The sequence below is a fragment of the Quercus robur genome, chromosome 1, assembly GCF_932294415.1.
Source record: "Quercus robur chromosome 1, dhQueRobu3.1, whole genome shotgun sequence".
NCBI classification, from domain to species: domain Eukaryota; kingdom Viridiplantae; phylum Streptophyta; class Magnoliopsida; order Fagales; family Fagaceae; genus Quercus; species Quercus robur.
Window position 1 is genome coordinate 28875331 of NC_065534.1, and position 70842 is coordinate 28946172.

Here is a 70842-nt window from a genome sequence, read left to right on the forward strand (position 1 = left end):
CTTACTTTTCTTAATTCTACATCTCTACCTGAGCACCTAAACCACACTTTTATAACTCTCATCCCAAAGAAAAAAATCCCGAGCATGCTTATGATTTTAGGCCTATTAGCCTTTGTAATGTCTTGTACAAGATTTTTTCGAAAGTCTTAGCAAATAGGCTTAAAAGCATTCTACCAAAAATTATCACTGAACACCAAAGTGCCTTCACCAAAAGCCGTCTTATTTCTGATAATATCTTGGTAGCATTTGAATCCCTACATAGCATGCAAAAACACACAGGGAAAGATGGCTTCATGGCAATCAAACTTGACATGAGCAAGGCCTATGATAGGGTGGAATGGCCTTACCTTGAAGCGGTCATGAAAAAATTGGGATTTAATGATAAATGGATTAAACTTCTCATGTTATGTGTTACCACTGTATCCTACTCCATTCTGGTTAATGGGGAACCCAAAGGTTTAATCCATCCATCAAGAGGCATCAGACAAGGAGATCCCATCTCCCCATTCATATTCCTATTATGCACGGAAGGGTTTCATGGCCTAATCAGTCAAGCAGCTGCACATGGTGATATTAGAGGCTATTCTTTATCTAGAAATAGTCCTCGCCTAACCCACCTCTTTTTTGCAGATGATAGCCTCCTGTTTTGCAGGTCCACAATTCAAGAATGTCAAAAAATCCTTGAAATTCTTGATACTTATGGCAGGTGTTCGGGTCAACAAATTAATAGAAATAAGACTACTATATTCTTCAGCAAATCCACTGATGAGAACACAAGGAACCACATTAAGCTTGCATTGGGAGTGGAGGAAATAAGACAATATGAGAAGTACCTTGGTCTTCCATCTCTTGTTGGGAAAAATAAAAAGGCCAGCTTTAACTACATTAAAGAAAGAGTATGGAGGAAAATTCAAGGGTGGAAAGAGAAGCTCTTATCACAAGCAGGAAGGGAAATCCTAATTAAGGCCGTGGTTCAAGCAATTCCAAGCTACACCATGAACTGTTTTAAACTCCCTTTGGGTCTATGTGCAGAAATTGAAAGCCTAATAAGAAATTTTTGGTGGGGTCAGAAAGGAGACAGGAGGAAGATTCATTGGGTCAAATGGGAAACTCTTTGCCTCCCAAAATCTGAAGGGGGTATGGGATTCAAAGACTTGGCCCTATTCAATGATGCACTACTTGCAAAACAAGCATGGAGGCTTTTGCACAATCAGAATTCCTTATTTTATAGGGTATTCAAATCCAAATTCTTCCCGGATTGCTCGATTTTGGAGGCCTCAAATTCTCATTCAGGATCTTATGCTTGGCAAAGTATCCTAAAAGGGCGGGATGTTTTGTTGAAAGGTGCTAGATGGAGAGTAGGAAGTGGGGAGTCCATTAGTGTGTGGCTTGATGCATGGCTGCCATCATTGGAGCACCCACGGATACAATCACACATTGTTGAAGGATTTGAAGATATCAAGGTAAAAGACCTCATAGAGCCGGAGACACACAGTTGGGATGATAATCTCATTCAAGGTTTGTTCAACAACTAGGAGGTAAACTTGATAAAGAGTATTCCCTTATGCACTATCCCTGTTACGGATACAATCACATGGCCTTTCAATGCTTCGGGTTCTTACACTGTGAAATCTGGATATAAATTCTTAGCCAAAGGTGAGCTCCACAATCAATCAACTACCCCTTCAGACCATAACAGTGAACTATGGAAGCTAATATGGAGTCTTGAGATCCCAAACAAAATTAAAAATTTTGTGTGGAGGTTAAGCAAAGATGCAATCCCAGTAAAGAAAAACCTGAAAAAGAGAAAGATTTTGAATGATGACATCTGCGAACAATGTGGACAAGCTGAAGAATCAGTGCTACGCGCAGTCTGGGAGTGCTCAAAACTATCTCCAATTTGGGACGCTGTACCTGACTCTGCATGTCGTCAAACTCACTCATTTGCAAATATAAAGGACCTGCTTCTTTATGTCTCAAATGCGGGCAGCAAGGTGGATTTACTGGTGGCCATCACGTGGAACATATGGTATCGCAGAAACCAGCTGAGGTTGAACAAGGATTATCCCATATCCCAGGTACTTCAAACTGCTCAACAATGTTTGCTGGCTTACACAAAGGAAAACAGAGTGCAAAGAACTCAGATGAACTCCCCAACACCAACCAGAGTTGCTTGGCATCCCCCACCTGATGGATGCGTGAAAATTAACTTCGACGGAGCAACTTTCAAAGACATCAATAAGGCTGGTCTTGGAATCGTTATTCGGGATGGTTTTGGACAGGTAATGGCTTCCCTATCTGAGCAGATTCAACTCCCTTACTCATTGGACCTGGTTGAAGCGATGGCAGCGGCAAGAGCCATCTATTTTGCTGCAGAACTTGGCTTCTCTAGTTACGTGTTGGAAGGTGACTCAGAATTGATTATTAAGGCACTAAAGAATGAGGAAAACTCCCTTGCACCCTTTGGTCACATCCTAGCTGCTGCCAAAACCTCAACAGATGTCAGTTGTATTTCATTTTCCCATATTCGTAGACTTGGCAATTCTGTTGCTCACAACCTTGCAAAACATGCACGACATGTTGCGGGTTTAAAGGTGTGGATGGAGGATGTTCCTCCACACCTCTATCATGTATTATTAACCGATCTTGGTTGATTTTCTTAATGAAATTCCAGTTTTGTTTCTCAAAAAAAAAAAAAAAAACTTTAAACTCTCCCCTTGCTGCTCCTAACATATAACAAATCCATGATCTTTTTATTTTTATTTTTGGTGTGGGTAGATTAATTTAAGTTAATTTTTCCAATATAACGAATTCGTATAAATTTATTGCGAGAGTAACTTTTTTGATTTGTGAAAATTGATAGTATAAAAGCAAACAAAAATATCTACTCCAAATCAACTCCAAAATAAATTATCTACATAGATGAAAAATATCTCCATAAATACTCTTTCATACTAATGAAAACCTACTTTCCATCAATATTAATTATATTTAAAAATTAAATTAAAATTCAAAATTTTCGATCGTTCTTTTCAATGTATATATAAAATATTAAAAAGTCATATAATGTGATTGTCTATTTTTCTTTTACATGGAATACAAATATCATTGACAATTTTTTTTTTTTTCCTAGACTTTAAAGAGTTTGTATATCATCCCCAAATTTTTGAAAGCGTTTCAGTTTAATTATGTCTTTTTGTCCATACCATTAATTTTTATCCTATCAATTCATTTTTAAAGAAAAGGACACAATTGAGTGGATTGGCACCAATCATATATATATATATGTTAGGGTTTAAAGACGTGACATGTGAAAATTGAGTTGTATTAATAAAGTTATGTTAAGGTTAATTTAGGGGAAAAAGAACTGCTCAAATACACAAAGTTTCAACTTGTTCCAAGATAAAGAATTGATGATCTTTTACCCATATCATTTGAACCCTAACGAATTTCTAAGTCAAACTTGATTCATTGGAAAGTAAAGTAGTAAACATTGGAAACTTCAAAATGGACAAAAAGTTGATCCAATTTAGATTTGAAATGAGAGAGATATAATTATTTGAAGATCTCACAATTATACTAAATCTTAAAAAACTTGCTTCAGCGATAAGCAATTTAGATTGAGAAAAAATGCAGCGACTTGAAATCCAAATTCTATTAGAAAAGGAATTCATCCTTATTTTTAATTTTACTTTGTGCATCTACATAAAAGCACCTTATGCACAACTTTTAGAAGCAGGAAAGGAGGCTATACTAGAGCTAAACAGATTAATTTTGCTCATTTCTTCGTAAGCCTAAATGACGAAAAATCATCAATGTGCCTAGAGAAAAAACAAGAAAACTTGTTGGATAAAACATACAAAGATAATAACTCGCCAATAAAGAAACAAATGGAGAAATAGGGTTGCCACTCGTGTAAAGAGGGAGCACACAAGGAAAACATGCTAAATCAGAGAATAATGATAGTTAAAATCTTGGATATTGCCTGAAATGAAGACACGTGTCATTAAAATACAAGGAAAAATTTCCACGTGAAGAGAAGAAACTATTGATAATTGTCAGCAATTGTTGGTAAACACCATAGATCAACCTCAAGTATAAACAGAGGACCTGTTTCTCATATTGAACACACACCTCTCCCATTATACACTACTCAACAAAGATGTCTCTCCGCATATTTGTATTTCCTTTTAGTTTGTAGGATCCTTATATTAAGTTCATGCTAGTAAGTTGATTACTGTAATTGTTGCTTTTCATGATTATGAAGTTCTATTAGATTCATAGCAAATTCTTAGTTGTAGATGTTTAAAGTCTTCCAATTTATTTCAATTTGATTGGAATCATTTAACTTTCATGCAAACTTGTAGTCCTATTAATCCTTTAAATTGTAGCCTTTTCACTTCATTGATCATTTTTACTCAACAACCTCATCAATAATTGACACAGCATAGTTAACTAGTTAAGTAGTCTTAGCATCGATACTTAAGGTCATCAATACACTTGCAATCACACCGATATGTGAAAATTAAAATCATCTCAAACAAAGCCATTGTACGTCCCTCTAGGGCCTCTACACCATGAGCTCTAAACTGTTCTTGAAACCACAAAACTTTTTCTAGCAAGTTCACTACAACAAATCAATAAGGAAGTTCTTTGAATTGGCAGAGGTCTTCATTTACGTGGACAAGGAGTTCATGGATCAAATTTTTTTAGGGAGATTCCAAAATTTCTGGGACTTGGCAGCTTAAAGGCAAGCATGACATTTGCTGATCGAGGTTATAATAGAGTATCTAGTTGTACAAGCGTTTTGTAAGTAGATCGTTGTAAGTGCTTTTCCAATATTGAATTTTTACACGACTGTTTGTGTCTTCAGAGCGTGGGTTTTTCTTTGAAGAGATTCTTCATTACTTTTTTCACTTCATAACCAAATTTGTGCATTTGCTTTTATTGCTTTTGTTTTTATTATTGTCTTAGATTTGGTATTTGATAGATGTGGTTAATGTTGTAAAAAAGAACGGAGTTCAAAATACCAAAATTGATTGTGAAATTATAATGGGCTTAAGAAATAATGAGAATGAAGAGAATTTGAAAAATAGATAGCCACAACCACAACCACACACAAAAAAGAACACAGGATGTCTACATGGTTTAGCCTTTACCTACACCCCCGAGCAATGACGAAGAAAACTTTTCACTAACAAATTGGGATAAGACAAAGATAATATAGAGACACTCTCACATAACCCTAAACTCCAATACACCCAAAATATTTCTCCCTCACAAATACAAATACAAGGGTTTCTCAAAAAAAAATATACAAATACAAGGGACTACAACTAATACAAAAAGAAATTTTGCTCTACTCCACATTACACTCAAAGAGATTTCTCTTTAACTAAAACCAACAAACCAAAGCCAACCACAAATTGCGGCACAAAGGACCCTCTCACAAACTAATTGTGGTACAAACACAAACTCAAAATCTCTCTATCTGTAAGAAGACCATTGAACCAAAGCCACCAAACCTTTTGTAGTATTGTCTATTTAGAAGACAAAAATAACAATTTCCATTTGGACAATGAACTCATTTTTTGGTAGATAAAGAATGCTTTTCTTGGTGGATAAGGAATATTTTTCCTTATTGAGCAAGGAAAATTTTTTTACTTTCATATCAAGAAAAACAAAACCAAATCAAAGTAGGAATTTGAAGCAATATTTAACCATTACTATACCTTTTTGTGTATAAAATTTCTAATTAATTAACTTGTTGATTTAATTTATTTATTTTGCTACATATCACTTGGAATCAATTTAAGATTTTTTAAATTGAATTAAAGCAATTTATAACACGTGGGGATTTAAATTGAATTTTTAGATAAAAACTATAGGTTGGCCTTTCATGTTTGGGATTGTTTTCACTTCTATCCTTTATATTTCAAAATGTTTATTTTGGCACTTTATATTTGATTTCATTTTTATATTAGCTATTTATGTTTTAAAATTTTCATTTTCACAATGAAAATTTTAAAACATAAAAAATTAAATAGAAAACTGAATAAAAAATAAATTGTCAAAATGAAAACAATTTCAAATTCTAAAGATCAAAAGTCTACTTTAGTCAATTTTTGAATAGAGTGACACCCCACCTTTGTTTAACCTCCACCAATTCAAAACGCTCTCTTGTTCTGCAATGTGATAGTATATATTCAGGTTTATCATACGTCTTCGACATTATAATGATCGAAGAGGACCCTGCGTTACTTTCTAAGTACCAGATTTTTTTTTAACTTAGTAATCATGAATATTATTGCAAAAAGACAAAGAGGGACCTGTCTCCATCTCCAAAATCCTCTACAAGCAGCTCGCTTGGGATGTCTAAGATGGGTATAGTTCAGACCTTGTTACAAAATAAGGCATAGCCATTTCATTCAGCAGTCTGTTTACGTGATTAGCATGCCAAGAGCAGCAATTAGACAAAAGAGTTTTGGTATCTATACTACATTTGCTTCGATACATAACTGATTCATATTATTAGAATATTATTAGAGTATAAACCCAATAAACTTAGGCTCATAGTTGTAGGTTATTTGTTCATCATAATTTGTCTACCGATATATACAAGGCTGACCCTTGTACTTTATTACTAGTGGCCGCGCCATATTGACTTGAGGTGGTTCAATTGAACCACTGACTTGGGACAAAAAAAAAATTATATATAATAATTTTATAATTTTTTTGGTTACAACAACCCTAAAATAAAATTTTGAACCCTCCTAAAAGAAACCCAATAACAAACCAATTCAACACCAATCTCTATCTTGACATTTTTAAACAAAAAGAAAAAATCTAACAACAAACCTGTGGGGGGTTTTTTCCCCACACACTCGGCTCATTGTCCTCTTTGGGGAGCCAAACCCGCAAGGATTTGTCCTCGTCCCCGAGTGTGGTCTTTGGGATTTTTTCCTCTTTGAGGCTTGACACCCTTAGTCCCACATCGGTTAGAGAAGTGCCCCACACATGCCTTATAAGCCCTTGGAGCAAGGCATGGTGTACCACTTAGCCACACGTGTGATGAGTGGTACACCATGCCTTGCTCCAAGGGCTTATAAGGCATGCGTGGGGCGCTTCTCTAACCGATGTGTGACTAAGGGTGTCAAGTCTCAAAGAGGTGAAAATCCCAAAGACTACACTCGAGGACGAGGACGAGGACGAGGACAAATCCTTGCGGGCTTGGCTCCCCAAAGAGGACAATGAGCCGAGTGTGCGGGGAAAAAACCCCCACAAAACCAATTTGATTTAAAATTTAGGGAAAAAAAAGCAAAAAAAAAACAAAAACAAAAACGTAGCAAGTCCAACAACAAATCTCAGAAAAAGATAATTAAGTAAACAGTAAAGTGTAAACACTAAAAAACAATTAAGTGTGAGGTAGTGGAAGTGAGGTGTGAGATAGTGGGGAGTGAAGACAATTTTTTTTTTTTTTAAATGATTGCATTGTTGTTTTGAACTTTTAATAGAGCAATGTAAAAAACACAACAAAAATTATTTCTAATGAATTACAAAGACCAATAAGTTTTCAAAGTTAAGTTAAATTGTTAAATAAAAGAATTGAAAAGAGTAAAGATAAAAACTAATAAATAATAAGCTAAAGTATGTATTCTAAGCAACAATAATTAAAGCTCACTTAACAACAATAATTAATAACTTTATTATAGTACTTTATAATAATGATTTGCAAGATTTAATTTTAGCATTAATAATTAATATTTTCATTATACTAAAAAAAAAAATGTCTAATAAACTTATAATTTATCCTTTATTCTCTTGCTAGTATTATGGATAATTTTTTAATAAAGAAATCACATGTTTTCAAAATATTCATCTCTTACCTAAGATTTATCTTTTAAAAGAACTTCGTGTGGTGGGTTATAACTTATTAGAAAATGCCTATCTTATTATCCTAATGATCAAATAAGAAAATATTATTTTCAAAGAGGTTATTGTCAACCTCTTCAACATGAATTTGAATGAACCCCTTAAAAAAATTCATAAAACCACCACTATTTATTACATACAATTTAATACAGAGTTTTTTAGACTTGACACATGCTATGATAATGATACTAAGGACAACAATATACAGTAAAATTTTCCTCCAAATAGGATACTATATATATAATATATATGCTAGACAAGGATTGTTCATTTGTGTCAAGCCCTCCTAAGGAAAGCCCTCCTAAGGAAACATGTCCGGAACCTTGTAACTCGTTTGGTAATATTGTTCTAATAATGTTATTTAAATGTTGTGGAAATACATGTAGATGAAAAATGTTGTGAAAATACGTGTTGTATTGTTTAAACAACGAAAACTGCTATTCAAACAACATTATCAAACAGACCTTGTTATCCCTATTTTACACAAGTTTTAAGTTGTTATAGTATTGATTATCTAACCTTTTAGAAAGTTCAAATTTCATCAGAATTATGCACTCTGTATATCAAATGCTAACATTTAGAGTTTATTAATTTTATTATAGATTTATAGCCCAAGATATGCACTAGAAATGAAATAAAAACTCATAAATAACCGTGCATGTATTTTCTTTCCCTGTGCTGAGGTGTGATTAGTTTAACAAGGTATAAACTATTGAATATTTTGATAGACTGAAGGAACAGCATCGTGTTGCAGCTTTCCCTGCTTCTCCTGTGTATTGTGTTTTGTGTGTTTTTTAATAAAAGAAGAAAAAAAAAAAATTGCATTCATATTTTGCTTTGGTTAATGAATCTTGCCCTTTTGACATGTAACGTATTGCTTAGGTGTTCTGTTTTATTTTTAGGTCGGAGATGGAAACCAACATCAAGCTGAACATTCATCTTGAAATATCTAGCTTTCAGTGTTACCATAAACAATTCAGCTTTAATTATTTATGTCTTTTAGCGAAAAATTAAAAATTCAAAAAAAAAAAAAAAATACTGGGTCAACACAATTATTTGCGTAGGATTGATAGTGGACCAAATGAATGGACTGGTTGATGGGATTTAAGTTTAGCTATTTAATCAAGCATGATAGTCAAGGTGAAGAATAGATGTTGAGGACCAAGTAGGCTCTCAATAACTACTCTGGGAGATAAGGATCACAACCCATCCAAAAAAGGGTTACAATTAAACACTTTCTCGTGAGCTTTTATGAATTGTCCTTTTATGGTTAATCCTTAGATTTTCATTGTTGTCCTTTAATGGTTAATCCTTAGTTTTTAATGAGTGCAACATTAACAGAAAGGTTTTTAAAGTAGATTTTATCCTTCAAATCTTTAAATTGAACCTCACCCTAATCAAAATAGTAAATACACCTATTCAAATATTTAACTTTTGATTGTTCACTGCAAACGGCAAAGCATACCGAATACTTTAGTAATATTTCTTTATAAATATTATAAAATTGTAATTTAGAGTGTCTATTCTATAATTATTACTCTTTAACATCATACTAAAATACTAATAGATATGTTTATGTATGATCTGTTGGGCACCGTGTGGGTCCAGCCCATGACTTGGCAAAGCTCATTTATGAGCTTGCTTCCGTAAGTCTTCATGTCAGCCTTGCCTCTTTATGAGACTTAACTTAGGCGGGTGGGACACGCTGAAAACTACAAAGAAGAAAAGAAAGAAAATAGAGGCCATTCGGCCTTGCGGTGAGCTGAAGCAGAAACAGAGAGCCATTCGGCCACTTTGTGTGAGTTCTAAAGTGAGCAAAAACCAAAAGAGATATTCAGCCACTTGAGAGGTATGTGAAGAGATACAGAGAAATACAGTGAAAGTGTGAGAGAGTGAAAAAAATAAAAAGATATTTTTCTTTGCTCAAGTTACACATAAAGAAAATAAATTGGTGGAATTCTCATGAAGCTTTTGAGTGCTACAATCATGGAGGGTTGGAGTATTTAGAATAAGATTTTGCTACTGACTTTGTGGTGAGATTGCATTTACTCTTTGAGATTCATTTATTGTATATCCAATTTATTGTAAACTCAAGTTTAGCATAAACTTAATAATTGTAATCTTTATTTTATAATAGATATTTTTTAGAGCTGTCCCGTGATTTTTCCCTTTACACTAGAGGATTTTCCACGTAAAATTTGGTATTCTAGTGTGGTTGTGTTTATGTGGTGTTTGCTAAAAATTTTTGTTTTCATGATATTACTATTGTTTGATAGTTATATATTTTAATTCACATATAGACATTGAAGGGATTATGATTTTTTCCCAACATAATCTATAATGATTACTCTTTGTCATCATGCTAAAACACTAATTGATTTTTTATGTAAGCAATGTTCGAATTTCAAATCTCTTATTCAACGATAAGAAATTTATCAGTTAAGCTAACATGAACAATTATTTGCTCTTATTCTTTTACTAATTAACTTTTATTCAACAATAAAAAATTTACAAGCTGAGCTAACATGAACAATTATGTGCCTCTTATTCTTTTACCAATTATTTTCTCTTTACGTGAGCACTAGAGCATAAAAGTGTTGAACCGATGATATATTTAATGTTTCCCTTTGTTTATGTGCTGATTATATATCTTGCAAAATTGAGCGCTCCAATTATCACCAATGAGAGTGCCCTCATGACTAGTCTAGCATGAGGGCACTCTCATTGGTGATATAAAGTAGAGATTTCAGGTGGTGGGAAAATACGAGGTTTTGTCAAGTGGCGCATTCTTAACAAAGAAAATTGAAATATTCTCAAGTGTCATATCAGAGATAAAAACAAATTAAATATTAAATACTTGTTTTATTTGATTCAATGTTTCAAGATTTTTTTAAAATTATAAAGTAAAATATTTTTTTGCATCTTTTGATTCAATGTTTCAAGATTATTTCTCTCACATATACACACAAAAAATTTTGTATTTTAATTCATCATTTTCATTTCTTGCACTTCTACTCCATTATATATACTTATCCATATCCCTTCATGTCATCACATGTCAAATACAACAGACCAAAAATTATTTCATTTTCCTTCAATCTTTCGATGATACCTACCTAGCTTTTTTATTCTTGTCTTGTCTAATCCTAACTCGTATGAGTTAGCTACGGCCAAGGAAGGAGGCATGCATTTTATATTAAGTGACAACAACAATTACGATTTTGATGTTAAGGTTAAATGTTGTAAATTTGTGGGTTTTGTAAATGATTTGATTGATTGTGTGTATTTAAGATGTGTATTTTGTTTTATAATTAAGGAGAAAGAGAAATACACATTTCATATCCACTTTTATTTTATAATATTTCTCCAAAGTTGTTTTTTATTTTTCATTACTTGAACTAAATAATTATAATGAATAAATATATACAATTTATAATTATTTCTTTTTATGATGAACACATTACTAATAAAATTCTATAACAATTATTTTATAATATATATATAAAATCATTAAAAAATATTTTACACAAAATATTACTGCATTATCTATGCCTTCTACCGACAACTTACCAGTATAATATTAATACATGTGATATGGTACCGCAAAGGGAATAAAGTAAGAGCCTAACTAAAATTCAACGGATCGCACAGAACCATCTACTAGTTTCAACTCCTCTTTATTGGTGCCATTTTCTGAAGCTTAGCACTGGTCTTTGTGATATTATTCTTTGGTTTTTTTCTGATCTTTCTGAGATTGAACACTAAAGAAGAAGAAGAGAACATGACGAAAGATAGGAGCATAGGAGTGGCCGTGGACTTTTCAAAGGGAAGCAAACTTGCTCTGAAATGGGCCATCGATAACCTATTCGAGAAGGGTGACACTCTCTATGTCATCCACATCAAGGCCCCTCTAGGCAGGGAGTCTCGAAATCAACTTTGGTCCACCTCTGGTTCACGTAAAGTTCTATGCTTTACTTCACTTTTTTTTTTCCTATTTCTTTTGGATGATGGTTCTGATTTATTTGATATGGATTTGGTGAGCTTGGATATGCAGCTCTGATTCCATTGGTGGAGTTCCGTGAAAAGGAGATCGTTTCAAAATATGAGGTTGACCTCGATCCTGAAGTTTTGGAGTTGCTTGACACTGCTTCTAGGCAGAAACAGGTAATACCCTTTTGATTCGTTTGTGTTTTCTTTGTGTTATTATTTATTGTTATGTTTATAAATCTACTTTGTAATAGAGAGAATGAATTGGATAGAATAGATTAATTGTGGGAATTAATACATGTCCATCTTGCTAGTCTATTAAGGATTTCATATAGCCGATATAAAATTTTGAGAATAATGAATACATGTCCATCTAACTAGTATGCTGGGGATTCATATAGCCGACCCAAAATTTTGAGAATAAAGCTTGGTTGTTGTTGTTGTTATAGTCTATTTTGTGTTGTATCAAAATGATGTAGGTGACTGTCGTGGCAAAGATTTACTTTGGGGATGCAAGAGAAAAACTCTGTGGGGCAGTTGAAGATTTAAGGCTTGACTGTATAGTCATGGGTAGCAGAGGCCTTGGTAGCATCCAGAGGTATTGAAAATCTATTTTTGTGTTGTGTCTATGATTTCTAAATTAGAAGGTTTAATGATTTTATATAGTCAAAACCACATTTATAGGTGAATAAATTAAGACAATGATTCATAATAGTCTCGTTTTGATATTTCAATATATAGGGTGCTCCTGGGTAGTGTGACCAGCTATGTTGTAGCAAATGCAAATTGCCCTGTGACTGTCATCAAGGATCAAAGTCCACGTGGCATTTGAGTCTAGTTTCATGTGAACTTTGCAAGGGGCTTGATTGTTTGGAATAAGGGTGTTCTGTCTCTGTATGCATTCGCCTGCAAAATGGGATGATACTTAGAGTTTACGGGCTCATGTTAGTAATGGTGGTTAAATTAAAGGTGTGTGAGCAACAATTTCAAAATTTGCCGGGTATTGAAACTTGAAAGTTAATTTCTGTCTAATTTCAGACTTTTGTATATCTGTTATTTTACCTGGTTGTATGGCTTGCTATTATTCATATCTGTGTCAATGGATTTTATGTAGAACAGTTTCATTACTTGTTAAAAATCATTTTTCAGATATGAAAGCGAAATCATAAATTTGTGTTCATAATTCCTTCCTGGATGCACAAAGAAGGCAATTTGATGATGCAGATTATTAAAACGAGTATCAGATATTTAGTTTGAAAATTGTGGATAGATTTTAGACTTTTTAGTTAGCTTACTAAAATTAAAGGGCATATAAGATAAGCTATGTTCTCACTTGCTAGAAAATCTACCTCAATTCTACCTTCTAGTTGGTTAATGATCTCCATTTTGACACCCCCAAAAAAAAGGTTTTTCTTCATATTTTGCTGTAAACTCATTGATCAAAAGCAGACCATAGAGGATCCAATTGCGCACATAGAACCATCTGTCCTCTTCATTGAGCAACTTGACCCCTAAAATAACACCAAGCCAAATTCACTTCAATGTCTAAATATCTGATACTATCAACTCCCAAGAAATTCTTGTCCTTAAGCTCAATATCAAGTGCTCAATGGCTTTTTCTTGTCTGTTCTCCTTCATGATTAAGCTACCATGCTGCCCACGAGAGCTGCAAGCCTGCAATCAAGATTCACATTATTTGTGATACCTGTTGGGCAATTTAATGAAACATGATGAACTTGTATGCTAGCCATTTTACCTTTTTTATATGCAGTCTTAGCCTAAGAATTTGCTGCAGATCTGTCATAGGGATCTTTGAGTTAGGATCAGATGGCACAGAATTATCAACAAATGTACAGCGTGCTTAATGAAAACTACATAGATATCCATCACGTCAAGAATTATAATAGGAAAATCTTGAATCCAACAATGCCTTCTAAGCTATCATATTTTTATACAGTCTAGCCAATGAGATTTATGAGACACTTAAAGAATGCAGAGGAAGCAACAAATCTAGTATAAGCAAAGTCACAGCTATCTCAAATAAAGCTCAATCTAAGCCAACCGACCCCTTCCAAACTGAAGAATTAGTGACAATCAGTAATGACAAATGAGAACCCTCATTTATATTAATTATAAGTGAAGAAAAGATTAGTACTCAATTAGCTTTGTGTATTTCAGATAGTTGGTAATTAATCAGTGACATATGTGAATGATTGTTAAGATAAACTAAGAAGTGGTTGAGTCATTCACAGCGGATATATAATTATAAATTTATTGAGGGTTGCTTGTATTATCAAGTATTTGATGACATGTGCAACTTGGCCTGTGACCATCATCAAGAATATGGGCATCCGAATTTTTACTAAAAATATATATATATATATATATATATTTTTTTTTTATTCCCAATAATAGTACATTAGGTAGGCCTTCAATAGGACTATGCTTCTTGGACTATAATATCTCTGATAAGAAAAAAATTTATACTTCGTTTTTTCTGCTTCTTGGACTATAATATCTCTAATAAGAAAAAAATTTATACTTCGTTTCTTCTCTTTGCCTCTGCCTGCTATTTAGAGAGGAAAACTATACAAAATTATAATTAGAGGTTTTTATTTAATTTCCCATATTTTAATTTTGTTGAATTATTTATTTCGTTATTTTGAATGCTAATTTTGATGAATTTGGAAATTTAAAATATAATTTAGGCATATTATGTTAATTGTAACAGTCTATTAAGTTATCAAAAAACAGAAGAAAAGAAAGTAATTATCCACTAAAATGTGCTTAAATAATTAATGAAAACCCAAACTTTTACAATGCGTGAAGCTAGTAAGCATGACCTACCAACCCAACCCTTGTGGATGGGGTTGAGCTGATTTCTACACATGTAAGGGGTTTATTGGAAATTTCATAACCCGTTAAGATCAGATTAGATCAAAATACCCTTCAATCTTATCAAACCTGATTCATGTACATAATGCCTTAAATTCAGCTTGTTACTTAAGATTTCTACGCTAGTACTATTACACAATTTTTTTCCTATAAATGTTTCTTGGCATTTGCAACGAAATACCTCCAAAATTTTTCTATCAGTCAATGTTTTGATGATACCATCCGTTTCAACCAATCAATGTTTCATTTTTTTTTTTTTTCCCACTATAAATTTATTAAGGAAAAAAAAAAAAAAAAAAAAAAAAAAAAAAAACATAATCTAAGAATGTGCTTAGGAACAAAACAATCTCGTAAAAAAACATTTGATTCTCTCACATTGTTTAAAAGATGGTATTGTGTGTAGTATAACTTATCACATCTTTCTTTAAAAGTTACTGTAGGGTCGGTTTTTGGGGCCCAGACCCAACAAGTAAGTGATTCTGGCCCAAAGAACCCTAAACAATGAATTTGTAGAGAGCGAGTTACAGAACTAGGGCTGGACGAAGTGAACGTTAGTTAATTGCATGACATGCAGCAGTTTGAACGTAAGAATATCTCCTTAATGTCTACAGGATACTTAGTCCGAGGAACCGTATGGGTGCACCTCTGGTTCTGATCAAAGACTATTGCCTTGCTCTTTCTTCCTCTCTCCTTTCTGTTTTTCAATTTCCGATCCTTTCTTTATGGGGATTTCCTTCTCTTATATAGCCTCCTTAAATTGATAAGAGTCTTACACTTGTTAACCATCTGGACTTTCACTAAAGTGCCTGTCCCATCGGACATCCACCTTATCTTTCTGTGAGTTGCATTAGCCAATGTAACACTATTCGCCTGTCTTCTCCACATTAATGCGGCTGGAAAAGTAGCTTCCTTGCATTTAATGCGGCAGTTGTGGTCTCCCCCTAGACATCCTATGCTTTTGTTCTTCTCCCTGCTTTGTGAGGCTTATCCTGATAACCAATATTTGTTTAGAATGACTCCTTATTATGGATAGGGTGCATGTTGGCCTCATATTTGGCGCGTCTGAGGAGACACCCCTCCTCGAACGTCTCCTTTAAATAAGTTTGGACTTATTAGGGTTAGGCTGGCAGTTGCTTTGGCAGCTCATTTTCCCTTTGGTCATAGTTGGACTCTGTATAGGGTCCAAGGCCCGTCGTTTGACTTGGGAATTTTACCCTCACAGTTACCATAGTTATAGTTTTTTTTTTTTTTTTTTTTTTTTTTTTTTTTTTTTTTTTTAAATTTGTGATGTGCCTTTGTATTAAAACTTTATCCTCACTCCCTAGTATTGGGCTTTGTGGAGCTTAATTGTGTTTAATCCGAATTATGACCCAACCCGAAATAAAATTATTACGGTTTTTAATGGGATTTTTTTTTAGGCTTAGCCTATGGAGCTATCGGCCCATGCCCATTTGTAGTCCATTATGAATCTTGTGCACAAAATAGAAAAACTGTTATTTTGAAGATTAGGGTTTCTTGTTGTTTTTTAGAGAAAAAAATTGCACTACCGCATCTTGTATTTTTCTCTATGAATAGAGAAACCACTACAACTCTATGAACGTAGGAAAATTGCAAAACCATGTAAATATTGTCTTGTGTAATTTTAGGTAGCTTATCAAAATTAAAGAGTATATAAGATATGCTATGTTCTCACTTGCTAGAAAATCTACCTCAATTCTACCTTGTAGTTAGTTAATGATCTCCATTTTGACACCCCCCCCCCCCCCCCTTATTGATCAAAAGCAGACCATAGAGAATCCAATTGCGCAAATAGAACCAAATGTCCTCTTCATTGAGCAACTTGGCCCCTAAAATAACACTAAGCCAAATTCACTTCAATGTCTAAGGGGTTGTTTGGATTTGCTATTTCCATAACTCATAACTCTGTTTTCATCACCCATAACTCAAAAATAATAGGACCCACGACTAAGAAGTGTGTTTGGCTTTTGTTTCCATCACTCAATTTTATAATTTTTGAGTGATGAGTTATGAAAACTGAAAACACATTTTAAGTATTTTAGTTTCCAAAACTTAGTTTTCAATGACATTTTCGCAATAAACCCACAACTTTTCAAATGTTCAGCCGCAATGTTGGACTTTTTTTGTTTTTGTTTTTTTTTTTAAATAAAGCCCAGCCGCATATCTTGACTTCTTTTTTTTTTTTTTTTTTTTTTTTTTTGAATTTTGAAACAAAGTAACGACAGAATTGAGTGATGAGTGCCAAGTGGGTGGGATTTGGGAAATTGGGATATTTTAAGTGATGAGTAACAAAAATTGAGTGAAGAGTGATAAGTGATGGAAAAAAAAAAAAACCAAGCAGCCCCTAAATATTTGATACTATCAACTCCCAAGAAATTCTTGTCCTTAAGCCCAATTTCAAGCACTCAATGGCCTTTTCTTGTCTGTTCTTCTTCCATGATTAAGCAACCATGCTGCCCACAAGAGCTGCAAGCCTGCAATCAAGATTCACATTATTTGTGCTCCCTGTTCAACAATTTAATGAAATATGAAGAACTTGTATGCTAGCCATTTTACCTTTTAATATGCAGTCTTAGTGTGCGTTTGGATGTGGATAAAAAATTAAAATTATTTCACTATTCAACTTATTTTTGCTACTATTCAGGGGCCCACTGCACTTTTTGGCACTATTTATAGATCTCACTGTACTATTTCAACTAACTTTTACCTTTATCTACAGTATTTTCAGCAATAATTTTTCAGTTTCAGCAAAATAAACAGATATCTGAACATTACCCTAGAAATTTGCTGAGTTCTGTCATAGGGATATTTGAGTTAGGATCAGATGGCACAAAATTATCAACAAATGTACAACGTGCTTAATGAAAACTACATAGATATCCATCACCTCAAGAATTATAATAGGAAAATCTTGAATCCAACAATTCCTTCTATGCTATCATATTTTTATACCATCTAGCCAATGAGATTTATGAGATACTTAAAGAATGTAGAGGAAGCAACAAATGTAGTATAAGCAAAGTCACAGATAAAGCTCAATCTAAAGCTAGCTAACCCCTTCCAAACTAAAGAATAAGTGACAATTAGTAATGACAAATGAGAACCCTCACTTATATTAATTTTAAGTGAATAAAATACTAGTAATCAACCCAAAAAAAAAAAAAAAAAAAAAAAAAACAAACAAAACAAAACAAAACAAAAACAAAAGAGATTAGTCAATTAGCTTTGTGTATATACTGATTGATTTAGATAGCTTTTTTTTTTTTTTTTTTTTTTTTTTTTGCTAGTATGATTGTATCAGAATGTCAGATAGTTGTTAATTAATCAGTGACATATGTGAATGATTGTTAAGATAAACTAAGATGTGGTTGAGCCATTCACAGCACATACATAATTATAAGTTTATTGATAGAGGCGGCTTAAGAGTTAAGGCTTGAGTGTATTATCAAGTATTTGATGACGTGCATCTCAGCCTGTGACCATCATCAAGAATATGGGCATCCGAGTTTTTACTCAACCCAAGAAAAAAACAAAAGAGATTAGTCAATTAGCTTGCGTATATAAGGAGATTCAAATAGTCTTTTTCTTTTTTTTTTCTTTTTTTCTTTTTTTGCTAGTATGATTGATTTAGAATTTCAGATAGTTGGTAATGAATCAGTGACATATGTGAATGATTGTTAAGATAAACTAAGATGTGGTTGAGTCATTCACAGCACATACAAATTTTTTTTTTTTTTGAAACGAAGCGATAGTAGATCTTATTTATTGAATATCATGTTGTATAATTGGAAAGAGAAAAGAGGGGCATTCTTCTAATCAAATAATGACCTCCTCATTCTCTGTTGCAGCATTAGCAATAGCTAAGGTAGCACGATTACATTTCATAGGAACAGACACAAAGGATATGCTAACAAATTGATCACAAATAAGCTTAATATTCTCCAAAATCCAAGCCACTTCTAAAGAACAAACTCTATCTGAATTTAACAGGTCCACCAACTAAGCAAAATTGCACTCTATTATAATGTTTGAGAAGCTCGTGTTCTGACAAAAAAGTAACCCAACTCGAACCACTGATACCACAGTCCACAAAGCATGAATTTCCTTCTTAACCCTTTCATAAGATGCTGCCATTACTTCTCCCTTAGAATTCCTGATAAGCAAGCCCAGCCCAACAGTTGAAGACACTTTGGACTATGAAATTGCAATGTTCAGCTTGAAAGATGACTCCAGGGGAGGCAGTGACCATCTAGTAAACAAGTTGCCAGAAGTGACCATATCTCTTTTATTAATCTCCATGAACTCCAACGTGTAAATAGCAGCCTTATTCCGTATACCTACATGACTGGGCTCCTTATTCTCAAAAATAACTTTATTTTGGCAATTCCATACCATCCATAAAGCCACAAAAAAATCTCCAAGTCAAGGGTGTGAAGTTTCTGTGTAGCCACATCTATAACTTCCATGAATGGAATATGCAGAGGTAGTCTGAATGAGTTTCCGAAAGGTGCTTGTTGCCAAACGACTTGAGCAAAAGAGCATTCCCACAGTAGATGAGTACAAGATTCAGCTACCTCTAAACATAAGACACAAGAGAATGTATTCAAAATCTTCCTATCAAAAAGTTTTGTTCGGAAAGGAAGGCTATTTGTGCACACCCTCCAAATGAAGTTTTTAATCTTAGGTCGAATCATCACAGCCTAAACTTGCTTCCAAAAAGAATGTCGCCTACCAACATTAGAAGTTGAAGCCATGTTCCCATTATCAGCTTCCTTAATTTCCTTTTGGAGGAAATATGCACTTCGAACAGAGAAGACTCCTCTCTGTTTTTTGGTCCAATTCAACGAATCAGCCGGCCTTCTGACACTAAGAGAAATAGACTTAATTATATAAGCTTAAAAAGGGAAGAAAATAGAATCTATCAGTGTTCCTTTCCACCTTGGTTGAAAATTAGATCCATCTATCAGATCAGAAACTCGAGCTTTAGAAGGCAGAATAGTCTGTGGTGATAAGACCCTCTGGTTTGAGGACATGGGTAGCCACTTATCTTGCCAAACATTAATTGAAGATCCAGTTCCAACTCTCCAGCAGCTACCTTGTATCAAAAAGTTTCAGCTTTGGGCAATGCTACGTCATGCATAAAATGCATAAGATGGTATAGCTGCTTCTAAAAAGGATCCATTGGGGAAATATTTAGACTTAAACACTCTATAAAATAAGGACTCCTGACAATGTAGTAATCTCCACCCTTGTTTAGCAAGGAGGGCAAGATTAAAACATTTCAAATCTCGAAATCCCATGTCGCCATCCTTCTTTGCAAAACAGAGATGCTTCCAGCTAAGCCAGTGCAACTTCTTCTCCTCTTCCTTTTGCCCCCACCAAAATTGACTCATCATGGAGTTGAGTTCATTGCATAGCCCATTAGGAAGCATAAAGCAGTTCATGGCATATGTAGGAATTGCTTAGGCCACTGATTTAATTAATACTTCTTTCCCCGCTTGAGATAAAAACTTACCTTTCCACCCACTGAGTTTAGATTGAATCCTCAGTTTAATTTCAGCAAAAGCTTGCTTCTTACCTCTACTAATGATAGGAGGCAGCCCCAAGTATTTCTCAAAAGATGCATCAGATGTGGCATTGAAGTACCTTCTGATCTCCTCCCTCATGTCCATAGGAGTGTTCTTGCTGAAAAAGATAGCAGTCTTATCACAATTAACCTTCTGTCCTAAAGCCAACTCATACAAGCTAAGGATTTCTTTGATGGATTGACACTCTTCAATGGATGCCTTGCAAAATAACAAACTATCATCAGCGAAGAGTAAATGAGTAATCATCAGAGCACCCCTGGAAATACTCACACCATGGAGTCTGTTTGTTTGAATCGAGTTTCTGATAAGAGCTAAAAATCCCTCAAAGCAAAGCAAGAATAGATAAGGCGACAAATGATCTCCTTGTCTAATCCCTCTAGATGGTTTAATGAATCCAGATGTCTCACCATTCACAATTATAGAGTAAGACATTGAAGAGATTCCAGCCATAATTAGATTGACCCACCGAGGTTGAAAGCCCATTTTCAACATCAAGGCTTTTAGATAGTCTCATTCAACTCTATCATATGCCTTGCTCATGTCTAGCTTAAGAGCCATGTGAGTAGATGTACCCCATCTCTTAGTTTTCATGTAATGCAAAGTTTCAAAAGAAATCAATATGTTATCAGTGATTACTCTTCTTGGCACAAACGCGCTTTCACACTCAGAGATAATCGTCCCCAAGATCTTCTTAAGCCTGTTGGCTAAGACCTTCGAAACAATCTTGAAAATTACATTACATAAACTAATTGGCCGAAAATGAGCCATATACTCTAGATTTTTCCTCTTAGGAATAAGAGTAATATGAGTAAGATTGATACTGTTTAAAAACTTTCCTGAGTTAAGGCAATCTATAACAGTACAAGAGACATCATGACCTACAATATGCCAAAAGTGTTGAAAGAATAAAGGATTCACACCATCCGGGCCCGGGGCTTTAGTAGGATGCATTTGGAAAATTGCTGTTTTGACTTCATCTTCTGTGAACTCTTCAAGTAAAATATTGTTCATGGCTAGAGTAACAACATTGTCCACATGCTGAATGACTTGATGAAGAGAATTGGATGAGGCCGAAGTGAATATCTCCTGGAAATATTGCGCAACAACAGCTTCCAAATCTGATTGTTGTGTTATCCAATTCCCATTTACATCTTTAAGCTTCAAGATCTTATTACTTCTTCTTTGCTGAGAGGCCACAGCATGAAAGTATTTAGAATTACGATCCCCATGTTGCATCCAAGAAACCCGAGATTTTTGGTGCCAATACATCTCTTCTTGACAGATCAACTCATTTAATTCCGCCCTCGTTGCATTCCTAAGCTGAATTCTTTGAGAATTAGAAGGATTAAAGTGACAGTCCGTTTCCAAGCTGGATAACAGTTTCCTTTTGGCTGCAATAGACTTCATAAGTCCTCTAACGTTCCCTCCACCCCACTAAAGCAAAGCCACCCGAACTACCTTAATCCTCTGTGTCAAATGATACATCGGAATGCCCCATTATGGAGTATCCCAGCTTAATCTAATAATCACCTCGCAATCTGAATTCCTAGTCCATAAAACCTCATACCGAAAAAATCTGTGCTTCGGTCCTCTAGGAAGATTAGCCTGTGTAGCTTTAATGTCAGTCAGTATAGCTAAATGATCTGAGAAGCCAAATGGAGTATGAAATAATTTAGAGTGAGGGAATAAATTCAGCCATTCTTGATTACATAATCCTTGGTCTAATCTCTCATATACTAGGTTCCCTTGAAATCTGTTGTTGCACCAAGTAAATCTTGGACCTTCAAAACCCAAATCCATAAGAGAGTAATCATCTATAGCATGCCAGAATTTAGCTATTTGATGATAAGGACGAGCACCACTACCCTAATACTCATTAGGATGAAGGAGTTCGTTAAAGTCGCCCATTAACAACCAAGGATAAGACATCCTGGCATGTAATTGGCGTAACAAGTCCCTTGATTCACCCCTTCTTGCTGTCACTGGATGACCATAGATACCAGTAAAGCGCCACTCCACTCCTTCAAACAAAATAAGAGCGTCCATGTGATGAGGTGAATATGTTTTAACTGCCAGATCAATACTTTCATGCCACAAGAGTGCTAATCCTCCACCTAAGCCAATGCGTGGAACATCCAACCCTTGTGTCATTTTTAGCTTTTCCTTCAAATTAGCAAAGCCTCATTTGTCAAGTTTAGTCTCACAAAGAAACAAAACTTAGGGAGCTTCTTCTGCTACTAAACAGCAAAGTTTAGTTACTACCTCTAGGATCCCAAGCCCATGGCAGTTCAAGCTTAAAACTTTCATGGATTGACAAAGGGCTGAGTACCAACCCCAGTGGTGGGAGCAGATGATTGAAACTTGTTTCTCTCAACCAACTGCTTTTTATGTTTGTGACCAATATCAGGATCTGTGATGGTATCAACTTCTCCAGCAAGCCACTTTGCATGGACTGGCATAGAGGTGGATGAATCCTTAACATTCAAATTTTACTTATCCTTAATAATCTGCTTCCAACTATGAAGGGGTGTAGTTTTCAGTTCAGAAATTCCAGCACCAGTATTAGACGAAGATTCCATCTCTATATCCTCACAAATATCAGACAGTTTATCAAAAGGAGTTTCAAAATTTCTGGCCTCTTTCTCCAAATCCGTATAATTGATATGAGGGGCCTAATTAGATGAGGCTATTTTAGTTTTCTCAGTAACATAAGCTTCAGCCTTATCACAATGTTTAGATGCATGAGGATTCTCTAGATTATCCTTCAAATTCAAAGTTGAATTCGAATTGATATGAGCCGAATCTATTGGGATAGGATAGTCACCCTTACTATAGTTTGAGTTGGGTGCAACTTCTATCTTCTTAGCTATATGATCCATTTGAGGATTCAAACCTCCCACGGAAATAGGAATTAAGTCATTTTCCCATGCTAATTCTCCACCACCACTTCCTGAGGTTGTACCAAACAGCACTAATTTCCTTGGGTTCACCGTCGACACCGCCACCAGAGGATCCAGCTAGAGTTGCCGTCGTTGAACTAGAACCTCCTCATCCTCCGCAAAGGATTGAACATCATCTTCCTCATCATCCCGCATATCTGAAAGAGTTCCTTGTATCTTTCTTCCTATTTCCTTTTGGTGCCAATGAGTGAAGCCATGGTCCAAATTGAAATCCATCCTCATCTGCAGAGAAACACCCCTTCTTCAACTGAGGACTTCTCTATCTTGATGACCAAGAATACCACACCTATAACAGAATATAGGGAGCCGTTCATATTTAAAAGTAACCCAACTAGCCTCAAGATCATCAATTTGAATCATCTTTCCCTGCATTAGAGGCTTAGTAATATCAATGTTCACTCTGACTCAAAGGAAAGGGCCCTAAGCGAGCCCACTTTTAGATGCATCCACCATTATAAGCTCCCCCATTTCATTCACAATTTTGGTTCCAACAGCCTTGTTCGTACTCTTTATGGGAATATTAAATATGCGGATCCAGAAAGGAGAATGGCTAAATGTGACATTGGCTGGACTGGAATCATCCAGAAAACGCTTCATCAAAATCAATTTCTTATCAAAGGACCATGGACTTTTATCGAGTACTGTCATCAACTGATCTTCTGAACCAAAAACAGCAATAAAGAGGTTTTGTCCCACCTCTCTTATGGTTACACTCTGATTAAAGCGCCAAAGATCACCACAAGTAGCCTTAAACGCTTCCTTATTGAACTCCTTATTAGTCTACAACTTGAATAAAATACTATACTATGCCTACTGCTTAGAGCCAGCAACTTCAGAGGCTTCCACCATTGTAACTCCTTTTTCCTCTTCTGAAAGTTTGAAATTCCGCCAAAGTTCTTCCATCGATGCATCCATGATGAATGAAACTCCTAAAACAAAAAGAATTGCAGTGAAACCAAACCTTCTATGACAATCTGGACACCCAGCTTGGAGAAGTTGTTCCTCACTAGAGTTATTGAGTTTTCTATCTTCTACAGTCTACGACTTCACAAAGCCGAGAGAGAGAAGTTGACGTTAAGGCACATACATAATTATAAATTTATTGATAGTTAATGGCATAGTTTTGACAGAAACTAATAGGAAGACTGGATTGAACAAAATTGAAAATTAGAGGAAATGAAAGTGAAATTAGAGGGACCAAATTGAATTTTAGGCAAAGTTAGCGAGTGCAATTTGTAATTTAACCAAAATAAAAACATCATTAAAACCATTCCACTTTCCAAAGGTTTTGAACATATGAAATTGAAGATAATACAGTCAATAACAATATAACATATGAAACTAAAGGGCCTTAATCCTTTTACCATTTTGGGCTTGGGATCCAAATCCTGCCCTTGCAATAATCTTAGGGAAGAATTTCATAACAGATTCAAAATTTACCGTTCTTCCAATGTAGTTGCTTTAGAATGATTTGGATTTATGACAAAGGAGCTGGACGGCTTGGTTGACAGAGAGATTCCTACAATGAATAAAAATATCTTATTAAATAGGTGTTTTTAGTTTATAAAGAAGAAAGATTTTGGAAATCTTTTACCATTATGCGAAACCACTTTCAGTCTCATCACTATAATAACAGGTTTGCGATTGATAACCTCCGAAATAGTTGCTGATTCATTCGCGATGAACTGGTCCCACATTGTTAAACCAACAGGCTTAAGGCTGAAAAATATAAATCCAATTATAGTAATCAGTATACATAGATCATATTTCATTATAATGAATATAAGTTTAATAATTATGCTTTAAAAATATTATTGTTGCTGTTATTTTTCTTGGCTATTTATATAAACTAATTAGATTGAAGCAAATAAAATGTAGAATGAAAATAATCACATGAAAAAGCATAAAGATATTAATTAATAGATCATACAGTTGATCAATGAGAGTGAATTCTTGAATCGTTGAAGGTCCATTTCTCATTTGAAGCTATCGAGGCGGTTGGACAACTATCGCAAGAGCAATGATATCTACATATTAAACACAATAGTTTTGTGAATAAACATTATGTTAAAGAGAGGTTTTGAATTTAAGCTTTACAAATCTTACCAATAGGGTCATCAAGGTCGATGTATTTGTGGAATTCATCAAAAGGAACAAAACTATACTCTGTTGTATAAAATGAAATCTCATCCTCTAATACATCCTTAATAACAGTTCTTGTATTGATTATCCACTGGTAGTTATGGTCAACAAGACGAAGTTTTGTAGGTATTGGTTTGACAAGTGCGTAGGTGATAAAATATGTCCTTGCTTGTATCAACGTATCATCATGCAATTGAACCAAACAGTACAGCTTGCACTCGGTTATTAAAAAAAAATCAAATAAATGATTGATTCAAATTCTATAAAGGCTGAAATGAAGATGTACATTATTTGGTCAAATTAATTTATAAAAGAAACTAAGCTTAAACCCTATTAGTTAGAAGCTATATTCATTTTAAATCATATTGAACTTTCGTTCTTGTACTTTTGAAACAATAAAGAAAATTTAAATAAATGGTGCCTATATAAAAGCGTGAAGAAAAATTTATACTCTCACAAGATTGTGTTCTTATTACGTTATCACAAAATTGGTAAGAAATGTGTATATATTATTACGAAAGAATTTTAAAGTTGTCTATAATCTTAAGTTGCAATTTTTTTTTAGTAAGTCATTGCTGTTGTTTTTTTTTGTTTTTTTTTTTTTTTAAGCATATATATATATATGGGCTAAATACAGTTATGGCTCTTGATAGGGAGGGGAAAGACTTGCTATTCAAGTGAAAAAAAAAATGTTCTATAAATGGAAATTACGTGATTTGCAGCATTAAAAATGTATTCTAGACCAAAATTTTTTTTTAGCATATACCACTGTTTTTTTGCTAACTCACATGTGGTTATACTAGTATACTACAGTTGGAATAACTCAAAAAGGGGGAAACTAGTTATTTATCTTGCTATTGTATAATTTCAAATGCAGCAACTGTCTATTCAAAATTAATAGGTAATAACTTAGAACATAATTTTTTTTTTTTTTTTTTTTTTTGTATTACTAAAGTAACAACATAAATTAAGAATAATAATACATTGGTGTACAGAAATAAAGTTCTAGCATATTGAATAACATATGAATTACAAAGTATCTATACTCTATATATAAAAAGGGCAGATATCCTAAATAATTATATGAAGAATAGTTGTAAGATACACTAAAGTTGCAATTTCGAATTTAATTTATATAACCCTATATAAACTGGACAGTGTATAATATTATTAAATTTTTGTTTCTAACCTCTTTGTCAATCAATATAAGCCTTTGATATGTGCTGACACCTTGCGTTGATGTTCGTGGCATTGTTTTTTTCAGCCACTAAAATTTTAACTTTCCAATTTCTTGTTTCTAGGTGAATGTCCTTAATGGAATTGTAAATCATCTGCATCCTAGTCATTTGAGAATAGGAGAAAGGAGAGACATTGCATTAGTTTTTTTTATTTCAGTAGGTAAATAATTTGAATAAGAAATATAGATCAAAATTTCATATAAATTATAAATTCTATTAGTTATAATAAAGTTATCCTCAAATAACAAACTGCATTCCTTGAACAACAACTATCTATATCATATATGAAATTAATTACTCAAATCAAACCTGTAGAATGGGAATAACATAGTAGGTCAGGTCCAATAATGCCTATACAAAATTTACTTTCACATGAATAAATAAAATTAATGGGTTATCAATTTAACAAAGTCAGGTTTTTTTTTTTTTTTTTTTCTTCCTAAAATAAATGAATTGCATGCAATATGAATTCGAACCTTTATGTATTGGTGCAGCAAATTGAATTCACGTGCTTTTAAACAATAAGAGCAAGAGCATATATATCTTATGTATCGGCAAGTACTATTAATGTTGTGACAACAAAGTAAGAGCTGTTTAACGCAGATAAATTACGAACTTACAAACAAAAATAAATATAAAATAAAAAATAGAAACTGATTACAAAAAAATAATCTTAACCAGGCAACTAATCAAAACAAAATTGAGATGAGAAAAGCCAAGAAAAATATAGGAGAAAGAGAGACGGAAGAGATACTTTCTCTAAGGAGAGCTTCGCTGTGATCTTTAAAGGGATGGAAGAGACTATGAGGATGCTTGGAGGGGTTGTTTCCGCACTTACAACGTATCTATACATCTATATAAATGAAAAAAAACTGATTTGAGCGGTGGTATTGATAATTGAATGCTATGGCAGAACAATGGAGAGAAGAAGCAAACATTAAATTTTTTTTCTCTGAACCCTAATAGCGAGGTAATCAAGGTGATAAACTTGGGAGAAAAAATTGACTTGTGTGTGCATATGGATAAGTAAAAAAACATGTATGCCAGTAAAATCTAAACAAAAAGCAATCATGCTTCCCAAATTTTCTCTCTGAACCCTAACAGTGAGGTAATCCAAGTGACAAATTTGGGAGAAAAAATTGACTTTTGTGTGCATATGGATAAACAAAAAACATGTGAAAAAAAAAAAAGGGTCGTCTGTGAGCCAACCGATAGAGAAAGAGAAGAAAGAGGGAAAAGAGGCAAGTGTGTTTTTTTTTTTTTTTTTTTTTTTTTTGTATCTCACCCTCTTCTCTGTTTATGGCTGTAAAGAAGTTGAGTAGCTGAACAAAATGACAAGGAAGACACAAATGGCAACATTCAAGAAGCAACTACGTTCTAGCATGGTTTTTAGACCCAGACCGTTCAATGAACCGTAAAAAAGAGGGATCAAATTGAGGTCAAACTATCTCATAATTATTTTAATAATTTATTAATATAAAAATAATAAAATACATCTACAAAATTTAACAATTTTAATTAAAATAATATATATAAAGAGGTTTAAATATATTATAATTAAAGAAAAGATAATATTTTTTGTAATTTATTACAAAAATGATAAAATATCTCTTATATTATTTAAAATATCTCAATTTTCTTTCATTTTATCTACCCGGTCCCACACCCCAATACTTTTTCTTCTCATTCTTATCTCATTCACGTGTTCCCCTGTTTGCCTTCTTCTCTCTAGTGTTTGTTTGTTTGTTTTTTTTTTTTTTAATTGTTCTCCCTAGTCTTATCAATTAACAAATCCCAATATTCTCACATTCAAAACTTCATCCTCACCGTCAATTCAAAATGATATCTTTAGCTTTCTACCTTCTCTCTTCTAGTCTTCCTAAGAGCATCTCTAGCAAAATTAGCAAATTTTTGTACTGTTTCGAACTTTTACCTTTATTTATCAATTTTTTAAATACACTTTTTAACAAACTCTCTATCTCATTCTTTATCTCATTTAAATATTATTTTTTCATTCATTATTTATTATTTTTTTAACAACTACACATCTTCCAACATTTTTTTTATTCAACAGCCAATTATTATAATAAAAAAAAAGATTTGAAGAATGAACAGCAACTCATCAGACCTGATGAGCTACTGTTCGTTAGCAAAAAAAAATTTGATGTATAGAGTGGCTGTTGGAGCCCCTTTTTTTGCTCTCACTCTTTATTATAGAGAGTATTTTGCACCATTAGAGATGCTCTAATAGTTTGATACTTTGTTCCTTTTTCTTTTCTTTCTTCCTTTTGGTTAGCTCCAAGAATGCCTACAAAACATCTCTTCAAAAATGCATGATTCAACTTCTATTCCAGAAAATCTAATGCCAGTGTAAGTTTGCTCTCCATTTTCCATTACTATATTACTTCATTCTCTCTAATCTCTATTACTCTTGCCTTTTTCTCTCTCCCTCCCCTCTCTTGGTCTCTCATTAAACAGTGAAATCCAGTGATGTAGTGGACAAACAAGATGCAAGCCGGAGATTTTTAGCAAAATTATGTGGGGAAGAAAACCGAAAAACCCGTGCCCGGTTCCACAAACCGGACGGTTTGATCGGTTTCTTGCAAAACAGAAAGTTCCGGTTTTTTATGTTTAAAAACTCGGATTGATGGCTGATTTCCGGTTAATCCGGTCCAACTGTACGGTCTGATTCAGGTTTCAAAATCATGCATTATAGGATTAATAGAAAAAAAGATAAAAATCTCATACATTTTTAACCTACCCATGTACTTAGAGTCAAGATGGTAATTTCGTTTAAAAAACAACACAGCTGGCAGCACTATAAAGTTGAACGTCTGGCAGCACCATAAAGTTGACAGTAAAAAGACTAAAAAGCCCCCACTTTTTCTTTAGCTAAAAAATGAAGATAGGAGCAACAAAGTAATTTCCACCAAATGTGTCAGCAGAAAATTAGAGAGGAAAAGACCAAAAAGAGCTCCAAGCTCCAACGTTTTTTTTTTTCAGCTCATATATATTTTTAGGAGCAACAATGTAATTTTTCTAATCCGTTGGGCCTACCATTTTAAGGTTTTTTAGGTTCGTTTTACCAAACTCAAGCAGTTCAACTGTCCTTTTTTTTAATCTAGAATATAGATATAGAAATCTCTTTTGGATGTGTTCATCCTGTTTTTTAATGAATTTTTTATATTATTTTAATCAAATAGTCAAAAATATAGATCCATTGATGTTTGGTATTTTGTAAAGTAAGAAGATAAAATATAGATATAGAAATCTCTTTTGGATGTGTTCACCCTGTTTTTTAATGAATTTTTTATATTATTTTAATCAAATAGCCAAAAATATAGATTCATTGATGTTTGGTATTTTATAAAGTAAGAAGATAAAATAAATAAAGTAGCTTATTATTGAGTCATATTGCTAAATTTATGGCTCTACCAATGTGGATGTTCTAAAAAAAAAAAAATTGTACTTCACGTCTTCTCTTTGCCTTGCCTGTTTTTTGGAGAGGAAACCTATACAAAATTGTAATTAGAGGTTTTTGTTTAATTTCCCATATTTTAATTTTGTTGGCTTATTTATATTGGTATTTTGAAAGCTAATTTTGATGAATTTGGAAATTTAGAATATAATTTAGGCATATTATGATAATTGTAACAATCTATTAAATTATCAAAAAAACAAAAGAAAAGAAAGTAATAATCCACTAAAAAATGTGCTTAAATAATTAATGAAAACCCAAAATTTTATAATGCATGAAGCAAGAAAGCATAACTCACCAACTCAACCCTTGTGGGTGGGGTTGAGCTAATTTCTACACATATGATGGGTTTGTATTGGAAATTTCATAACCTGGTAAGATCAAATTAGGTTGAAATATCCTTCAACCTTATCTATCCTGATTCATGCACATAATGCCTTAAATTCAGTTTGTTACTCAAGATTTCTACGTTACTACTATTACCAAAAAAAAAAAAAAAACCTATAAAATGTTTCTTGGCATTTGCAACGAAATACCTCCAAAGAAAATTTTTCTATTGGTTAATGTCTTGATGATACCACCATTTCAACCAATCAATGTTTCATTTTTTTTTTTCTTTTTTTTTTCCCACTGTAAATTTATTAAGGAAAAAAACCATAATATAAGAATGTGCTTAGGAACAAAACAATCACATAGAAAAACATTTAATTGTCTCAAATTACTTAAAAATAGAGTATTGCGTGTAGTATAACTTATTCCATATTTCCTTAAAAGTTACCATAGTTTTTTTTTTTTGGTATAATTTATGGTGTGCATTTGTATTAAAATTTCATCCCGACTCTTTAGTGTATGTTTTTTTCTTAATTTTGTTTCTTATTGTCATAAAGACCTTATTAAGTGTTTGAAGTATGATTTTTTGGTGCATCAATTAAGTCATGTCCAAAGCAAATGAAAGGTATTATATTTATAATTCTTGATTCCCACTAGATTAATAAATTAGGCAATTATGAATGAAATAAATTACAACACTTGATAAGCAAGCATCAACAAGTCGTTGTAGTATAGTGGTAAGTATTCCCGCCTGTCACGCGGGTGACCCGGGTTCGATCCCCGGCAACGGCGCGACCCTTTTCTTTTTTCTGCCAAAAGAATCAAAATAATATATTAGTGTCCTCTTTTCCTTGCCGGTGAAGTCACGCCACCTTCGATTCCCCCAAAGTTTCAAAACTTTAACGCCACTCCTCAACCATTTGCAAACACAACACAACACAACACCACAACCGCACAAAATAAAAATATGCTGTTCTTAAGAAACAGAAAAAATGTTTCCTCCTCCACCTCCCCTGTCATTTCCGCCGCCACATATCAGCCGCAGATGTCCGACGTGTCAACACACTCACGCCGTAAACTGACGACAACATCGATCCACATAATGGCCTTAGACAGCATCGTCAACGTGAACTCCCTCTTCACCTTCGCTCTCTTCCTCGGCCTCACCTGGTACCCCACCACCGACCCCAAATCCGTTCTCATCGACTCGGCCTCATGCGCCGCCGGCTCCGCCATCGCCGAGGACCTCATAGCCTTCCACGTCTACTCCTTCAGCTCCTTCCTCTTCTCCAGCCTCATCGCCTTGGCTCTCAAACAAGCCATCAAGATGACCACCACACGTAGCAGTGAGAGGAGGACTGGTGCTGTTAGTGGCACCAATGCCATGGCCATGGGGCACCTTAACACAGCCACTTTGCGGGCCGGGATGCTCGTTTCGGCAGCCGGGTCTGTTTTCGGATGCGGGTTTTTGATGATGGCATTGGTGGCTTTGGTTCAGATCAAGTTAGGGGTATTGGGTTGTGGGAGTATGTATACTTATGCTGCAATTGGTCCTCTGGTGATTCTGGTTCCTGTAGCACTTGTGGTTTATGTTTTTCTTGTGCTTCACGCCTTTACTCGCTAGGAAATAGGAATATATCTCTTTTTTCTTTTTCTTTTTTTTTTTTTTTTGAGGTGGAAATCGTATATTTTATAAAACCAAAAGAAATTGTAAATATATTTTTCATATAAACTGTTATTTGTATTAGTAGATCTATAAAATGATTGTGTACTTATCAAAAAAAATATATAAAATGATCGTGTCAATTGTTAGATCTCTCTTTTTTGGCTTTATTAGTATTTTTATGCGAGGGTTATTATTCGAAAACAAGATACTTTATCAATTGAGTTAACTATTTAATTCTTAGAATTATGAAATGTCATATATTATGCTCAATTTGTGCTAGTTTTGTGAAATTTCAGTGTCCTTACTGATAATTTTATACTTCTTGTGGCTGTGAGAATTCGGAATAAAATATAGAGAGATGAGGTTGGAATTACCAAATGATGTGTTTTTTAATTGGTTCATGTTGACATTTTGCTTTCTTAACGTGGATAGTCAGGGAAGTTTGATCCTTTTAACTTTAAGTACTTGTGATATTCTATGAATTATGAAAGAGATGAAAACTCCGTAACAGATTGTATAATTTAGTGGTTTAGGTTCATAATTTGGTAGACTCTGCACCATATAAATGTTGGGTTTCGCTTTGATATTACTATTATATTGGTAGTTGGCAGTGATAATGGCTTCAAATTTGTTTCTTGCTATATTCTAAGGAGGTAGAACAACTCGGGCTGGCTTAATTTGGTTCATTGAGTCAATGGTGTTGCTGCTAAAACCAAAGTTTGTTTTTTTTTTTTTTTTTTGATAGATGCTAAAACCAAAGTTCATCTTGCATAAACTGGTCAACAGGTATAGTCTTCGTTTTAGGATATGCTTTACTTAAACTAGCAGTAACCATGTGCAGATGCCTTTCAGATGAGAAACATAATAAACAAACAAAGAGATAGTGTTTGTGCAGGTTCTCTGCCTTCATTTTGAAGAATATGTTATATCTTCTAAGCCACAGAAATTTTTTCCAAGATCTAATGCTGATGTTTGAAACCGAATTTCTTTTCCACTTCTTTCACAGGTTATTCTAAGGAAAAACTTGAAAGAATTTCCTTCTGGCCTCACAATTTGAATGTTCACTTCCATGGCAAATAGTCATAATACTTTTATGAGCTTTCGTTCTCTCTGCTGCATCATCTTCATTCTCTCAGTCTTCTCATTCATCTCATTCCTCTATTGGTGTCATTACTCAGGGCCATGCTATTTCCGTTATCAAATAATGGAGCAAAAGCAGAATCAAGCTATTGACCTCCTCACATTCCCTTCTGCATGGAATCATCTTCATTTTCCCTCAGCACCACCACCTAAACTTCTTAAGATTGCACTCTTTGTCAAGAAATGGCCTCATAGATCTCAAGCAGGTGGGCTTGAACGGCATGCCTTGACCCTCCACCTTGCCCTTGCCAAAAGAGGCCATGAGCTTCACATCTTCACCACTTTTCCCTCAAACACCTCCTTCCCAAGATACCCAATCAGCAATTTATATTTTCACCTCTCAAAAGCTACAGCTGCTGGTTATCTGGACCAAGCTTCAGTTTGGAAGCTATTTCAAACTCAAAACTCAACTGGAAGGCCATTTGATATGATCCACACTGAAAGTGTTGGGCTCTTGCACACGCGATCCCGGAATGTGACTAACTTAGCTGTTACTTGGCATGGGATTGCATATGAAACCATTCATTCTGACATCATTCAAGAGCTTTTGCGGCATCCTGAAGAACCACAGGCAAATGCATTAACTCAAAGACTTATGAAGGTTGTTGAAGAGGTGAAGTTCTTCCCAAGATATGCCCACCATGTAGCTACAAGTGATCATGTTGGAGATGTCTTGAAGAGAATCTATATGCTCCCCGAAGAACGAGTTCATATTATTCTCAATGGTGTAGATGAGGAGATTTTCAAGCCAGATGTTACCAAGGGAAGGGAATTTAAGCAAAAGTATGGCATTCCAGACTCTAAGTCATTGGTTTTGGGGATGGCTGGGAGATTAGTAAAGGACAAAGGACACCCACTTATGTTCGAAGCTCTAAGGGAAATGTTTAAGGAAAATGATACATTTCGGGAAACCAGTGTTGTTCTTGTTGCTGGGGATGGTCCTTGGGCTGTTAGATACAGAGATCTTGGGGCAAATGTGCTAGTCATGGGGCCACTGGAACAAGCTCAACTAGCAACGTTTTATAATGCCATTGATATTTTCATAAACCCAACTCTTCGAGCTCAGGGATTAGATCATACTCTGTTAGAAGCAATGATTTCTGGTAAGCCGGTATTGGCAACAAGGCTGGCCAGCATTACAGGGTCGGTGATTGTTGGTACCGAAATGGGCTATACATTTTCACCAACTGTAACTTCATTAAAAACTGCCCTCTATCAAGTTTGGGTTGATGGCAAGGGAGTTCTGGAGAAGAAAGGCCAGGTTGCTTGGCAGAGAGGTTTGGAGTTGTTCACAGCCACAAAGATGGCTGCTGCATATGAGAAGCTATTCCTTTGCATATCAAATGACGGGAACAACAAGGACAATTATTGTCAATACTACTCTCCATTCAAATGAAATGGTGACTTGATCCTCATAACCAATTTTGAAAGAGAGAATGGAGCAACAATTGTATGAAGTCACTTTGCTTTGTTTGCATTATTCTATTTGGGAAAAGTTGGGGAGGAGGAAGGGGAAGGGGAAGGGGTATATCACAAAGATATGGATGGTCCAAAGAAGTTTGTGTATTGACTTTATAAAGTTTAACTGTGGTTGTGAGACTGCATTGTTAAGAGGGAGCAAAGCCAGGTAATCAGGAAATCTATGTCAAAAGGGGAGAGGGTTGTGATGAGGGACTTGTGCATTAGTAGCTTTAAGATGATAATGATGGAAGTCTAACAGATGAGGCTTTATGTGAAGAAGGTGAGGCAGAACCTAAGCTTTGACTTGTTGTATAGTTATGTTTTTCCAGACTTTCTAGTACTAATTAAATCCGAAGGAAGCTGTGACCATTCCTAAACATTCAAGGTGCCAAGTAACTGGGTTATTACTCGTTTTTGTGGAGGTAAGCATGCTTATTTTAATTTTATTCCTTCTCTTTGTCATTTCAATTTTTCATTACTTTGTTTTGAAATTACAGTATAAAATATAATGCCTCTAAAGAAAGAAAATTGAAAATCTCAGGCTTTGGATACTACATATAAGGTTCATATTTTCATGGAAGCTACTATGTCAAACTGTAAGTTCATTATTCAAGCTTGCCAGTAGTGAGTGTGATTATATGCATCTTCATCATATGCCCTACGACAAACCAGTGGAATATGCAAGTTCTCTTCTCTTTTTAGAAGTAGGTTTTTAATAGGTTCCACAAAAAGTAAAACGATGTTTATGTTTGCAGAACTTGATAGTGAAGAGCCAGTTAATGAGAAATTTCAAATTATAGGGAATGTTTAGTCTGCTGTGAAGTACTTGCTATTCAAGTATAACACTTATTAATGTTGGAATGATCCCTAGCAGCCAATAACCTTTAGGTGAAACGACATTTCTTAATGTTTCCAACAAAGATGTTCAAAATTTTGAATCCTATCTCCTCCACTTAAAAATGTGTCCAAAAAAAAAAGTTTTGATGATCCTATTGAAAAAGGAACATAACTTTTTAAATAGAATATTAGATTATGTTCCTACTTTAACTCTCCTCAATATATATATTTCAATACGCAATCATAGAAAAAGGTCGTACCTAATGTGAAAAACTCTCACCCCACTTTAGGGGGGGTCCGAGAGAGGTAATTGTTAGATAATCTAGCCCTCCAAATTTTTATATTTTTATTTTTTGGAAATGATGATTCCTGACTTGAACCTACTACCTATAGCTTTTGGTGGATGACATTTGCCATCATACAAAAGACCCGGCCTCTTTCAATACACGATCATCACAACATAAAATAAATAAAACCTTACTAACATATCTCAAACTACTTGACGCCCTTCTATCCATCTATTATATCAATTACAGGTTTAAAAAGAGCACATAACATTGTTCGACCGCATATGAAAACTTAGCCCAAGAGAGAACCTGGACAACTTTTATAGAATCTATCAACCATCTGTTCTGGTTCTCCATTGAAACAGATATGATGTGATAGTCACCACAAAGGCTTTGTACAATTAAACTGAGAGAGCAGCCATAACTAGTCGCTTATAAGCTTTGTCTACAGGCTACTTATTTATTTTGCAAATCTGCCATGCTTATTACAAAGGCTCCGTGAATTCCTGCATAGAAAACAGAAATACAACTTAAGTTAAAACACTGCAAATCAGATTAAAGAATTATAATGAGAGCTTTGGTAAAGCCTCAACTCAAAAAGTTGACTGATATTTTCATGAAAGTATGTATGCACAAACAAGTATCATTCTTAAATAATTTTAAAGTCCCCTCCCTTTCTTGTACACCCTCTTTTTACTCTCATCTTTTTATTTTACCCAGTCCCCACAAGAAGCCAAAAGGAAAAGGAGGAAAGTGGGGGGGGAGAGGAGAAGAGCATTCACAAACTGTTTAAAGAGATTGATTTGCCTTTTGGTTTTGGTTTTGTCAGTATGCATTTTCTTGCATTGCAAAATTCAAAGCGACTTCTTTAGATAAACTGATTACTTGAAGATTGTGTGGAGATAGATGCGAATGCAACCAATTAGCCACTTTGTTCATTTTAATTCCAGAGATCAGATATTCCACCACAATAAGTTACAGTGCTTTAGTTGAAGCACATAATATGGCATATAGAGTCCCAGTATAAACACTATTAGTTCTAGCAGCAAACTGAAAAAAAACAAGGCCTAAAATTTTGAGCCAAGCACAAACTAGAGGTGAATGTTAAAGAGAGAGAAACTTAATAGTTTGTTGTCCCCTTGTGACCACTGTATGTGCTATACTTTGTCACTTATATATAGGAAATGTTATATACAATAAAAATAAAAAATATCAGTCTATTTCCTACCATATAGATGTTTCCATTTACGTACCTTGAAAATAGATGGAAATTTCATATGCCTAGGAAGGCGAGGCCCTAATAATAAAGTGAACCTACAGAAAGGAAAATCAGCAAGTTAGGAAGACATCAGTATAGTCTACAACCATAACTTTGCTGATTTTCAAACAAATCTTCATTAATAACAGGAATACCTTGCCACCAATTTCCTCGAGATGCACTGTTTGCATTGTTTCCATTCAGATCATCTTCTCCCCCATCTGCCTTGAACTAATTCATCACAAAGTTACGAACACAATTAGTTTCACATAATACTGATCAGGCTGACACTATCACAGTATCATACTTTACCAATTATCAACTAATCAAGACTCACTAGAGGGAATGATTCAGAGTTTTGGGTACTCGGGTACTGGGAGTAGACGTCTTGCCCACCATAATAAAGAGATGAACTTAGATGACAAGGTTCCACTCTTTGTTCCGGGAAAACTGAACCCCTGTCATTGTTGGGTATGCTACAGCGTGCAACCTTGCTATTCATAGCTGCATAATTTGAGCAAAATACGAAGTTCTAAGACAATATTCTCCAAACAATAGCTTTACTTACTTTAAGGTACTCATAATTTCATTACTTGGAGACGATAATTCTAGAGATAACAGGGAGCATAACCTAGATGTTCGCAAAATGTGAAAATGCATCCTTATTTCTCTCACTTAGTAAATGAAGATTCTAAGAATTTTGGCTCTAGAAATAGGTAGGAGAAGTGCTAAGCAAATAAACTAAATATATTTTTGTTTGATTCGCCCAAGAAGCAAATACAGGAAGCTAAGTGTCAAGTGACAATCTTTTGCTTATCAACTGAGAGAGAGAGAGAGAAAAAGAGAGAGCATGAAACAACAGGCATTGTCAAAGAATAACTTTACTCTGAAATAAGGTCCCATATATTCTTGAAATGGTGAAAGAAGAATGGACGAACAGAAGAGACTAAAGAGCCCTGATCATGAACCTGAAGTTTCTTGTTTCATGTTCCATGTGTGATTTTCTGAATTTGGTTTCTGCCAAGATCCCATTACCTCAGTGCCTGAGTTCTTCCCAGCCACCTGAAATCCACAAAAAGAAAGAGTTCAGACGTTCACACGCAGAAATCCCAGGAGATGTCTTCCAGTGAAGAACATGCTGGACATTGCATTACTCAACTCCTTCATACCGTTTGATCCTCGCTGCACCAATCCTCTTTGCTATTATACTTTTACCTTGCTTCATCGTGAGTTTTAAGAGCAAACAGAGTATACATTGATTCCACTGTCTCTTTAAAGCTAAATCATAAGAAATGTTTTTCTGAAGTCTCTCTTGGTTAGTTCCACAACCACACATTCAAAATATGAAAATGTTTGGTCAGGAGCATATACAAACTAAATTATATTGCCTCCATTCCAAAAGCATTATATGATCAAACCAACATTAACTTTTTCTGGCTGTGAGGCACGTTCCAAATTAAAATATAATTGTAAGTATACAGTGAAATCCACAAAAGTAACAAATAGCAAACATCACCTAATCTGGCCAAGCAAAGAAAATAAAAACACACCCATTATTCTATGAAAGAATTTCCAAATCAAGCCAAAATTAATCTTTTTCCCCCCACCTTTTTCCATCACTTAAAGAGTATTATATTATATAGAATCGATTTGACAGTTAAGATTTTATTTCGTAAATCTGATAATATTTAAAACTATCACATCATCACTTATGCTTTTAAATTTGTAACATTTAATCTAAATTATAAATGAGATCCAAGAGAAAACAAGAAAAAGAATACGAAAAAACTTCAGATTGTGACCAACTGAAGAACAAAAAACTACTAAACAAACGCATGAAATAGAGAACAGTAACATTATACCATCGAAGGAGGCGGAAAAATAGATGCAAAAGTTCCTGCTGACGGTGATGGTGGCAACTCCTTGGTACCAAAGAGATCAGCAGTGAGTGAGGAAGGTGAATACTCTTGCTTCTTACTCTCCATTATCTTTCTTTCTTTTTTTAACCAACAAAAAAAACTACCTCCAAAAACTAATAAAAGTTAAATCCAAGAAAGACCCAGTTGAAAAAAACAAACAGAAAAGATTTGAAAAAAAAGAAAGCACAGTGGAAACAGTGCTAGTAGGAGATCAGATCAGTGTGTGTGAGTTGAAGTTAAATTGCTTCACAAAACATCAAATTTATACTGACAAAAATCCTACAGAAGTCGGCACTGGCTCCCGTGCCGTCCATGTGCCATCATCACCAATAATCATCACCAATAAAGAAAAAAGGCTGCTTTCTCTCACAATATTTTACAACATGTAATTGGTAAAATTTTCCTTTGGATTACCATTATCCTATGTTACTAAACTCTCTCTCCCACTCTCTCATCAATCTCTGTTCTCTGCATATAATATTATATCTTCCATCTTTTTTTTCCACAGAACATCCTGGATAAGTGTCATGTGGGGTCCATTTCTCATCCAAGTGGACTGAGATTTTATAGCCATGTGTACTGTTCCCATTAGATAATTAGCAATCTATTTCTCTATGCTCTCTAGGAATCACAGAACTTCATGTACATCCCCTCTCCACTCATTTCCTCTATCCGACCCCATTTTCTTCTCCTAGCCAATGGGCCTCCCTTGGAGTGATTTTCTCGGAAATTAGCTCCTAGCCTTTCAGAAAGCAAGAAAGTTAAAGAAATCTCAAACAGAAAATCAAGGACCACTTTTTTTTTTCTCCTTTTTTGCTATAATTATGCCACAATTTTGATACGGAAAACTGCAAAATGTAATAATAATGAGATTATGTGAAAAAGTAATAAACAACTGTCCACAGCACGTCATTGTTAATATGTTAGAATGGTGACAAAGTTGCAAAACAAGGAAATTTGTGGTTATAAAATAACTGAATCGGAATGTTTCTGATCCCACAAGTCGATAACAAGATAAGGTTGTTTTTTTCCACTCAAAGCTTATTCCGATATGCATCATTATTTCCACTGTCCAAGACTGTTTTGACTCTATTCTCAAATATCAAAGTAGATACTAGAACACCAGATACTGCTATCTATATGTCGGCCTTCTGATACTAGGAAGTCCGACATACCTATGTACTTACTACATACAAAGAGAGAAACAATTCACGCCACAAAAAATAAGAATAACGAACAAAATTAGCATATAATAAATTATATATATATATATATATATATATAATCTCTGAGTTGATTAATGGTAAGGAATCCAATATCACTTTCATTTCAATAAATATTGATATATATTTTTTAATTGTACGTCAAATATAAATGGGTTATAAGCTAATTGAGCTTTATTGAGAGTGTTCAAACTTAGCTAAATAATGAATATAAAATGTTCAAGCTCGGCTCGAGTTCGAAATAAACTTATAAATGATATTCAAACTCAAGTTTATAAAAAATTTTAAAAGCCAACTCGAGGTTAATATCAAATTTTTGAGCTTGAATTCCAATACAAATACATTATCCAAACCATATCAAATTTATTTGATTTGAATGAGTAATCTCACCTACCGATTACTCAAAGCGTTAGTAAAGATATTGTTATTAAGCTCATAAACAAGGCTAAACTTAAATCGTTTGTAAAGAGTTTTATTGTTCATGAGCTTATTCATAAATAATTTCTTTTGTTTGGACTTGACTTGTTTATTAAACAGGCTAAAAATTAAGGTTTAAATTTAGTTTATTTATAAACAAACAAACAAACATAAACATATACAAATTTTTTATACAGTAAAGCCTGAGTTGTTGATGAACAATTTGATTCATATACGGTACAAATTATATCATTTCATAGTTTTTATTATGTAGACGTCAACTTCAACCTGTCTCATCCATGAAGAAGTGGGGAAGTCATGTATATTGGTAGCCGCACAGGCCATGAACACAGTAAAGTAGTATATTCTTATGAAAAGAAGATTTATCTAGGTTAATTATACCAATAAATCTAATGGCACAAATCGAACTTGGTCTATACCACATGAAGACAAAATATACTTATTATTTATGTGACATATAATTTTTTTTTTTTTTTTTTTTGGTAACATATGGGTTTGGCATTTGGTTGAGGTGGCTATTATTGGATGGGAGTGAAATTCCATCCTTGCTAGGGCAAAGTTTGGTATAGTCATTAGTTTCTACTAGTCGTAACGTATTGCGTGAGAATATATAACTATTTTGTAATATGATATAATTTATAATTTATTCTCTAAAACGTATTGGAGATATTATTTCTAAAAAAAAATTCATCTCTCCATCTCTACAAATATATCATTCACATTCTTAAAAAATAAATAAATACAAATATATCATTCTATTATTTTGAGTTTTTTTTTTTTTTTTTTTTTTTTTGAAAACCTTAGGTTGATTTGATTGATATTATTCCTTTTTTTTTTTTTTTTTTTTTGGAGATAGAAGATAGAAATACTATTCTTTTTTTAAGTGATTTATATTATTCTTTTGTATAGTGTGCTATGGTTTTTTTTTCTCTACAATTAAAACTTTAAGTTCCAAAATTAATTATTTGAATTTTTCATTCTCTTAAGAAGATTATCATGATAACCATCATCACAAATTTACAATTGATATTACTCAAATAATTTATAGACACATTCAAATACATAATCATGTAGATTGTATTTTTATATAAACTCAAATTCTCACTTCTAAAATATCTAAAAATTAACTCAAACCAAAACTATAAGAGGGGTAGAGAGTACATGTGATAAATAACTCAAAAAACACACCACTAAAGTGTATCATCAACGAGAAATTGTAAGGTTAAGGTATACAGTAGTGAGGAGATAAGAAGATAAAAATAAGTAAACGCTAGAGAAGGTGCAATTGTAAGGTAGGAAATTAATAAGGAGAAAAATAATTAAAAATGAGAGAGAAAATATTGAAATTAGGTTGATAATGTGGCACTGATATGGCTCAATGCTACGCTTTGACTTTTAAATATAAATATATATATATATATATATATATATATAGATTAAGTATAGTTTTGAAAATGTTAAATTTATTATCTTTTTAAAAGACTTGAATTCCTTGTAATAGGGGAAAGACCCCTGTCATTTGGACTCACTCACATACCCCTTACACTAAAAAAATAATTGATACTTTGAAATTATAAAAATCAATCCTTATAGAACAGATAACATAGATTCAAATATATACTGTTTATATAAAAATTATGATTATATTATTTTAACAAAACTATAAATAAAGATCTTTTTGTGGTTTGTGTCATATATAAATTTATAATTTTATTATAATAAAATTTGTAATATCTACAACAGCCTTTTATTAATTTCAAGCTTGATGAGCTAGCTTATTATAGTGATTGGTTTGTAGCCCTGTACAAGTTTGACTAGATTTTGCGTGCCGCAAAAATATCCATTTGCCTTGGTCACTTCTACCTAATCTATTTTGTTGTTTCTAAAAAATAAAAAATAAAAAGAATTAATAAGAAAAAATAAAAAATCTTTCGGGTCATCAGCACCACATGAATCACGCAAATATGGCCAACATCAGTACGTCGGTACTAGTACTAAGAGAGTGTGAAGACTGAAACTGAACTAGCGTTGTGTCTTGTCACAATCTTTTACCTATAGATTTTTTATTTTTTTTAGTGTCTTTTTGCACTGAGTGCGCTAAGGTTTGGACAAATGCATTAAAGATTCGAATATATGTCTAGTACAATGTATTGTTTATTTTATCTGATAACTGGTTTTTACTCTTAACCCCCTCTCTCTCTCTCTCTCTCTCTCTCTCTCTCTCTCTCTTTTTTCTTTTTTTTTTTTTTTCTTTTTTCACCTAGCCTACTGCTACTTTACTTACTTAGATAATCTCCGATAGTTTCAGCAAATTTTTGTACTGTTTAAAGAATGAACAGTAACATTTAACTTTTACATACCCACTTTTTCAAATACACTTCCAATAGATTCTCTATCACATTTTCTATCTCATTTAAATATTATTTCTTCATTCACTCTTTATTCATTCTTTATCATCATTTATTCTTCTTATATTTATTCCCAACAATTATATTTTTTAATGAAAAGTGTTATATTTACAACATTTTTTGCAATACTTTCACCACTGAAATTATTTTTTTTCTTGTCAATTTTAACTAATAACAATTTGTTACTTAAAATTTATTGTGAAAATATTGTGGTAAAATTTCTCAATTAGGATTTTTTATTCTTTATATTATTTTTTATTCTTTCATTTCATTCTCCTCCACACACGTCTCCTCTATCCCCCTTCTTTTATTTCTTTTTCTCCTCCAGAACCTTCCAGCAACATCGTTTGCTCTTCTCATCAGAGAAAAGAGAGAGATAGAGACAGAGAGAGAGGAGAAAGACTGGGAGAGATTGGCTTGGGCCTCCACCGCATGCAACTCCATCGTCAAGCTGGGTCAAATCAGCTTTTCTTTTTTTTCTTTTTTCTTTTTCATACTTGCTTGTTCTGAGTCAACTTTATTTTAAGAATTGGATTTTGTTTTGTAGTTTGTGTTTTGTGTTTGGATTAGTTCTTTTGCTCATGAACAGGTCTCTCTCTTTTCTCTTTTTTTTTTCTGATTTCATTTGGTTAATGAGAAAAAAAAAAAAGCAACGGCAACGGAGAGAATGAGAGAATGAGAGGGGAAAAAAAAAAAGGAAGCAACAGATAGAATGAGAGAAAAAAAGAAATCCGGATGAGAGAGAAAAAATTGATAAAATAAGGAGTTGGTATAATATTTTAATGCAAGAAATTCAATTGCTAATGTACAGTAACTCATCAGACCTAATGAGCTACTGTTCATCAACAAAAAAAAATTTCTGAATATAGCTAAGCTGTTGGAGCATGAACAGGAGCATATAGAACATAAACAGTGTAAAATATTCTCTATGTTTTGGCTATGCATTGACTGTTAGAGATGCTCTTACATAACTAAAAAGTAGTTTCTATAATGTTTAAAATTAGGTCTAAAAATGAACATATAAAAGTACCTACATTTCTCAGATACCCCTAACCATAGGAAAATTATTACTTCATGCCAATATAGTACATAACATGTGAAAAATGTTGATGCCAGGTGTACCTTTTTTAGGAATATTTGTACATATGATCCGTATGAGTGTGAAATATTTTATGTGGAACAATCACGGTTGTTTAGACGTTTACTTAAAATTACAGGGAGAAAGAAAAAACAAATGATAATTTTTAACAATTAGGTCATGGTACGAAAGCAAGTGTCTTTTATAAAAAACAATAAGTTATTAGTTCAAGTTCGTGAATCAACTTGTTCCAAAAAAAAAAATGGAAAGTAACCTGTCTTCTACAACTTTTTCAGATCCTACAAAAATGAGTGATTTATTTATTGGATACAACCTTTTTTTTTTTTTTTTTTTACTTTAAATATTTAGTTATCATTACTCAGAACTCAGAAATATGTGCAGTGGCAACGTCCTCGACCCATATTATTGAACGGAGGCAGCATCAAATATCAATTACTTTGTACCCACCACAGCCAACCCCACCCCCTTCTGGCCTTTTCTTCTTTTTGTACCAACATAGCAGCTATCCAACAAAGACAGAAAAGAAAGCATAGAATAGCTACTAATATGGCACCCGAGGACGAGGATGACATCATTATAACTAGCTTATTAATTCCTAAACATGTGTAAATGAACTTTTCACATGCTAAAATAATCACAAGCTAAATAAATTCCCACATGCTTAAATCATTTTTTTTTTTTTTTGATAAATAAAGATTATATTAAGAGGAAAGAGAGAGGGAGGGCTCAAACCCATCTCTAACTTTCGAATAAGAAACTCATTAAGAAGAAAAGAAGTGACAATAGGTCCATCCCATTTACAAAAAGAAGCCCAACAAACTAAATTGTGAGCAAAGTAATTAAAGCTTTTGAATAAATAAAAAAATCCCAACTCTAAAGGGATTTCAAAGAGGAGGAAACAATAGACATAACATCCAACAAGAAATCTGGCATAGCATCTAATATGCCTAAATCAATTAAGCACTTGTCTTGTCAACTTCTAGAGAAAATTATACTTTATCATCCTAAATTATGCCCTAAATTACACTTTGCACCAACGATTCGAATGCATGATTTGCACCTTAAATTATGATTCTTATTAAAATGTGCACCCTGATGTTAGTTTTACTGTTAAGTTGAATGGAAATATGAAGCATATGACTTGCATGTGTGTATTGCTTAAGTAGCACAAACTTAAAAGACCAAAAACCCCTCTTTCCAATCAGTTAAAAACAATTGTTTTGTTATCCAGCTCTCTCTCTCTCTTGCATTAGCTCCTCTCTCCAAATTAAAAATTGCTAAGTCAAAATCATCTTGAACACTACCATTGCTCTACCACCGTGAAACCACTGCTCAAAAGAAGTCCTAAATCCCTAAAAGAAACTGTCAATTTGTAGTTGAAAGTATGATGAAAGTCAAAAGCTAAGGTATTGCCCTTTTCCCTATTCTACGAATCCCTATTCTATGAGGTAGGTTCTATGAAGCATGGTATATATTTAATATGGAACAAAAGACAAAGCACTGAAACTTTTGGACAATAAAATTTTACTATTCAATCAAAGTACGGATTAGTATTCTTTAATCCTTTGAAACAACCTATATATTTCTGCAACGCCTATTCTATATAGCAGAAATTTCAACATCAATCAACAAATGGCCAATAAAGAAGCTAAGGGGGTGTTTGGTTTGTGTTTTTAAACAACCATTTTCAGTTTTTAAACAACATTTCACGCATTTCAACGCACTTTTTCACCCACACGTATTTCCACAAATATTTTCCAACAACAATTTTCAGTTTTTAAACACATGTACCAAACGGGCCCCAAATTTCTTACATTGTCGAGGTGACAAAGATCATGCCACTTACAAAACTTTCAAGCCACTTGTTGCAGTGGTGGAATAGTGGTGGTATTTAAGACGATTTTGATTTGAAAATTTAGGGTTCCAGGGATATTGATTTGGAGAGAGAGAGAGATTAAAAAAATTTGTTTTTAACTTATTGGAAAGAGGGGTTTTTGGTCTTTTAAGTTTGTGCCACTTAAGAAATACACACATGTAAGTCACATACTTCATATTTTCATCCAATTTAACAATAAAACTAATATTATAGTGCAAAGTGTAATAAAAGTCATAGTTTTTGTGTAAACAATATATTCAAATAATTTAGAGTGCAAAGTGTAATTTAAGACATAGTTTAGGGTGATAACGTGTAATTTTCTCAAACTTCTATATTGAATCATTGATTTAACACTTATCTCAAATAATTGTGCACATTTTCATAAAAATAGCTTTGCTTGGAGGTACAACTTGTCCATACCGCTTTGCTTCAAATGGAAATGTTTGCTCCAAATGCACTAAACTAACCAAGGCTCGCCCTCTAAAAGAAACTTGTCCTCAAGTTTAACATTTGACTCATCAATAGTTCACATGATCCGCCATATCCATAACTTTATTCTCCATCAACGACCAATCTTGTTAAAAAATTAACACATAAAAGTTCTTACATTTCTCATAAACCCCTTACCATAGGAAAATGATTGCTTCATGCTAATAGTGTCCATATCATGTGAAAAATGTGGAAGCTAGGTGTCCCTTTTTCTAAGAATATTTGTACATATGATCTAATTGTAAACATGATCCGTATGAGTGTGAAACTTTTTTATACGAAACAATCATTATTATTTAGACTTTACTTAAAAATATAAAAGAAAGAAAAATAATAATTTTTAACTTTTGGGTCTTGGTGTGAAAGCAAGTGCATTTCATCTAAAACAACAAGTCACAAGTTCGAGTTCGTGAATTAGCCACTTCAAAAAATTAAGAGGTAAGCTCCATACCATAAAATTTCTCAAACCCTGCAAAAATGAGAGATTTGGGTACTAGATATGACCTTTTTTTTTAACATTAAATATTTGGTTGTCATTACTTTGAAATATGCGTAGTGACAACCTCAACCTATATTATTGAACGGAGCCACTATCAATTACCTTGTGCCCACCCTGCATCCATCCCCACCTGCTTCTGGCCTCTTCTTCTTTTTGTATCTATGCAAACAAACAAAAAATAAATAAAAATTGTTCAGCAAAGAAAGAAAATTGGAGAAAGTGAACAAATGTAATAAGAGCATTGGTTTAAGAAATATTTTAAAAATCTTTTTATGAGAAAAATAAAAAATAGCAATTAATTTTTTTAACAATCTTTTATATTTCCCATTAAAGTTGTATCAAAACTTCTTTTAAAATAATTTATTAACAATTTTCCTAAGAACACCCTTTATTAAGACCCAAGAAAATAAAACCCAAAATAGCTAATAATATGTCACCCAAGGACAAAGATGACATCATTATGACTTGATAATTAATTCATAAACACGTGTAAATGAATTTGTCACATGCGGAAATAATCACAAGCTAAATTGATTCCCACATGCCCAAATCAATTAAGCACTTGTATAATCAACTTCTACATTATAATTCACTTTTTTTAATGAGAGACTAGCTAATTAATTCATAAACACGTGTAAATGAATTTGTCACACATGCTGAAATAATCACAAGCTAAATTAATTCCCACATGCCTAAATCAATTAAGCAATTTTCTAATCAACTTCTACATTGATTTAGCACATATCTCATGTAATTTAGTCAATGTTACCACTCAATACAGTGTCGACTCCAGGAATATTTTTCAGGGTGTTCTTGGGTGGGCTTGCTCTGTTACAATTTTTTTTCTTTAGATTCTCTATTACAATTTTTTCTTTTTTAGATTTTAGTTTAATTTTTTTTTTTTTTTAGCTTTTTCTTTTTGCTTGAAAGCAATGTTATGAATACTGTTTTGGACACTATTTCAATTTGTTTAGTGGAACGGAATATTTTGGTACTGATCTATTTCGATGTACCATTTCAGGGTATTTCGGGGTTTCTAAAAAAAATTAAAAATAATATATATTTATATTTATATTTTCTTATACAACATAAAATTATTGATCCAAATAAGTAAACCTCAAATAAAACAAATCATTTAGTTTTTCTTTTTTGACACTCAGATCATTTAGTTATTACATAACAATTACTGTTTTATAATATTAAAACATGAATATGTAATTAAATAATAAAAAACAACAACCAAAAATAGTACAATAAGAAGAAGAAGAAGTAAGGGCGACCTTTGCGATGGTTGGATTTGTTTTTTAGGCATTCGACGCAAGTAATGACATGCTATGCTGACGAGTTTGTCCGTTTAGGGATTTTTCTTCTTTTTTTTTCTAAAAACTAGTATCGGCCGAAATGTAACAAATAATCCACCAAAATTTAATTTTGAGAAATGATATGTCTATGGCATTTTCACATCATTTTTACAACAAATCCTAAGTGGTAAGTTGTTACTGGTTATTATTGTTGTCATAAAAAAGTAATCTTAATGCTAAGTTCAAATTTGAACTAATAATAACTAACCACCTGTGATTTGTTATGAAAATATTGTAAAAATGTTGTGGACATAACATGTCTCTTTAATTTTATTGGCATAAAAAAATTTTGAGGGTGTTCCTAATTTTTTTGAGGGTGTTCCTATTTTTTTTTTAAGGGTAGATAAATAAAAAATATTTAATTATTACATATATATAGATATATATATATATATATATATATTTTTTTTTTTTTTTAAGGTCAGGGTGGTTCTGGGACCACCCTGACCTCTATGTGGCGCCGCCACTAACTCAATATATCATTATTGGATGCGAATTTTGACAATCCACTATTAGATTATATTATCTTTGTATATTCTCCTTACTTACAAAATTTCAAGATAACAAAAGATTAATAACTAGGTAATCGATCAAATATTTAAAGGACAAGTTTTTGTGATTTAAAATTATCCATGAAAGATGGTTTTATTGATCAAATAGTAAATAATATCTGATTAACATGTTTTTTTGGCATGCATGTTAAAAATATAAAGAATATGTAATCCAACAGCTGAATTTCCAAATTATTTATCCAATAAAAAGTTATTAAGTGTATAACTTGAACTCATCCCATACATATATCATCAAGTACATATGCAATTATCTTTGTGTTGGAACTCCATTTCCTGTGTGTATATGTTTTAAAAAAGGTAATCCTCTTACATTGTTTAAGAGAACGAGTTGTGTGTATAATATAACTTGATCTACCCTTACTTAAAAGTTACCGTGGTTATTACGTAGAGTTTGTGGTATACCTTTCTATTAGAATCACATTCCCTCTTTGTATGTGATTCTCCACACAAAAAAAAAAAAAGAGTACATGTGTAACTTTTTGTTAATATTACATCAATAAATATTTTTTTAATTGATATAATATATTAATAAGTGCACTTGGATTACACATTTTTATTGTCCTTAACACACATGTTCACATTTTGTGTTGAATAAATTTCTAAAAACAAAATTTACAATTATTGATCTCTTATCATTTTAATATTTTGCAAGTATGAATATAAAGACACAATGTAATACCTAACCAACAACTTACATATTTTAACTCATTTTAGTAATATATAATATAAAATCTAAATTAATTTCTTAAATATAATTGATAATGGTCATATAATCAAAATTAACTTTTAAATATTATAATATATGAACCATAACAATTATTTATTATTAAAATTTTCAAAATGAACCGATAACATAAAAGCTTATTCACGTGAGACATCCGCCAATGTTATACAATTGTGGACTCCCATTTAGTCTTCCAAAAAGAATCCAAACCCCATCGAACAAGGGCTTTGTTTACCATGCTTATTAGCTTCTATGGACTTTAAAGTTTAAACCACCTTCATGGGGTTGTGTCAAGGCACAAACGGGGCTAGTTTGGGTTAGGTTGCACCGTAATGATAAAGGAATATCTTCTCTTTTTTTTTTTTTTCTTTTTTTGAGGCCAAAGATTGAATTAAAATGCATCTTTTACTTCCATGTGAGGAGAGAATTTCCGCATCTTGGTTGGAGTTGTCTTCATTCCTTGTCCCTTATTCCAACAAGCCATTCTTCGAAAACACAAGCAATGCTTCAAGTTTTTTGAGAAATGAGAATCCAACCCAAGAACACTTGAAATGAGAGAGAGAGGAGATACAAGTCTAGGCCGAATCTGGTCCAGGTTTAGCTGAATCTAGTCCAAGTTCAGAAATCTTTAGTTTTTGGCAATGAGTCTTGTGACATAGTGTCCATTTTTTTTTCCCTGAGGAACGAAGACTAGTATGAATAAAGTTGATAAAAGTGACCAAAAAAAAATATGAAGCCACATGTGTTAATTGGCCAGAGATTGGAAGTTGACCATGTTGATGAGTCATTGGTCTGGTTCAAATGTAAAAAGTGACACAAAAATAAAAAATAAAAAATCGTGGTCGGCAGGATTCGAACCTGCGCGGGCAGAGCCCACATGATTTCTAGTCATGCCCGATAACCACTCCGGCACGACCACTTGTTGGTTAAGAATACTTTAATATTATGTATTATCCATTCCAGCCGCGGCTACCTTACAATATGAACATATGAGTTTTGACTTTGAGTTACTATTCATGAAGGTCTAGACTATACACACATATATATAAATGTGTGAATATTTTTTGATCAATTGCTTAAGCTGTGAATATGTGATCTGTTAGGATACTTATACTAATTGAATATGATTATCACACAACAGATATCTCTAGCATTAAAATGAAAACAAGAGTAACCTCCAATTATAAGCGCCACTCATTGTTGTTCCACCATAATGGCTAACATCTAATTATGGAGCACAATGAATAACAAGAAAATACATATAAAAGAGAAGAAAAAATGAATAAGAGAAAGTATTTATGGTTCGTTTGGATTGAAGGGAAGGGAGGGGAAGTAAAGTATAGTAGAGTATATTTAGCCTAAAATTAGTTTTTTTTTAGCCAACTCTACTCTACTCCCCTTCACTCCCCCTCCTTCCCTCCTCTATCCAAACGGGCCATTTAGGGGTGTGTCGGTTCGGTTTCGGTCGGTTTTCTAAGTGTTGGCCAACCGAAACCGAAATTTTCGGTTTGTGAAATTCTCAACCGAAACCGACCGAAGTAATTGGAAATCAATCGGTTTCGGTTGGATTTCGGTTTTGGTTGGTTTCAGTGGGTTTTTTCGGTTTCCTTATCATTTATTTTCTAAGAAAGCAAACAAAGAAAAAAAAAATAAACAAACCCAGAATATAAAAAAGAGAGAGGAAATTGAAAAAATAAACAAACCCAGAATATAAACAACCAAGCACATGGGTTTTTTCAAAACCCTAACTTAATTTGCACATAAAAATTGAAAAAATAGCATTGATTCAATATTAAACAAACCCAGAATATAAAAAAGAGAGAGGAAATTATGGAGAAATTAAAAAGAGAGAGAGGGTCATCGTGACTCTGTGAGAATGAAAAGATTAGGCCGGCGTAGGGAGCCCGGCGTGTGGAGGCTGGTGTAGGAAGGTCGACATGTGGAGCGGTGAGAGAAGATGAGGGGCTGAGGGCTGAACTTTGAAGAGTGGAGGCTATGAGAAAGAAAGTGGGTTGTGGGTACGGGGTAGGGTTTTTACCTTTTGCTTTTATAGTTAAATTAGATTTAGTTTAATTAGGTATTTACTTAGTTTAATTATAGGTAATTAATCTAATGGGTTTTAAAATGCTATGTTTAAAAAGATAAAATGAAAACATTGAAAAGCTATTAAGGTAGGCCGGATCATTTGATAACTGAACAAAAAAAGGCACAATTGTGAATTGTTTTAAAATAAAATGATGGAGGCCCAAGGGAGGCCCAATGCAAAGCAAATCTCAGACTCAAATATTTACAAACTTTATATTATATATTTAATATAAAATATAATATAATAATATATTTCGGTTTGGTTCAGTTGGTTTGGTGCATTAAAATTTGCCACCGAAAACCAAACCGAAATTTTTGGTTTTTTATATAATAAAATCAAAACTGAACCAAATCGAAACCGAACCGAAATTTTTGCATCGATTCAGTCGGTTTGAAGCAGTTTTTTCGGTTCCTCGGTTTTTTGCACACCCCTAGGGCTATTAGTGATGAAAGGAGAGAATGTTTTCCATATTATTCATTTGTTTAACAAATCAATAGGCATATAGTAGTAGGATAGATTCATAAAGTTGTGTCCTCTGCCCCTAAACTTATTGATCTATATGGTTATAGATCTTAACGGTTGTGTGGTCTGTCACTCAACTTATAGCTAATTTTTAATTCATTTTATTGTCAACTTAGGAAAACTGTGGAGGGACATTTATGGATTTTAAGTTCAAATGAACTTTAGCTTTATATTCTGATGATGCCGAAAAAATCACCAGTGAGCCACATGATTCTCACGTGCTCTTGACAAGAACCTGCACAACACAAAAGCTGAAGACCTTAAGAGGAGTACCGGTGTGATACCGGCCAAATACCCTCCTACGGTCAAGTTAGAGAAATCTCTTGTTCACAACTCTAGAGTACTAGAGCTGGGGTGAATTATGCGTACCTTGGTTGGTGAAGGTATTGGGGCTTTTATAGTAGTAAAGAGTTGACCTCTCTTCCTTGAACTAGAAGTTTTTTCCTTATAGGAGTCTTCTTTAGGCATATTTGGCAGAATCCTTTCCTTATAGGAATCCTTTCAAGTAGCGTCAAACATGGAGAGCAAGACATTTCCTTATATATGCAATCATGGGCAGCAAGTAAACTTGTATCAAGGTCGTCAGCTTACCCTACATCCTTCAGCCTTACTGGCGTCTGCCTTCAGGTGCGTTTTGAGGACTCCTTACACTTCGTTTGTTGACACCTACTAATGGAAGCTGACGGTTTTACATGTAACCGTCAGCTTATGCCTGATGGCTTTATCTTGTGTGAAGTCTTCAGCTTAGAGACCGACTGCTTCATCTTGCGTGAAGTCTTCAGCTTAAAGACTGACAGCTTCATCTTCAGCTTCATCTTGTGTGAAGTCTTCAGTTTAGAGACTGACAGGTGAAGTCTTTAGCTTAAAGACTGACGGCTTCATCTTTCGTGAAGTCTTCAGCTTAGAGACTGATGGTTTCATCTTGAGTGAAGTCTTCAGTTTAGAGACTGACAGGTGAAGTCTTCAACTTAGAGACTGACAGCTTCATCTTGCGTGAAGTCTTCAGCTTAGAGACTGACGGGTTCATCTTTTATGAAGTTTTCAGCTTAGAGACTGATGTCTTCATCTTTTGTGAAGTCTTCAGCTTAGAGACTGACGGCTTCATCTTGCGTGAAGTCTTCAGCTTAGAGACTAACGGCTTCATCTTGCGTGAAGTCGTCAGTATGCATAATAGAGCTAACGGGTCTTTGGAGATCAACAACAACTTTTATTTTGTTAAAAAATTCCCCTTATCATATTCTATACAGATAATAAAATAAATTGAGATTTGAAATATTCGTGTCACAAATATTGCCAACAATGGTCACACAAGCGATTCTCAAATTAAAAATAATAAATAAATAAAAAATTGGATGAAAAAAAAAAAAGTTGTCACACATGCATTATACATTGATATATATATATATATATATATATGTAAATTGTTTATAATTGATACCCACCCATGTAAGATGAGGTTGGCTCATTAAACCCATGGACTAGGAGCTTTTGAGGTGTATTGATAATCTATTCATCTATTCAAATTCAATTGTTTGTAATTACTACCCGCCCATGTAGGACAGGGTTGGCCCATTAAATCCATAAACTAGGGGCTTTCAACACATGACAACCTTAGAAAGTCACACATAAATTCAACCACTTTAATGCCCTACTTGGTGACAAGCCTACATTGAATATTGAATAGATTGCTCATGTATCAACACTGATATATATGTAAACAAATTTACCCCACAACTCTTGCAGTAAAAGAGATTAGATTAGGAAGGGGGTGGGCAAAAAGTCCCTTGCAATACATTACAGATTCCTCAAAAGCTTTCCTTTTTATTTTTTTTATTTTTTGGGGGTTGTTGTGGGGGGTTTGAAGCTCAGAAATCCAAATATAGGAGCTCTAAAATATAGCAATGCTTCATCTATGTGCATCGACTGCCCGTCTCTTGTTTCCTTTTTTCCTATAAAATGAGGGTCAACCATTCACTGGTTCAGATTTGACCATGCTCTTCAATAATATGAGGGATAACTAGCAAGCCCTGAAACCAAAATGAAGTCCCTCTAATGAAGAAAATAAAAGGAAAAAGAAAAAGAAGATACTAATTTATCTTCAAATGAATTTTGATCATGTCCTCAGAAAAGAAGAAACCGATACTGCATACTAAATGAATCCAACTGTCTGATAATCCAAGCTCTGACCACTAAAAGAGCACGATGCAAGACTATACTGGCTTAAGCTCTTACTAATAAAACTACAAGATGAGATAAAAGTATAGAAAATTGCTAACACACAGGCATGTGGGCAATAATTGGAACAGGAAAGCTATGGCTTCATTTAATGATCAAACCAGTGCTACATGTTGAATACATGAGAAGTACCGATTTATCTGTCATCAATTTCAGACCACCATTTACTTAACCAAGCTGATAAGTGTGATGCACTCACGCTTCAAAGGACAACAAAAAGTTGCTTGAGTAATAAACCAGCATGATGAGCCCACCATAAGACTGAAGCGTGAAGCAGTTAGTTAAGATTTTGAGGTCAATCTTAGAGGCAGCAGAAAATATTTTCTTCAATATAAATTTTCGAATATTTTATCATCTTAAGGAGCGATTGAATTTGTTTATCATAAATGATGAATATCACGGAGGTAAGACAATTAAGTACTAAAATGCTGTCCCCAAATGGTAAAAGCTTTGGGCGTACCTTTTCTACTATTATTAAAGAAATAGAGGAAGCAACTTTTAGTCTTTTACAGAATCTGTTTCTTGGCTTATTTTCTAGACATCTTTAAACTGCTCATGTATTATCTTCAATATATTATCTTGATAACCTGATAAGGTGGGTGGTTTTTGGCTGGCACCAAGTCAATCAGGTTCTGGTTGGTATCAAATTCCATTTCTACTCTCAAGCAGATCCATAACAGAGTTATGACCTTTAAGATGTCAAGCTACCATCTTAGATTTAATTCAACTAGAAAGAAGTTGAACTATCTATAAATCCCTTGCCTACTCGTTGGGCAATAAAGAGCTTCGTTTACATTAAAAAAAAAATTGTATCCAAAGGAGTTTGATACCATTCTATCTCAATATGCCAATATATATATTCTCAAAAAAGACATTATACAAAAACAAAGCACCAATTGCAGCAATGGTCTTTGGACCAACTAGCACATCCATCCTTGGTGGCGGGACATTTCTGGGGATCGATTCCTCTCAAAATCTTTAACTACCAAAAAAGGGGGGAAACACCAAATGCAAACCTCAGCGTAAGCCAAAGATCTCTTCTGGAGGATCGTACACATGCCGTTCAGGAAAGAGCTCCTCAAAATCTTGTTTGACTCTATTTCTCAAAAGGGGATGTGGAAGAAGTCCCTTCAACAAAATCCTGAATGGCAATTCCTCAGGGGGCTCTGGAGACTTCGTCATGTCTTCATATATGTTCATTGCATCAGCAGGAGATCCATGCCTCAAGAACCCCCTTATCATTTCCGTGTATGTTTGAGAATCAGGGAACAAATTCTCCTTTCTCATGTCTTCCCACAACTGCATTGCGTCATCCATTTTCTGACACTTTGCTAATGCAATAATCAAGTCCTTATACAGAAAAGCATCAGGCCTGTACCAATCTTGCCTCCGTATCACTTTAAACACCTGAAAATTCATTGAGTTGCTTGTAAGCTCAAGTGTATAGTCATAGTAAAAGAAAACCACATCAAAATCTCAGCATAAGAATATAAATAAATGGAATGAGGCGTAAATTGATGAAATTTGAAAGACTACTATAGTGAAATAGCCTAACCAAACTGTGTGTTCTGGATTATGAAGAAACATAACTTTGAACAATATAAAGCCCACAATAAAATTGCAGAAATGGAGGATGGCAGGCAAGAACAAATAAAGAAAAGTAACTATAAAAGTCATTATTACCATTGATCTTGAAGGAGCATACTAAACCCAAAATGTAAAAACAAACTATCTCTTTTTCAATTGCTAATAATTTATCAATTTAGAATGATTTAAAAGGGGAAAAAAAATTTCTTTTATAATCTTTTATTCTTTGCATGTTAACTAAGATCCTTGTTTGAGATAGAGCACTGACAGGTTCAATTGACAATATACCTCCTTGAGTGGACATAGTTCAGATTGCTTTTTTCTATGAAGCCTCCATTTTACAGGAAAGTAAAATAATTCTCAACAATCATCAAATCAAAGCATATTAGAAGTTCCCAAGAGCGGATATTTTCTTTAAAGCATTTTATCAAACACTTCCAGGACATCCCCATTTACTGCTCTTCTTAATATACTAAGTCACAAAAAAAATTACTTGTTTTCATATTATACGAAGTAAATTCCCCATCCAGAAGATCAGCAATATGACTATTTCAATTGTGAGTGAGAGAGTGTCCAATCATAAACCCAAAAACTGAAAATCTAAAAGCAACCCAAATGAGATAGTGAAATAGAAAGTACAATGGAAGCGAAAATTCAAGACCTTGACAGCCAAAGCAACCTCTTCCTGGCGCTCAAGCTCAGATAGTACAGCAATCAAATCCATCTTCAAGAGCCTTAGCACATGGGTCTTGATGAACTTCTCAAGCTTCTCTTCATCATCCTTGAACCTCTTTAACCCCAATATTACAAAAAGAGCTTCTTTGCCAATCAGCTTCTTGCCTCTCCAGAGGGGTCCTCTGGGTCTCCCATCATGGTATAGCTTAACTCCACATATGGGTTTGCAGTAGTCGGGTTCTAATGCTGGAACTTTGGGTTTTAGAGGCAATGAGTGGTGTATAATGGATGTTCTTGTTAGGTTCCGAATGAGTATCGAGGTGCAAATTGGGGTTTTCAGTCTTGAAAATGCACGAGTTGCCATTGGAGTTACTTTGTGTCACCGAGTTGATAATGGCAACACTTCTCGTTTGCCAAATGAAGCACAAAGAACTCTGGGATTCAGAGAATAAACGACATCGTGTTTGCATTAAAAAATAAATAAAACAAAACAACCCCCCCCCCCCCCCCCCCCCGACCTTTTTTTTTTTTTTTTTTTTTTTTTTTTTTTTTTTTTTTTTTTTTTTTTTTTTTTTTTTCTGCTAAGAATTAACTCATTGTTGTTTACTTATGTTCTATTTGAGAAAAGCTTATCTAATTGAAACTGAAAATTTTTTGCTGAAAGTGTAAAAAAAAATGTTAAAAACTATCTAAATAGTATAATAGAACCTATAAATAATACCAAAAATAAGTTTTTTTTTAATCAAAATACCGAAAATAAGTTACAAAATCAAATAAGCTTCAGTTTTCATCACTTCCCAAATGGACCCTTACTCTCTTTTATTACAATAATTAGGGTTCAAAATTCCATATCTCTTTTATTTTCAGAAACTGAAAGCAATTGATTTTTTTTTTTAACAGTTTTTTATATTTTTCATAAAGTTAGTGTCAAAAATTTATTTATATGATTTATTAATAATTGTTCTAAGGGTAGCGGTTAACATGACTCATAAACAAATAGATGATAATAAACAACAATTATTAGACACAAAATGATATATACAAAATGTTATGTACATAATATTTTCATAATACATACTATATAGCATATTGTAATTTCCTAATTGGTAGATGTGGGGTCATAAAGTCCAGTGATATACATCCACATTTTGTACTGGGCCTGAGGCCCACGCCGAGGCCCATAATCGCATATGAAGAAGACAGTGGTGATCGTGGCAACCCAGGAAACCGTGCCGAGGACAACTCTATCCTCGGCTAGCCAAAGCCAAGGTAGAAGAAAAGTGATTTACCGATAAAGACAATCTTCCAAAGCACTCCAAAGAAAAAGATAAGTACAACAAGTAAGCACACTGGAACATGGCGATAGAGCAATTCCAGGAAAAGCTGATGCCTCCACATTAAATGTTCCGCAACTAATACTCTGGCCGCATTAATGTGGAAATGATACCTGAGCAGTGGCTTTTCAAACTCATAGCTACTACCTAAGAGTTTTGGGAGGAGGTTGATGTGACAAAGACCAACAACAGCAGATCTGACCTGCACGTGTATGGTGAAGATGAAGAAGGAAAGTAGTATATAAGGAAGAAGGAGCTCTGAGAAAAGAGACGGGAGATTTTACTAGAGAAAACACTATAGCAATCTGAACTAACTTTGTAACCATTGTCATTGTCACTCAAGAAGCAATAAGTTGAAGCTCCTCAGACTAGTGCCGAGGATTGAATTGCTTGCTCAAGTCCATATTTGTTTTACTTATTCATTCTTTAAATCATCTTTAACTGTTGTTACACTCATTAAAACTCAGTTCTTCTATTCACTCTTTACAAATTTATTGTATTGGGCTTGGATTCACTTATCCCTTAGGAATAGTGCTCAAACCTAGTCCCTACAGTAGATAAAAAAGTAGTTTTAATTGTGGATTGAAATTAAAACTAGTAACAATGCGTTACCTAAAATTTGTTATGAAAATATTATGAACATAGCAGTTTTCATTATTTATAGACCTCATGCATCAATTCGAATTCCACCTCTTCCTTCCCTTTCCTCGTTTACCTTATCTCCAAAATTTATACTTTTCATTGAAAATTAGATTCTAAACAACTAAAAAAGAATAGAGTAATGCTAGAACCAAAACTTTTGCCACAATTTGCTCACGTAGTAAGTCGCGAGTGGTGGAATAAAAGCAGTGAGTCTACAACTCTACTACTTACAACTTGTCACATAAGCAAGTTGTGGCAAAAGTTGTGGTTCTAGTATTTTCCAAAAGAATATATACCATAAACACATCACATGGTAACAATCTTAAGTAGCATCGCCTTGCGCATGAATTCTTTTGTCAACTTGTTTCTTACTAGCTTACAATTTAAAACAATTAGGAAGACTGTGTACAATAGCACCAAAATGATGACAAAAATGAGGAGTACAAAGTGGATTGTGCTTCTCGCGAAGAGGATGAACATTGGTCTTTCTTTGGCATAGACTCACAATAACCTTCTTACCTTTAATAGATTTAAAAAGGAAAATATCAAATTAAGGAGATTTAAAATTTTTAAAAAAAAAAAAAAAAAAAAAGGGGGGGGGGGAGGGGGGGGGGGTGGTTGCACAAATGTTGTAGACTATGTTTTATTTTTTAATTGTTAAAACTTAATTGAACAATTTGCATAACTAGACTTTTTATTTATTTTATTTTCTTAATTCCATAGTTGCAATAAGAAGGGGGATTTAAAGTGTGGGTGTCTTCATTGAAAACACTAAAAGATACCAACTAATTGAGTTACAAAACACTTAGTAGCATAACTAGAACTTAAGTAAATAATCTGTTGCATAATATATATAATCGGGGCCAAGACAATGTCATTTTCACCCTTGATCAAGTTAACAGTGCAAACACAAAAACTGGACTCCTTACAATATGACTGCCATCTGACCATACCAATGATGAGGACGCCATTGAGTAATCAGTTGGCAGAACTCTTTGTCCTCCAGTAACAGACACCACAAAAGATTTCTTCTCATATAAGGACTTGAAGGAGAGCACTTCAGGCTCTACAACTATTTTCACTTTGGATTTTGTGAAGGTTGTGGCCTTGTAAGTGGAATTTGCAAAGCCTACATTCGTAACTGTCCTGTGAAAGGTAACATTAAAAGACTTCGATGGTTTGACCATAGCCGTCATTGAAGGATAATTCAGATTTCTGGCCAATGTTTTGGTGGAAACTTTGGGGCAAGTGCTGTTATCTCCTGAAATGAGTCTAAGGTCCTTCTCATCATAGCCTAAACCGCATAACAATTTGATGTAGTCTTCTTTGGAAGCATCATACACGAGTCCAGGATGAGCAGCTTTTGTTGGATTGATTTGCCCAGATCCATAACCCAATTCTGCTGCTAAATTTTTGGTTGCATTCATGGGCGAAGCTATAAATACAAAATAAGTTGGTGATTTTTAGCAACAAAAAACTATACTTTCCATTTAAAGAAACAAAAACAAAAACTTTACTAGTACTTAGCCATATAGGCGGAGCCAAGGCTGTTTTATGGGAGCCCCCTAATTATAACTTTGTTTTTATTTACTTAAAAAAAATTGGCTATATTAATTTGTTATCATATTTATAATCACTATTAACTTATATATATATATAATATATAACTTTATTAAAAATATACTAGTATCTTTTTTATATGTCAGAATTCATTAAAAAGAGAAATCCATATTTTATCAGCATTTTAAAGTTCAAAACCTATTTAAAAAATGAAGGTTGGGGAAAGAAAAAAAATATATTGTTATCTCTAAAAATAAATAAATAAATATATATAATTTTTTTTTTAAACTCCTGACATGAACTCAAATTCTAACTAATAACTAATAAGCAATAGAACTTTGGGATAATTCCAAAATAACATAATTTTATGTATGTTGTACTTGAAGTCTGTCTCACTATATAAACTCTTTCCATTCATAAGTGAAATTTTGACTTTACAAAAAATCAAAAATTGATTTATTCATGTGAAAGATCTTTTACAGATTAATACTGTTTTGTTGATTTTTTTTTTTTTTTTTTTTTTTGCATTAAATATCACTTGATATAAACATGAGTGTTTTTTATATTTCAGATTGGTCTCAAACACACTATATGGAAAATGTTAACAGTGCACTTGCATGTGTATAAAAATTTCCCCCTGGCCTGTGAAGTCAAATCCTAGCGAAAACCGCTTAGCTAGGAAAAATAAAAAGGCACAAGGAGAATTGAAAAAGATTACCGGTAGTCATAATGGCAGATTTGATGGCTGCAGCAGACCAATTGGGGTGAAACGTTTTGACATATGCAGCCACACCCGAGGCGTGGGGGCAAGCCATGGAGGTTCCGCTTAATATACTGTACTTAACACGCCTCTTGTCTTCAACGAAAGATGTGGGTGAAACAATCGGTGAATATGCAGCCAAGATTTCTGTCCCTGGTGCTGTTATATCAGGCTGCAACACATGTGAGCCAATTTAAAGCATAATACAATATAATTGGCATATCTAGGTGTTTTCAGAGCTGAAACATCAAAAATTCAAATTTCCATCTTCCAATTATTGAATTATATATATATATATATATATATATGATAAAAGAGCTTGTAGGGGGTTCACTTGGCGAATATATATATATATATATATATAATATAAAACTTTTATTTGTTTTGACCCTCTAAAATAAAAATTTGAACACTCTAACCCTAAATTTATTTTTTAAGCACAACTAAAATAACCTTAAAATTCTCTTACCAATATCTTAGAATTTTTTTTTTTAAAAAAAGCCCAACAACAAGCCAATTTAATCTAAAACCTTGAAAATAAAAATTAGTTGTTGAATTTGAAGTGCTTTTAATTTGTTATTTGTTGAGTAAGGACTGGGCACGTGGGATAGCCAAGAGTGATTGAGTGAAGATAAGATCAAATATTAACACAACAAAAATTTTCTTAGTATCTATTTGGGAACAATTTATCTAATTTTTTGCTGAAAGTATAAAATAAGTAGGAACTCACATGAGACTTGCAAATAATAAGAAAAAAGATGAAATAATAAATTGACTTATAATCAAAATCCAAACGCACTTAATACAATTACAAAGAACAATAGTTGTCAAAATTGAGTTGAATTGTTAAATACAAGAATTGTAAAGAGTTAAAACAAACTAATAGATAAAAGAATTCTAAGTAATAATAATTAAAGTTCACTTAGCGATAATAATTAATATTTTTATTGTATTTGAAAATAATGGATGATTTCCAAGATTTCATCTTAGTAATAATAATTAGTATGTTCATTGTATTATGAAACTATATGTCAAATGAACTAATAGTTTATATTTTATTTTCTTGCTAATACTATGAACAAATTTGTAATAAAGAAACTTTGTAGACCACAAAATTTATTTTCCCTAAAAAAAAAAAAAAAATTCTGGAGCCATGTACCTTCAATATTTCTGGTGCAAAGATATTCGGCCCACGTGAAGAAAATGAAGCAATTTTGGGGGCATTACGATCTTTTACTGCTTCACTCTTTAGAATGGTCGCTCGAGGCTCTCTATAAAGTAAAACACAAGGATGACCAAGTCATTTAAAGAAACAAATCCAAAGAAAATAATAATAGTAAAAAGAAACAAATGCAAAGAGCTAACAATACATATAGGTATTATATAGAAACCCATACTTAGTAGAATTAATGTAGGATGCGACTATATCATGTCTGTCAACGCTTAAAGAAGATGCAGGTAATAAGAAGATACTAGCATCATATTCAAACGGTTCATTCTTCAAGATCGATCCAACTGCACCAGCACTGCTGGCCCCATCATCTCCTTGAGGCTTATCGCAAAGAACAATCTTGCCTTTCACTAAAGTGCTGTTTAGGCACCCTACACTGCAATAACTGCAATACAAGAATTTTCAAGTTTCATTTTGTCATTAATATATCATTAAAATATATATTAAAACAACTTGAATGGCAAAAAATTTACCTGGAATCAGAGCAATCACTCACAACAACATTTTTTCCATCAGCCAGAGGAAATGTAGTTCCGTTTAATGAGAAACCATTAATTCCAATTCCCTTTTTGATGGAGAACCATTAGATTGCAAAATAGATATTCAATACATACATGACAATAAAAATCCAGAGTCTCACATTTGTGTTTCAATTTATTGGCTACCAATCACAACTTATGTACAAATGGTATACTATGATTGAATTGGTGGAGTATAAATTGGAACACTCATGTACAATGACTAGAATGGATTTAAAAAGATATAGGAGTGGATGATACATACAGCTAGTGTCTTTCCGTTCCCAAGGACAACCTTGTCTATGATTTGGCGATCTGTGCTGCTTGCTGCTACACTAAGTATCCATGGAGCTATACTTCCCACAGTAGCTTTATCTGGACCACTGTTGCCTGCAGATTGAGAAGTTAATATCCCTTTCTCCATAGCATGAAAAGCACCAATCGCAACGGCATCGTTGCTGAAATCTGCATTAGGTGAATTTGGTCCTAATGAAATGGAAATGATGTCAACTCCATCAGCAATAGCATCATCGAAAGCAGCCAATATACTTGCATCTTCACAGCCATTTGGATAGCAGGCTTTATATGCTGCAATCCTCGCTGAGGGAACCCCTCCTCTTGCAGTACCGTGAGCAATTCCATAGAAACTGACGTCCTTTACTTTGTTGCCAGCTGCCGTTGAGGCAGTATGGCTTCCATGACCTATATCGTCCCTTGCAGTCTTACTTTCATTTGATGTTGAGTAATATCGAGCTCCAATGATCTTGCTGAAATATGATAGTTCCATATTGATGATCAGCATTTAGAGGAGTACAAATAGCTGAACAATGACATTTTTCTTTTGGTTGTGTTTTGTGTTTCAGTGTTGTGCATAAACAAAAAACTGGGAGAAAATACATTACTTGTTGCAAGTGAAATTTTTGCCTCCTTTACATTCACCCTTCCACTTCTTGGGAGGAGGACCAAATCCTTCATCATTGAAGCTCTCTGATTCAGGCCAGATTCCAGTGTCAATAAAGCCAACTATGACATCACTCTCAGCAGCAGCATTCCTTTCAACTGTCGCAGATAAACCAATGTAGTCCCAAGACCTTGTTGTGTGAAGATGGTAAGTTTTGCTTGGAAAAACAGAGACTACTTCCTTCCTACCTGCACATCACAGTATGTAAATACATGCTATAATGTTATGAGTTATGTCCCATCAAATTATGCGACTCTTTCGGGAAATGATATGATAAAATTGTCTTGCAGCACTCACTAGCAAGCTTTTGTCTTTCAAGATCAGTGAGCTTGGCAACAAATCCATTGAAACTCCTTTTGTAACTTCTAAGCAAGGAATTTTCTACAGAACTAGAGAAGGACAAAGAGAAAGAGAATTAGAAAAATCTGACATTATTATTTTTAAATAAAAACAAAAGGCAATGTTACCTCTCAATCGTAGCTTACCTGCCCTCAACAACTTCTTGAAGCAAACTAAAGTGGTTAGACAACGGTGAGTATTGCCCCGTAGGAAGTGACCCCATGTACACAATGTATACCTGCATTATCATTAAAGCAGAAAAGAGTCTCACAAGGTGTGGCCGATACAGGCCAATACAGTCCGAAACAAGCCAAAAATGGTGTTTAAAATAAAAAAGTAAAAAAACACGGCAAAATACACCGTTTGACTCCAGGGTTTTCTTTTCCTTTTTTTTCCCCTTTCCACGTCTTATTTGTTTATTTTTTTTAAAAGTTCCCAAATAATTTGGTAATTGTATCAATTTAAATAATTACTTATCATTAAAAGATGATATATTTTGCAAAATTTACCCCCTAAATATCGGCTATAAATATTAAATTGATCCCAAAGGTTCCTTATCTACTATTGCCCTTAGGCTATGCTTGTTTCGACTGTAATGGAAATTGGGAAAACATTTTACACCATAAGAAGTGTATGGTTTGGGCTGAAATTCAGTCAACTTGAAATTTGATATCTTTGACCGTAAAATAAGTGGGCCCAAGGGGTAAAATTGTTTACACTTTGAATTTACCTTCAAATGATTTTTCTAGGCGTACCCGAACCGAGAGAGAGAGCACCGATCAAGGTAAACTCCGAAATCAATTTGGGTTGAGGTAGTTCCTTCTCCCTCACCAACTGTTCTCTCTCTCTTCCTCTAATCCTTCTTTCTCCTTCTTCATTCCAAATAGATTTGACATCTCTCTCTACCCTTTTGTCATCCCTTTCTTCCTCACCAATCTACCTTCTCTCTCTTTCCCTCCAACCAAAAATTGCCGAGTCACCGCACCGCATCACACCCTAACCCGAATTTGCACTTTTGCTTCCTAAGCTATGTGTTAGTGCTTCTTATATCCTGTCTCCATCCTAAACGGTCCAAAGATAATAAGTGGGTTTCTTATAGAACGAGAGTATGGAGTCTCCCCTAGAAGCAGGTAGGTTACTATTATGGTCATGCTCAAGAAGGGAAATCATACTAGTCGCCCCCCTCTACCCATTTTTTATCCACCAAAAAAAAAAAAAAAAAAAAAAAAGGATAACACTTACCTTTCTATCCTCATCGGCAGCTCTGCATGATAAGCTTATGGTGAGTATGAGAATGTAGGCTATGTAACATAGCAGAAGAGATCCATGCATGGCCATTTTCCTGATTCTGAAATTCTGAAAATTAAACCTTTTTTTTTTAAGAGGAAGAGTGGTGAATGGTATTTTATATAAGAATTTAAGGTTCAGATTCTCTTGTCTATTAAGCATTCACATTTAATTTCTTGTTTCCAAATGCATGCATGGAATGCCAAAAGTTTTGTCATTTATCTAGTACTTCCTTATATTTCCAATAGAGAAGTCCGGGTACAAATCCCCTTATAAAAAGGGAAAATGCGTCTATGGAATAAAATTAAACTTAGAAACTTTTATTGGAAGATTTTATTTTAAGGAAAACTTAGATTGAAATTATCGAGGATGATTCTAATTATGTTATAATATATAGTTCAGTTATTTTACGCACACATGTCAACTATACAGATCCTTATACTCCACGATGTTGTCACTTCCTTTAGAGTGGTCTTTAATTTAGGTAATTGCTATGAGTCAGGTTCATAATGATATTACCAACTAAAACCTTGGACAGAATTTAGGATGGTAGCTTGCAACTTCGCAGTGGTCTATAATGTTGCTCTTCCCGCATGCATATGCTTTCTTTTCGAATGAATCCTTCCTGGATAATGACTAGTGAACACATCTTAGAGAACACAATTACACACGCCAATGTGGCACGATATTATTCCCCACTAATTCCACTTATGTTTGTTCCCTACCATTTATTTTGCCATTGTGTATGAATATAAGTGATATTGGGTCGGGTTTACGGTCACCCGCAACCCAACCCAATAAAAATCAAGTTTGACAGACAGATACCCAATCCAACCCAAGTATTTGGGTTAGTTGCTTGGGTCTCGAGTTAGACTTTTTTTATTGAAGACTTTTTTAAAAAAAAAATTATCACTCTCATATTGTTTTGAGTCTTTTTTTTTTTTTTTTTTCAAGTTGTTTGGGGATTTTCATTAATATTGGTGCATTGTTTTTCTATGATTTTAAAGTTTTTAAACTTTAAACTTACTTATTTTACCAGGCAAGCAATTAATTTTATTTAGACTTTTTTTTTTTTTTTTAAGAAATGTTATACTCACAACATTTTCACAACAAATCATAAGAAGCAGGTTGTTACTAGCTGTTATTGTTGGAGCAAAAAAGTAATCTCAGTGATAAGTTCAAATTTGAAATAACAACTAACCACCTATAATCTGTTGTGAAAATGTTATAAATATAGCACTTCTTTTTTTTTTTAAGAAATTTTTTTAATATATATTTTCTATAGACTCATGTTCATTAAAAAAGAAAATAGCTAGAATTACGTAATTGGTCGGCTTGATTCACGGCGTCTTCCAATGAAAAAAAATCCTCAAAGTCAAAAAATTTTTAAGAAAAAAGATAATAAATATAGAAACTATTAAAGTGCAATTGATATTTAAAAAAAGAGTCTGAATTTGCTCAGGATTGGATGTAAAACTCATGTTTTACACATCTAATAAGAGACTGTTACATCAGTATTTTACTTAAAATTTAATACATTCTACCACACCTAATAATATCTTACTAAAGTCCCAATTTGGTTGGATTTATATATGGGTATTACAATTGATTGGGTGTGTGGTTGTACTTATTCTTAAATATATTATAAGATTTTATTGCTACCAACCACTACCTCTTTTAATTTACTAACCATTCAAATCTATATCTACCCAATATGGAATTATTAGTTGAAGAACAAGCAAATAAGTCAAATTTTCTTTAACAATTCAATTTAGGGAAAATTTTGTTTTTAGTTTTATTTATCTCTTTTTAAGGAGACATTATTAATTATGAAGTATTCTTTTGAAGCTTCACTTAATTTGAATGTAAACTCATTCATGAAAATGCTCCGGTGCGACACTTATAGAAATGTAATTAACTAATTGATTCAATATGCTTTTCTTAAAAACCATTAACTTTAAAAGGGATAGTAATAGCCTAATAGGTTCATAAAATAAGTCTCTCAAAAAAAAAAGTTCATAAAATAAAAAATAAATAAAAAAGATAGTTTACGGCACTTTCAAAAATATATTTGAAATGCATAAATTTTATAAGAATTTTTTTTGGAGAAAAATATAAGAAATTTAAATTTACATTTATAAATTTTCAAAAGATTTGCATTTGGAAAATTTCAAGAGATGGTTCTGGTTGAAAAATAACTGATGAAACATTGTAAGTTAAGAAGAAGAAAAATATGTAGGAATAATTTTTTAGAACACTATATTCGGAATATAAGTCATAATTTTTTTATCTTAAATACATGTCCATAAATAAGCAATATTACTCCTTAACTTGCTCTTGCCATTTTTACCATTCTTTGACCGATTATAATATTTTATTCCCTGAAACAAATAGCATATATCCTTAAATACATTAATTTCTTTCCATTTAAACAAATTTTTTATCATGGAAATTTTCCTTTTAATGCATTTTCAACCAAATTTATGGCTTCAGATTCTACTATAAGTCAATTAATGACTTTTTAAATTTCACTTATTTCTTTATCAAATTGCTCTTTTTTTAATTGTCTGTATATCATATATGAATTTTAAGATTTTTATAGTCATCATTAATTTATTTAAAAACTCTACTTTTCTAAATTCTTGATGTTATAAAAAAGTTAGGCCTACCTTGGAAGTTGTCAACATCAATAAAATATATCAACAAGAACTTGCTGGCGAGAAGGTTGTTGAACTTAGAGCAATCATAGAGCCATAGTTGTCAGTATCGTACGATATGCGATACATATCGTATCGTGTGGAAAAAGTTTCGTATCATATTGGCGTATCGTAAGTGCTCATGAATTATACGATACAGTATGCGTATCATATGAATCGTATCGTATCATAAAATCGTCTGTATCGTACGATACATAGACAAATACTTTAAAATGAGATTTTTTGTTAAAATTTGTACTTTTATTTTAATTTAACAAGTTGTTAGACTTGTTTTTAGTGAAAAATTATTAGTTTACTTAATTTAGCCTACTAAAATAACATATTCATAAGTTTTTTTCCTCTCTCTCCTACAATTGGACTACACAATACATACTTACCTTTCACTTTAATATTTAAAAATTTATTTTATTTTTATCGTTATTGTTATAAGTCCAAGAAACTAGAATACCAAAAGAAAGTTTATAAAAAAATTATTAAAATAAAAAGAACAATAAGAGATAGTAAATGTTAATAATGAATAACGATGAAGAAAATTTTAATGAAGAAATAAATTTGCAAAATTATAAATATGATGATAATGATGACTTAGATGGGTTTGATTAGGCAATTTGATGAATATGATGAAAATAAATTATTATTTTTGGGTCATTTGTAATATATTATCACTTTTGAATTTTAAGTAATTTGAATGTGTATGTTATAAACACATGCTAGTTTGATTTATTTAGTTAGCTTGTTAAATATTATTACATAAGTGATGAATAAATTAGTCATTAGTTGAATACATTCAAAATTTAGAATGAATATACCCTATATATATATATATATATGTATATTTAAAATTTTTTATAAATTTTTATAAGTGTTTGTGTATCTTAGGATACACGATACGATACGATACACGATATAGAAAAATTAAAAATCAATTCACGATACGATTCATGTTTTGACAACTATGCACAGAGCTACTAGTATTACGAAGAAAAGTTTTTATAGAAGGTTTAATAGCACCAGGATGACACATTGGGTATTTAAGGTAATTAGATGTAGATAATACCCTTTGTTAAATTTATAGTTGGCATATTCCATGACAATGTAATTGTCAAATTTGTCTATAGTTAATTTATACAAGTTACATCATGTTTAAGGCCATTTGTGCAAGAAGTAGCTCAAGAAATACAGTTCATGCAGAGTTCAACTACTCTAGATCAAATCTCGGTCGTTTGAGAATCAGGGCTGATGTGTCATTAATTATTGTTGTAGGTTGTTTGCTCGATATTATGTACCCTACTTACATGTATAAAAGACACTATTATAACTCGACTTTATATGGCTAGAGAGGCACTTTGTCGTGAACCCTATTAAGAAATCATTCAAGCCACCACCTGTGAGTTCAGAGAGTGGATATTCAAGATTGATATTCGTGTAATCGACTGATCAAGTTAAAATCATAGGAACTTAGTTGTTTTGAAGTCAATCAAATCTTTAAGATGTTCTTGGAGTTGGTTGAAGGTTAGGGACGGGAAACATGGGTGTGTCATCTGTGGAGCATTCATAAAATTCAAGAGTTTAGAGGTTTTAAAGTTGTTGAATGCTTCTATAGTAAATTTATCTAGCTAGTAGAGTTTATGAACAAAGGTTTTGCACTAGATCTGCAAACTTCTCTTATTTGAGTAGAATCAGTAGATTGCTTATTTGGATGCGTCACCTTGTAGTAGATTTTTCTCTTGGGAACATTTTCCTTGAATTTTGTACTTTGTCACCAAACTTCTCTTATTAGAGTAGAATCAGTAGTTTGCTTATTTGGATGCGTCACCTTGTAGTAGATTAACATTTTCCTTGAATTTTGTACTTTGTCACCATATCATGTTTCCTTTTCATATTGCGTTTATTGCTTTGCAATTGGTGACGGCCAAATTTTAAAACCAAATGGAACACTTGGCATAATTATACTTTTAAGTAAATAATCCACTGCATAATTTCTTTTCACCCTTGATCAATTTGACAGCTCATACACAATAACGGGACTCCTTACACTATGACTTCCATCAGACCATACCAATTATGAGGATGCCATTAAGAAATCAGTTGGCAAAACTCTTAGTCCTTCGGTAATAGACACCACAAAACACTTCTTCTCATGTAAGGACTTGAAGGAGAGCACTTCAGGCTCTACTACTACTTTCACTTCCGAATTTGTGAAGGTCGTGGCCTTGTAAGTGGAGTTTGCAAAGCCTACATTCGTAACTATCCTGTGAAAGGCAACACTAAAAGACTTTGATGGACTGACCATAGCCGTCAGTGATGGGTAATTTAGATCCCTGGGCAACACTTTCTTGGAAACTTTGGGGCAAGGGCTGTTAGCTCCTGTAATATGTCTAAGTTTCCTTTCATCATACCCTAAACCACATGGCATTTTGATGTAGTCTTCTTTAGAAGCATCGCATTTTGATGTTGTCTTCTTTAGAAGCATCATAAACGAGCTTTTGTTGGATTGATTAGCCCATGCTAGACCCCCCTAATCCTCCTACTGATAAAGAAGTTACAGATATTGATGTTTCAA

General features: G+C 33.4%; 7 protein-coding genes and 2 non-coding genes across 12 annotated transcripts; 4 read left to right on the plus strand and 5 right to left on the minus strand.

The window, feature by feature from the left end:
* The first annotated feature begins 11541 nt into the window (after positions 1 to 11541).
* On the plus strand, positions 11542 to 13007 carry LOC126728496 (universal stress protein PHOS32-like). Its single transcript, XM_050434307.1, has 4 exons — positions 11542 to 11888; positions 11987 to 12096; positions 12399 to 12517; positions 12661 to 13007. Exons 1-4 carry the CDS (start codon positions 11714 to 11716, stop codon positions 12749 to 12751), a joined length of 495 nt encoding a protein of 164 aa, XP_050290264.1. The 5' UTR covers positions 11542 to 11713; the 3' UTR covers positions 12752 to 13007.
* A 4169-nt stretch (positions 13008 to 17176) lies between these two features.
* On the minus strand, positions 17177 to 28160 carry LOC126728504 (replication protein A 70 kDa DNA-binding subunit B-like). 3 transcript variants are annotated; one of them, XM_050434315.1, is made up of 7 exons: positions 28046 to 28160; positions 27515 to 27613; positions 26712 to 26860; positions 25311 to 25407; positions 24975 to 25099; positions 24821 to 24899; positions 17177 to 17306 (listed from the first exon to the last, which is right to left on the minus strand). In XM_050434315.1, exons 4-7 carry the CDS (start codon positions 25358 to 25360, stop codon positions 17273 to 17275), a joined length of 288 nt encoding a protein of 95 aa, XP_050290272.1. In that variant the 5' UTR covers positions 25361 to 25407; positions 26712 to 26860; positions 27515 to 27613; positions 28046 to 28160; the 3' UTR covers positions 17177 to 17272. The 3 variants fall into 3 exon arrangements, with proteins under 3 accessions (XP_050290272.1, XP_050290279.1, XP_050290286.1); XM_050434322.1 differs by lacking the exon at positions 28046 to 28160 and having other exon boundaries at positions 27515 to 28030; XM_050434329.1 differs by lacking the exons at positions 27515 to 27613; positions 28046 to 28160 and having other exon boundaries at positions 26712 to 27498.
* A 3119-nt stretch (positions 28161 to 31279) lies between these two features.
* LOC126728533 (uncharacterized) lies at positions 31280 to 32380 on the plus strand. The gene has a single exon (XM_050434342.1). The coding sequence runs from the start codon at positions 31536 to 31538 to the stop codon at positions 32190 to 32192; it is 657 nt and encodes a 218-aa protein (XP_050290299.1). The 5' UTR covers positions 31280 to 31535; the 3' UTR covers positions 32193 to 32380.
* Positions 31289 to 31360, plus strand: TRNAD-GUC (transfer RNA aspartic acid (anticodon GUC)). The gene has a single exon. It is a non-coding gene; the product is annotated as a tRNA-Asp (tRNA).
* An 89-nt stretch (positions 32381 to 32469) lies between the features above and the next one.
* On the plus strand, positions 32470 to 35799 carry LOC126728525 (uncharacterized). The gene is made up of 2 exons (XM_050434335.1): positions 32470 to 35257; positions 35377 to 35799. Exon 1 carries the CDS (start codon positions 33292 to 33294, stop codon positions 34768 to 34770), a length of 1479 nt encoding a protein of 492 aa, XP_050290292.1. The 5' UTR covers positions 32470 to 33291; the 3' UTR covers positions 34771 to 35257; positions 35377 to 35799.
* Positions 35800 to 36158: 359 nt separating this feature from the next.
* LOC126728541 (uncharacterized) lies at positions 36159 to 39698 on the minus strand. Of its 2 annotated transcripts, none has more exons than XM_050434352.1 (6): positions 39080 to 39698; positions 38186 to 38279; positions 37555 to 37721; positions 37373 to 37448; positions 37213 to 37273; positions 36159 to 36465 (listed from the first exon to the last, which is right to left on the minus strand). In XM_050434352.1, exons 1-5 carry the CDS (start codon positions 39200 to 39202, stop codon positions 37257 to 37259), a joined length of 477 nt encoding a protein of 158 aa, XP_050290309.1. In that variant the 5' UTR covers positions 39203 to 39698; the 3' UTR covers positions 36159 to 36465; positions 37213 to 37256. The 2 variants fall into 2 exon arrangements, with proteins under 2 accessions (XP_050290309.1, XP_050290306.1); XM_050434349.1 differs by lacking the exon at positions 39080 to 39698 and adding an exon at positions 38377 to 39073.
* A 10964-nt stretch (positions 39699 to 50662) lies between these two features.
* Positions 50663 to 50744, minus strand: TRNAS-AGA (transfer RNA serine (anticodon AGA)). The gene has a single exon. It is a non-coding gene; the product is annotated as a tRNA-Ser (tRNA).
* Positions 50745 to 55380: 4636 nt separating this feature from the next.
* Positions 55381 to 57408, minus strand: LOC126728551 (protein THYLAKOID ASSEMBLY 8-like, chloroplastic). The gene is made up of 2 exons (XM_050434356.1): positions 56917 to 57408; positions 55381 to 56075 (listed from the first exon to the last, which is right to left on the minus strand). Exons 1-2 carry the CDS (start codon positions 57292 to 57294, stop codon positions 55686 to 55688), a joined length of 768 nt encoding a protein of 255 aa, XP_050290313.1. The 5' UTR covers positions 57295 to 57408; the 3' UTR covers positions 55381 to 55685.
* Positions 57409 to 59773: 2365 nt separating this feature from the next.
* LOC126728559 (subtilisin-like protease SBT4.3) lies at positions 59774 to 64498 on the minus strand. The gene is made up of 9 exons (XM_050434363.1): positions 64422 to 64498; positions 64234 to 64325; positions 63878 to 64124; positions 63241 to 63742; positions 62931 to 63022; positions 62624 to 62842; positions 62386 to 62497; positions 61185 to 61398; positions 59774 to 60341 (listed from the first exon to the last, which is right to left on the minus strand). The coding sequence occupies exons 1-9, from the start codon at positions 64496 to 64498 to the stop codon at positions 59797 to 59799; spliced, it is 2100 nt and encodes a 699-aa protein (XP_050290320.1). The 3' UTR covers positions 59774 to 59796.
* Between the last annotated feature and the right edge of the window lie 6344 nt (positions 64499 to 70842).

Excerpts from the sequence above, each read along its gene's own strand:
- LOC126728551 (XM_050434356.1), bottom strand. The coding sequence starts at position 57,294 with ATGGCAACTCGTGCATTTTCAAGACTGAAAACCCCAATTTGCACCTCG. Across the intron at positions 56,076-56,916 it reads AGGTTGCTTTGGCTGTCAAG|GTGTTTAAAGTGATACGGAG; the intron begins GTCTTGAATTTT and ends ATGAATTTTCAG.
- LOC126728525 (XM_050434335.1), top strand. The coding sequence starts at position 33,292 with ATGTTCACTTCCATGGCAAATAGTCATAATACTTTTATGAGCTTTCGT.
- LOC126728533 (XM_050434342.1), top strand. The coding sequence starts at position 31,536 with ATGCTGTTCTTAAGAAACAGAAAAAATGTTTCCTCCTCCACCTCCCCT.
- LOC126728541 (XM_050434349.1), bottom strand. The coding sequence starts at position 38,553 with ATGTGTGGTTGTGGAACTAACCAAGAGAGACTTCAGAAAAACATTTCT. Across the intron at positions 38,280-38,376 it reads GGATCAAACGGTATGAAGGA|GTGGCTGGGAAGAACTCAGG; the intron begins GTTGAGTAATGC and ends TGTGGATTTCAG. Across the intron at positions 37,722-38,185 it reads CATGAAACAAGAAACTTCAG|CTATGAATAGCAAGGTTGCA; the intron begins GTTCATGATCAG and ends CAAATTATGCAG.
- LOC126728559 (XM_050434363.1), bottom strand. The coding sequence starts at position 64,498 with ATGGGGTCACTTCCTACGGGGCAATACTCACCGTTGTCTAACCACTTT. Across the intron at positions 63,743-63,877 it reads AAAAATTTCACTTGCAACAA|CAAGATCATTGGAGCTCGAT; the intron begins GTAATGTATTTT and ends ATCATATTTCAG. Across the intron at positions 63,023-63,240 it reads GGAACGGAAAGACACTAGCT|GGAATTGGAATTAATGGTTT; the intron begins GTATGTATCATC and ends TCCATCAAAAAG.
- LOC126728504 (XM_050434315.1), bottom strand. The coding sequence starts at position 25,360 with ATGAGAAATGGACCTTCAACGATTCAAGAATTCACTCTCATTGATCAA. Across the intron at positions 25,100-25,310 it reads TTCACTCTCATTGATCAACT|CCTTAAGCCTGTTGGTTTAA; the intron begins GTATGATCTATT and ends TATATTTTTCAG. Across the intron at positions 24,900-24,974 it reads GAAAGTGGTTTCGCATAATG|GAATCTCTCTGTCAACCAAG; the intron begins GTAAAAGATTTC and ends TATTCATTGTAG.
- LOC126728496 (XM_050434307.1), top strand. The coding sequence starts at position 11,714 with ATGACGAAAGATAGGAGCATAGGAGTGGCCGTGGACTTTTCAAAGGGA. Across the intron at positions 12,097-12,398 it reads CTGCTTCTAGGCAGAAACAG|GTGACTGTCGTGGCAAAGAT; the intron begins GTAATACCCTTT and ends AAAATGATGTAG. Across the intron at positions 12,518-12,660 it reads GGCCTTGGTAGCATCCAGAG|GGTGCTCCTGGGTAGTGTGA; the intron begins GTATTGAAAATC and ends TTCAATATATAG.